This window comes from Saccostrea echinata, unplaced genomic scaffold (assembly GCF_033153115.1).
Source record: "Saccostrea echinata isolate AGI-Se365-2 ecotype Australia unplaced genomic scaffold, CSIRO_AGI_Sech_v1 ptg000006l, whole genome shotgun sequence".
Lineage (NCBI taxonomy): Eukaryota > Metazoa > Mollusca > Bivalvia > Ostreida > Ostreidae > Saccostrea > Saccostrea echinata.
Window position 1 is genome coordinate 6592282 of NW_026889755.1, and position 72089 is coordinate 6664370.

Here is a 72089-nt window from a genome sequence, read left to right on the forward strand (position 1 = left end):
ACAAAATATTATGTATCCTAATATAGACAGCATAAAAACAAATTATTGTTGAAGATTACTATTTTACATTATAAAATTGAATATGAAAATAATTACTTTTCCGGTTAGGCCATCTTTAAAATAATGTTTGCTTGCCCTCTCCCGACTCCGGGTAAAATTATTGGTAGATAGGTGGAAAAATCTTTTTTGCAGAAAATTTCAACATTTTTGTTGACGGGATAAGAAGAATAAAAAGAAAAAAAAATATCATGCCCTGGAATGTTACAAAAAAGTTTTGGGTCGGGTCATTTTTAGTTAGTCGATCGGGAGAGGGCAACCAAACAATTTTTTAAGATAGGCTTAACTGTTTCGTTATTTTCAACCTTCATACATGTATATTAACTCTGATGCAGGTTTTAAATGGCAATGTGAACCTTTCATGAGATATAAGAAATAAATAATATCAACAGCAAAGATCATATCTACTTATTGTTTTTACTTTCAGATATTATAGTATACACCAAATAATGATATGCCTGTAAGCTTACCTGACAAAACACACTGGAATTCCCCAAATGGTTGATGTATACATTTTTCGTTGAGCGCACAAGATGAGGAGGAGCAAGACTGCATGAGATCCTTTAAGTTTAATATAACTAAGATTGATAATTCCAACAGAGTAAAAAACAAATAATGAATAATTATTTTTATAGAAGATTTGAAAAACACCTAAAGCAAAACATAGATATCATTGATTAGTTTAACTGAACGAAAAAAAAAAATAACAACCGTCAAACTGGTAACCATCTAGAGTTAATAATATCAAACAATAATCGAGTTACAAATACCATTGGTTTCAAAATCATATCATCTCAAAACCATACATCAATTTAAAAAAGTCTGCTTTTTTTTGAAAAATCTGAAGTCATCCAATTTTTATGTACTAGAACCTATATTTACCTTACTCCATTTCTCTATAGCTGTGTATATCCAGCCCGGACTTTGTCTGTACATTACTGGTTCAGTTGTGTTAATTTGAAAGTTAGTTTCACAAAAGTTTGTACCTTTGTAATAATTCACCGATTTACACCTTGTAGTTCTGAAACATTCTTCTACACAGTCCAGTAAAGTATAGTTCACGTAAGATTCTATATTTCTCTTATGTAATCTGTATCCATATTGCAATGTAAAAAAGTTGTCTTTTAAATTTCCTTTGCAATATAAAATTATATTGAACACGATAAATAAGATATTAAGACATTTAAAGTTTTTCATGACCCCTGCTTAAAATCATGAACGATGTTATACGAGATAAATAGCCACCTTATTTTAGATACCTATTCTTTATACGTACAGGTTTGTAGTTATGAATCAATATGAACAGTCTAAAATATTTATAAAAGAAAAACACAGGCATCTATTTGAAGAAGAACAAATGAAGCATAAAATGTTTTACATTAAAAATTTAGAAATCAGAGCAGTTTAAACTAACTGTAACACGAATCTGTGAACAGGACATAAAGACGGACCCTGTTAATTCCAGAGGTGTGATCAGGTGCCTAGGAGGAGTACTCATCCCCTGTCAAACGGTCACACTATGTATTGATAAGTAGACGGAATATCCCGTAGTCAAATTAGGTATAAAAACAATTGGTATGAAACATGAATGCATGGCTTTTTTTTGGAGGGATTGTGTCATAAATTGTCAAGGGAAGCTTTTTCAAATAAGCCTTCTATGTGATAATGAAAAGTTAAAACATGTTATTCCAATATGCCATTTATTTAAGACGCAAGGGTAACGCATGAAAATTGGGAGATCCCATGTTTCTCTACAATTTCAATATACAGTGGTACCTCGGTATATTGCCCTCCGTTATATTGCTACCCTCGCTTATTGCCAGGAATTCTTAAAGAACGGACTTCCCCCTGTGTTAATACACCCGTTATATTGCCATCCCCGCTTATTGCCATCCGCCACTGGTTTTGGGAAACAAAGGGTTAAATTATGTAAGGAAAACTCTCAGTAACAATGCCAATTATCTAGCGCGTGTCGGTAATTTGAACACCACACCCGTGCTTTGACAGTATTTGCAGTGAAGCGTGACTGGCTGAACAAGGAATTCAGCTAAATTAAAGATAATTGTTGTATAAAACTCAAAATTAGCAATGTCTTTGGCGTGTGTTTATAAAGATAGAAGATTATTTCATCACAATAATGGAAACGTTCAGGCGAGAGAAAGCGTAGATTACGGAAAAAAAAGGATTCATCAACATTCGATCTATTTGATTGTAAATCGCCGATTATTGCTTATCATGGATAATGCACAAAACCATAATAAATGCAAAAATTAATTTGTATCCCCTTAGATTTAGAAGCTATTAAATCGATGAAAAAGGAAACCCCATACTTATTTTTAAACTACTATGGTTCCGCATGTGAAAATATCAGGGATTCCGTTGGCCCTGAAATGTTCTTAAATTGTCGGACATATATTGGTTTGATTGATAAATATCAAAACAGAATCGGAAGAGAAGTACACAGGTACTAGCAAACATGAGAATGCATGTTTAATATAACGGGTTGACGTATTCTGACATGCGACTTACCATTCGTCAGTCATGATGCTTTACCAACCGAACTTTTAACTGATTCAGAAATTCTTGAGACGGTGAAATAATCTACTTTCGATTCAGATGAAATTAATGATAATTCTCAAAACCTTTTTTATCCCAAGTAGCCATAACGGCCTTTGTCATCCGGTTATTCAATTCTTAGAGCATGACGAAAGGAAATTGATGTGTTTAATACTCTGGTATTTTATTTCTTTTCAGTCAAAGTATTGTAAACAAAGAAGAAAAAAAAAAACAATAATAATGACTTTTCCCCCAAAAAGAAATGAAAGATGTCCCTATACACATATGACATAAATAGACTGTAACTGAAATAAATTACGTAATACAGTCCCTGAAACGTTCTACTTTCCCATTTTTCCGTTCGCTCACCGTTCGTTCAGCGTGCGTTCACCATGCGTTCACCGTTCGCTCTCCGTTCACAGTTTTGCGTTCACCGTGCGCTCGCGTTCACCGTTCACAAAGCGTTCAGCGTTCGCTCTTCGTTCCGTTCACTTTGCGTTCACCTTGCGTTCAGCGTTCACCTATCGTTCAGTTTTCATTGTCATTCGGAACTCCGAAGTGAAAGGACTTATCTTTTTGTAGGGAAGGAGTTACAGGTTTTTTTAATTTAATAACTAACATATCGTGTTTGAAGAATTATTATTTCATGTTGAAAAATGTCTACGATATATATTTTTATTATTCCATCTTAGTTGTTAGATTATTTATTAAATTACTCTGGAAAATAAATGTTGTTAAAAGCACATTCTGTACCTATGTAGAATGATGCTGAAATGTTAAATTTAACTAAGGGCAATGTGCAAATACTTCAAGCACTGCAACATTTTTTTGTTTTGTTAAAGACGACAAATCGTTAATGGTGATGTAATTATCCAAGTCAAATAATCACGCAGTAAAATTACGAAAATACTTATTTCTAACACTTTTTTCCCCAATTACTACAGAAAATATGATAGAACTAGTTCTGAGAGTTATACATAGTACTGCGCATTTCCTGTTAATTTATTATCTTTGGAGCGAATTAAATTGATAGTATGGTTAAAGGAAATATTTATTTGAAATGTACTGCACTGCAGAATTTTCTCTTCTATAATATGTAAAGTCTATAGTTATAGAGAAAAAATTCTTTCTTCACCGTGACTTTATAGGTTTGCCATTCGATATGATTAATACCCCCCCCCCCCATTTTCCCCCTAGATTGGTTACTTAGTCAGTACTGTATTTCCAGAATATTTTAATTAACATTTAAAAAAAAAAAAATGTAAGGTCTTTTTTAGAACAAAAATGTCAGTCTCAAAACAAACATGCATCTAAAAAAGTCACAAAACAATAGTAGTTCAAAATGTACACGTGTCGGCGGTGGTATTTGAAATTGGCGGAGAGTATGTTTCAAATTCAAGTGTTAATGCCCAATGTATTTTATTCATTTATTATTCAAATGTTGGGATCAAATCTAGAAATGATAAAAATAAATGTTATAACTTGTTGGAAATACTCGCACTTAGTCTTCGATGTGACGAAACTTTCACACCTGCACAGTGTCGAATGATTTTGATTGACAGGACAAGCACGTGGACTTCGTGTGAACTTGAAGCAGGAAAATAAAAACGAGTATGACTGTCAAACAAATGGATATGATTTGTTGATAAAAAAAAAAAGTTACTTTCACTGTCTGATGTACTTAGAAAAAAAATTATGAGTTTTTGTTTGATATGGGTACAAACATTTAGTGAAGCCTGAAAGGAGGGGGGCTAAAACGGAATCTCTCTCTCTCTCTCTCATTTGTCTGTTTAATAAAAACTATAACAGCATATTACTTAAATATCAAGTTCTGAAAATTGAATTTATAACAAATAATATGAATATGTATCTTTGTATTATCTTGTCCGAGTATAACCACGGCCATCTAGATATACATGTAGAAGTCTGCTCAATAAATCATCATGAAAAATAAAAATGACACATAATATATTATTGTATTAAAAATTTAAAATACGAGCGTATAAATGCAAAACGTCCACTGACCTTTGTAATTATTTTTTTTTCCATTACTTTACACGAAATCGCCCTGACACGGAGATATATGAATGGATGTTACAACCGCTTTAATTCATTCTATAAGTCAGAAGTTTATACTTCAGCGTTCGGCAACATTTGCAATGTTTTAATGCAATAAAAATCGTGTGATTAAAAACTTAATGTGCATGCATCATCTTTCTTAGGACAATTTTGGAGAATTTATTTTATTGACTTATTTATTCATTCATTTATTTGCTTACTTATTTATTTATTTAATATTTATTTTTTGCACTGACATTATAAAACAATAAAATAGTTTCAATGCAAGGAAAAGATCAGAGGCATTCCGAATATATCGTTCATCTTGCGTTCACCGTTCGTTCAGCGTTCACTTTGCGTTCGCGTTTGCGCTCCGTTCGCGTTCTGCGTTCGCTCACCGTTCAGCGTTCACACATCGTTCACCAAGTTGCGTTCAGCGTTCACATATCGTTCACTCACCGTTCGCTCTGCGTTCGTTCACCGTTCGTTCAGCGTTCGCTCACCGTTCAAGTGGGAAAGTAGAACGTTTCAGGGACTGTATATTTATTTTGTTTTAATAACCAACTGAATTGTAATTTATGGCAGAATTCGTTATATTGCCACCCTCGCTTTAATGCCAAAATCTGTCTTGGACAAAAGTTGGCAAAATAACGAGGTAGCACTGTACATATAATTTTAGATCTCCCAAAACTTAAAAGTACAGCATGACAATAATCAAATTAAACAATTTTTATCAAACTCTTATAATGAAATAAATAAATAAATCTAGTATCAAATAAAAAGAACTTTATTTTATAAGAGAAGTTCAAGATAATGATAATGACAATTATCAATGATAATACTTTAATGTAGTACAAAACGCATGTGAAGTCAGTTTTAGCTCAAGACATTATTTCTGAAACACCTGCTGCAGAAAACGTTTGTTTGTTTGTTTGTTGTTTTTTTTTTAAAGAAATAAGCACAGAATGACCGAATTGAATCTTCACTAAAAGGTTTGGAAAAGTGAATGAACGTCAGATCTCTGCCACATAGTCACATTTCTGTCACCTTTGAGTAAACTTTCAACAATCTAAAAATTAACTGAATGTCAGAGTTTCATCTGTGAAATGTGTAAAGAAAAATATCTCAATAAAATGATCATAATAAGCCTCCTCTCAGTATGCATACTAAAATAATGAATATAAAACATGTTACATGTATTGGTGTGAAATTTTTGTAGCAAATTAAATCTACGATATGAAAATGGAAGACACAAACCCAAAACCAAAACTAAAACTTTAGGATTGAAAATGTTTGGTTCACAACTTCCTCAGAATGAAAAAAGTAAAGATAACTAACAGTGATAGGTGTAAAAAGAAAATAAAAATAAAAACAATACGAATCTGTGAACAGGGCAAAAACACGGAAATTCCAGAGGTGGGATCAGGTGCCTAGGAGGAATAACCATACTCTGTCGATTGGTCACACTCGCCTTGAGCCCTATGTATTAATTAAGTCTTAATTAAGTAAACGGAATATTCCATAGTCAAATTCAGTATAAAAGCAAAGGCCTAAAAATTTGTATGAAACGCGTCAGCCGAAATACGGCCCACTGATCAGTTATACTAGCTAACAAGCTCATTATAGCGAACATATTATTCAAGAAATACTGAATTTAAACGAGGTTGTTGAACCTTATCTGTCAATTGTCTCTCTCGGGTAAAATATAAATCAAAGATTACAGATCCACCACAACGAATGTTGTCTTTAATTAAGGCAAAGTCCCACGCTAAACTAATTATCTAGTAGTGTGCATCCCTAGATGCATCATTTATAATTTTTTCAGATTTAGTCTGATATGGCTTGCAATTACTTTGGAATGGTCTTGTCTAGAAACTTTTATCTAGTCTATCATCCAGTAAATGTAAGTCAAATCAAGTCTCTGAAGCAAGTTTAAGAGTATTTCTCCCTTGATGCATCATCCAAGCAAGTTTGGTTCAAATAGGCCTAATACACAGCTAATTGTGCCACGTACGTGTAACGTATGGTAGCACATACCATATGTTACACGTATGTGAAACATACGTAACACATATGTGTATTCCAAGTGCACGTTTCACGTACGTGGTACAACGTATGGATAAAATGCGTGTGACAACATACGTTTCACATAACGTACGTGAAACATGCGGTTGGAGTACACGTATGTGTTACGTACGTTTCACGTACGTGTAACATATGGTATATGCTACCATACGTTACACGTACGTTTATAAACGCATGGTTTACATGTGTATTGTCAACCACATGTTAAACGTACGTAAATGAACGCGTGGTTTACATATGTATTGTCAACCATACGTTACACATACGTTTTTAAATGCATTGTTTATATGTGTATTATAAACCATACATTACACATATTTCACACACATGGTTTACATTTATTATCAACCACATTTTACACATACATTAATATATGCATGGTTTACATGTATTATAAACCACACATTACATGAACGTTAATGACAAGTATGAGTATTATCAGCTACGTTACATGTATGTTAATAAAAATTGTTTTACATGTGTGTGAAAAGCTAGCTGTGTTTGAGAAGGCTGTATATTTTCTATATTAATGGTACTTTTACATACATGTACAATAAATGTAGGTCAACTATAATTAAATTCAATCCTTTTTATTTATTTTTAATTTCAATTTCGTTTAATTAATTAGTAAAATTAGTACTGAATTTTAGTCAATAAGTGAAAAAAATCCCTAAAAGTTTAATTGTTGCTGGGACTTGCGTATAATATCATATCATGATCTATGATTAAAACCCAGTCACCTCTGAAAGCTCACAGGTGTGTGCGTTGTTGACTTGTTGTGCGTGTTTTGCGTATTTAATGTTCCAATTTATTTCACATTGTTTACCTTACGTCCACTTGCATGTCTGTCATGGAGTAATCAGTTCGCATTGATGTATAGTTTACTCTTAGAGCAGTAAAACATAGTCTACAAACAACTACAAGTACACCAATCTCGTAATGTGTATACCGGATATCGGTAGAGGCACGTAAAATTGAACTCGATCATCGGTAGATATAATCATTCCGAATTCAGGAGCAAAAGCTGAATTAAAAAAAGAAGAAGAAAATCTCGATAATTTCACAACAAACTCAAATGGAATTCACATAAATAGATATTAGATAATTATACAGTAGGTAGCGTCCGTATAACACTAAAATATGCAAAATATACTTTCCGGAATTTTCACCTCCAATTATTATTTACGTTACGGGTGACGTCACTGGTAAGAAGTCTGACGTCTGCAAGACAGTGTCTCTAGGATAACGGTGAGGAATATATAACATCAACACTTATTTAATTACTTTATATTTCAGACTGTGTTGCATGTAAACTAACAGGCGTGTTTCTTTTATTTTAGTGTATAACGTAATGTAAACTAAGTAAGAAAATATTGACGCAGTCAGCTGTCTTGGTCAGCACCCAAGCCCAGGTGTGAATCAACACTGGCACACTATATCAAAATTCAGGTGAGGTTTAAAACATTCTGTTAGGCCTATAAAAATATTTATTGTAGCTGATTTTTTTTAGCCTACCAATAAGATGCAAATAAAACCCTTGATGGAAAAAGTTCCACCCACCCAAATGTATTTCTTTACAAAACATGTAGAGGAAATATAAATTATCTTTTAGGGCAATTAGGGTGTAACACTTATTTTTCAGATGTCTTTTTCATACAGTCCTTATGAATAAAAATAATGTATTTTAATGAGATTGTGATTTTTTTTATGTGATTTTAAATGTACATGCACTCCAGGATGGTGGCTGAAGCTCTGCATGACATCTCCTTTGTAAACACCTAAATGCCAAGTCTGGACTTCAAAAACAGATTCTGAAAGTTAAACCAGCATTATGGTAATACTCTTATTGTAATTACATATATCATGTAATGATGTGCATTACATTTCAATCACAAGAGGAGAAAATGTTAAATGTTATCAGTAAAATAAGTAATTTTTCATCTTGTTTGTTTTGCTTTACAAGTCTGAAATGCAATTTTTTTTTTACCTCAAGGACAAAAAGTATACACTTCGAACAGACACAAAAACATATAGGTCCATGCCAAGCTATGAAAGATTTATGCTGAGGGTAAGTTCTATTATTAGATCTACATGTATTATATAGAATTTAATTGTCAGACATATGGTTATGTCTAAAATTTTACTGTTGTATTTATATCTATGATAAGCAATATTTGCACCTGGGCTGACTTACATGTAATCACACAAAAAAATGTTTTAACTAATTAGGTTACCTGAGTCAGTCATGACCTATTGCCATCTGTTTTTAGCTCACCTGAGCTGAAAGCTCAAGCAAGCTTTTCTGATCACATTTTGTCTGTAGTCTGTCTGTCTAGCTGTCCGTCTGTCTGTAAACTTTTCACATTTCCGATTTCTTCTCCAGAACCACTGGCCCTATAACGGTGATCGAGGAATACATAACATCAACAGTTATTCAATTACTTTATATTTCAGATTGTGTTGCATGTAAACTAACGGGTGTGTTTCTTTTATTTCAGTGTATAACAATGTAGACTTAGTTTACCAAATAATTAAGAAAATGTTGACAAAGCACCACAGCCCAGGAGTGAATCAACACTGGCACTTTATATCAAAATGCAGGTGAGGATTAAAACATACTGTTATAACAGGTATTCATTGTAAATGTATTTTTTAGCCTACCAATAAGATGCAAATAAAACCCTCGATGGAAAAGTTTCACCCACCTCATGTATTTCTTCATAGAGCATGTAGAGGAAATTAATATCTTTTAGGGCAATATTAGGGTGAAACACTTATTTTTCAGATGTCTTTGCCTTTTTCATCCTTATGAATATTAATAATATATTTTGAGATTGTGATTTTTTGTGATTTCAAATGTACACTCCAAGATGGTAGCTGAAGCTCATATGTATCTCCTATGTAAACACCTAAATGCCATGACTGGACTTCAAAACAGATTCTGATAGTTTTACTAGCATTATGGTAATACTCTTAAAAAAGAAATCACGGCAGATTTTCTGATCCCATTGCTTTTAAACTTGCAATTACATATCATATAATCATGGTAATGATGTGCATTATACATTTCAATCAAGAAAAGAAAATGTTAAATGTTATCAGTAAAATAAGTAATTTTTCATCTTGTTTGTTTTGCTTTACAAGTCTGAAATGCAGTTTTTTTTAACATATATTTTTTTTTACCCCAAGGACAAGAAGTACATGTATATACTTCAAACAGACACAAAAACAAATAGGTCCATGCCAAACTTTGAAAGATTTATGCTGAGGGTAAGTTTTATTATTATATAGAATTGTCAGACACATGGTTATGTCTAAAATTTAACTGTTGTCATTTATATCAGTGATAAGCAATATTTTGTATTAGCTCACCTGATCTCACATAATCACAAAAAAAAATGTTTTTTAAAACTAATTTAAAAGTAACCTGAGTCAGTCATGACTTATTGCTATCTGTTTTGTCCATCATCATTCACTGTGCATTGTCTTGTAAAATTTGAACATTTTCAGTTTCTCTAAAACAGTTGAACTCATATTGACCAATTTTGGCATAAATAAATGCAGCATATGTGGGTGAATGGGAACAAAAATAGCAAATTTCATGGTCCCTGCTTCCTCTGGGGCATAGGGGATGGAGCTATATAAAACCATCAAAATTAATGCATTAATCTTTAAATCTGGACATCAAGCAAACTGTTAGCATGGTTGTAATGAGCATTGAGTCTTCTACTAAAATTATGGAATATATGGCCCAGGGTAAGTGATTCAGGGCTTTATTGATCATATAGTGAAAATGCAATGATTCATTGAAAATCCAAATAATACTCCTGGCCAGGAGTTTAAAGCAAACAAACTAAGTTCATGACTATGATGAACAAGTTTTGTTTTCTGAGTTCACTCACAATGCTTCTATTTTGAATTTGTCATGTAGAGAATTATAAGGTAGATACTTGAGGATAGTGAATTGTCTAGTTTAAAAGATCAATGTTATTAATACTAAAAAAAAAACTGTAGTTATTCGACACTATTAGTATCCCCCTGCAAACAAAGTTTGGGGGAATATGTAGGAATCACCTTGTTCATATGTCTGTTTGTCTGTCTGTGCAAACATGTCTGGTCCATATATTTCTTACGGAGGAACATTAGAATCTACTACTTCACACAAAGATTATTCATGACCTGAGGGTGTGTAATGACCCTGACCCATGGCCAAGGTCATTTGGGCAAGTTCAAGGTCACTGGAAGAAAAAGTTCATAATTTGTGTCCAGTCCATATATTTCTTACGGTTAAACTTGGCAAGCTCTCATTTTGCACAAATATTGCTTATGGCCTGAGGGTGTGTCATCACCTTGACCCAAGGTCATTTGGACAAGTTCAAGGTCACTGACAGAAAAAATTCATAATTCGTGTCTGGTCCATATCTTTCTTATGGATAAACTTGGTGAGCTCCCATTTTACACAAAGATTGTTTATGACCTGATGGTTTGTCATGACTTTGACCCAAGGTCATTTGGACAAGTTCATGGTCACTGACAGAAAAAATTCATAATTCGTGTTCGGTCTGTATCTTTCCTATGGAGAATAATTTTGGATGTTGGGAGTATCCACTTCACACAAAGATTGTTTATGACCTGAGGGTACATGTGTCATGATCCTGACCTATATAGTCACTGTAGAAAAAATGGATAAATAATGCATCCATACTTTCCAACAGAGAAATACTTGAAAACTCTTAATGTTTAAACAAAATGTGAATACCTCTTAAATCCTCAAATACTAGTATTAGTGACTTGGCATCTTCTCTGAAAAACTCAGTGGGGGGTATTTGTCCATTTTGGACAGTTCTTGTTTAGTTCTAAAGGGAATCAACCAAGAGTTATATGTGGAAAATAATAATGTTCAGAAAAAAACTGTGTTTTTCCATATGCAAATTCATTTAATATTTTCTTTTTCTTTACAGATGAAAGGAATTGTAGAAGAATGAATTGATGTTAAAATCTCAACATTAAATTTGGCCTAAATTTGAATATGTCTTTTGTTGTGATTGCCTAAAGAGCAATTAGGATCAGGAAATTTGAGGTGAAGGATATCCAGATATGTACCTTCAAAATGTGAATCATTCAACAGATGAAAAGAAAATAATCCCTTGAAGAAAATTATGTCAAATGCATGAAATGAATCATTTAATTGCACATTATTTTTGTTTCACATATGTTTACAATATGTGAAAAAGAATGTTCAAAACATATGTTTAACCATGGTTTGACAGATGTATGGTACTTATACATTTATCATATGAGCAGTGTATACAAACCATGTTAAACGCATGTTTCTCAAAACATACGTTACACACACGTTGCACGTACGTTATTCATACGTGAACCGTATGAATAACGTACGTGTGCAACATGTGTGTAACGTATGGTAGTCAATACATATGTGTAACGTACGTGTCACGCATGATATTCATACGTGTGAAAACGTATGTTTAACGTACGTGGTGCTTTTTTCATGTGATACGTACGTGAAGTCACGTATGTATCACATACGTTTAACGTATGTGATACGTACGTGGCACATTTTACTGTGTATTGCTCTTTACCAAGAATACTTTGCTGATACCTTGTCGAATGATAGGCCTGAAATGTTTTCTCCCACGATTTTTACTATTTCAGGAAAAAAGCAAATTATTGCGTGCACCGTATCAAATTTAAAATATTAATTGCCAAACCTCTTCAAGATCCTATACAAATATAACTTTTTCTCTATCAATGAATCCAGAATTGGTAGCTCCAATCTTTAAAGTTACATTCATGAAAAATACTGTCACAAAAGTTTTGTATTCTGATATCAAGTGGTTCTTAAGAAAGGCAATTATTAAAAGCACCTTTTCTCAATTATCATTCTAAGCATAAGAGGGATGCTGGCCATTTGAATTAACTTGAATTCCCTTCATCAAAGGATATCTTTTTTCAAGTTTAATTTCTAGAGATATCTAAAATGTGAACAGATGTTAGATGGACGACGGAGAAATACTAATCCGAAAAGCTCATTTGTACAATAGTTCAAGTGAGCTAGAACGTTACTAAATTACAACAGTACGAAATATATATATACTATACAAGAAATATATACATGTATGTGTATCGTCTATTCCTAAAATTACGAATTAAATCGACCTCGGAATAAATGAAACAAATATTCTATAAATTGTTCATTTAATTATGGAGAAGTTGAAGGTTTTCGAAATCATTAGTTAACTATTGACGTCGGATCATCATTTTCGTCTCCTTCACTGATAATCCAGTTTTAACTGTAGGATACCAAGGATTGGTCCAATAATCCGGGGGCCAGGCACCATTAAGGAAGGCAGTGTAACAAGCGTTAAACCACCAGCCTCCTTTATACTTAACGGCACAGTTAATTTTTGTATTCCTGTCGTTGTCCCTGTCTAGGGTGGAAAAGTACATCCCTGACAGCTGATTAATATTATAATAGCCAGTGTTAAACATACCATCACCTAAAGACAAAAAGGAAAACAAAACTATTACGCAAGTTTATATATAATCTTATAATGAAACTGTGGTATTCCCAACAGGACCCCTTACCCCAATATGTTTTCGGCTAATACATTTTTTTTCTATTTAGTTTATTTCCAAAAACATTTGCATGTAAATTTATTGGATATGAAAGAGTAAAGGTTTATATAAAATAGTAAATTCGCAGTTTTATACAGTAAAGATAGTTATAAGTATCTCGATTTTTTTTACATTTGACCATTTTTAGATATCAACCCTTGAATTTGTATCTTCCTTGTGTCAACAAAATGAATCATGACATTTAAACATTTCCTATCAAATTTGATAAATATTTTGCTTTCATTCATGTTATCAAATTGTTCCTGCATCTTACTATAATCCCTGTATTCCTTGTTTAACAAATGCTAAAATCTTTTCAAAAGCAAATGAAGAAATTACTGTTCAGCAATTAAAAACGACACTTAATTTCCTCAAGGATATGCCAGAGATGTCGTTTGCAAAGCGTCTGCTTTAAAAGTGAAAGACACGGTTCTCTCGGATACGACATCAAAACGGTCACAATGAGCGTATGCACAATACCAGAACGGCCTACCATTTTAATTGCAGGAGTGCAATGTTAATCCTTATTCTGGTGGAATTATAGAGGCAAAGATGTAATATTTTATGTTTCCCTATTTTTGCCTTTTCGTCTTCTTTTTCCAAATCTTCGGCATGTCATCCCTTTTGGATACCACACTTAGTATTAGTTTCATCAATTTAACTTCCCGGTGTATTATTATTACCATTTATAGTCGTAAGGTACCATTCAAACGTACAATAAAAATTAGAATTTCCATAATATAAGTTTGATTTTACAGACAAAATTAAAATATGATTTCATTATCACATTTACGATGTATGTGGATTTAACACTCTACCATACTGCAATATTTTTTTTAAGTTTACATTCCTTCTGTCACGTACCTAAAGTCCCCTCAGCGTTCCCAGCAAGATACAGTTGATACTTTTCTGCTTCATGGGAAACTGAGAACTGATCGTACAGCTCATATAGTCTGCTACCGTTCACAAGCATGATGGAAACATAGAGGGATGAGTTGTTTCCCTTTGTTAATTGATGGATTATGTCATTTCCTGTATTAACCAATTAACAAGAGTGTAATACCATAATTTTTTTTTTAAATAAAAAATGTGTTTGGAAGAATCATTTTTTTTAAATTTAAAGCTATATCATTTACAACCTAATCCATTACAACTTTGAATGTATATGTTTTTAGTTCGGTCAATTATTATTAATATGGAAGACAGTTCAAGTAATGTTATGATCTTTGCTAATACGTTCACTAATACGCTCTTAATACAATCTATATTTACCGATCCAGATATTCTGTTCCGGGTCACCAAATCCATTCTTATATTCAGTCCACGTCCTGTCAAAGCTTAGGGATCCATCCACTCGTTTTTGTATTGCCTTCAAAAGATATTTTTTTAAAAATATTATTGTACGAATATTTTATTAATGCATTGAAATATTCTCTCATAACAAACTTAGATTATATGTATTACCTCTCTTTCCAATCCATTTAACACAGATTCCAACATACATCGTTTATTTCATACGCCAATGTTTAAGATTAGTCATTAAATAACATACCGTCCATCCACCATCCATTGTATCCATATCACAGTAAACTTTGGCAGGACGTGAGCTGGTACCAAAGGGATAAATTACATACACACCGGAATTAGTGTGACCATTTTCATGGAGGTCCTTACAATCAGCTGCAACTGAAATAAATAATATAATTTGGAATTTGCGAGGAGAATTGCATCATAAGGAAAAATAAAACACTATCTCAAACATAGGTTTCAACAAAGTTTTTAAAAGGAGCTACTGTGCAAGTATTTACAAGATCGGATTCATTGAGAACTACAAAATAGGATATCTTACTCTCTTAAAAGCTATTTTTAATCCATCAAGGAGGGATTCTTCTCTTCTTCTTATTTCTTGTATTTAAAAATTAATGACATTTTCATAGATTAAAGAAGACATTATCATTAAGTAACGGTATCAATTAGATTAAATTTGACCGTTTTATTTTAAAAGCAAGGTCAAGGTCATTATCTTTTTCCTTGACCTTAGGAATAAAAGAATACTGTTGCCAATCATGCAATTTCAAAACATTAAATGTTTTCCTTTTTGCATAAAAAGATATTACCATATAGGATCTATCAGATGATACTACCAAATTAACATAAATAATTTAACTAACATAGATATTGGCTAATGCGAATTTCCTCTATTTTTATGAGATATTTAGGATATATTAGTTATTTTTATATGCTTCGTATATTTAAATTTTTCTCATTTTCACATATGGTTAAGTAGTCATATAAAGATACAAATTGATACAAAAACAAAAAGTTTTGACCGTTTACTAAGAGAGAAAGAACACTTTTTACGGATTTTGGCTCAAATCTGTACTTAGATCGAAAGCATTTAAAAGTTAACAAAATTGTAGTTTGTTTGGAAATCATATTAATTTGATACATTTTAAAACTTCAGTCCATTAGTTTTATTTTACTTACATTTGAAATTTTCTTTTAGTCTTTGATTGTTTAAAAATTTAAACTAAATTCATTGTTCTATAGTAATTTTGAGAAGCAGAAAAGGAGATATTTTCATACGCCGCCGTTCCGCCAAAAATATAGTCCCTGCTAGATTTCAAACTCAGTTTACATACAATTTCTATTTAAAGTTGTACAATTATGATGAGGAAAGAAAAATATGATCTTTTAAATCTCTTACATCTCATTATATAAGACATATAACCAAATATACTTTGAATACTTCATCTTTACGATTTAAATAATATTCATTACTGATATTGATGTAAAGAACCTGACTTTGCGTATATTTGAAGGACAAAGTTTACTCAGATCACAAAAAATTTCTACAGGTAAGATTAAAAAACCACAAATTGTACATACTTGACCTATATTTGTAGTGCAGATATTCACTTTCAGATAATTAGCTGAATTACATATTCTTCATACAAGTGGCTCCTGAGAACTTGTTCGAAAAAAATTGAACCAATCTAACAAACGTTTACTGTGAGCTACATGTTGACAAAAATATATTTTGCATTTTATATAATTAAGGTCTTCCGTCGTCACGGAAGACCTTATAGTGATTTTACTGTCTCTTCTTTTTATTATTATTTTTTTCCCCAACATTTTGTGCAGGTGATTTCTTGCTTGCTTATGGGTGACACGTCCGTACACTATTTCGCTATATAACTGTATTAAAACAAAATACACTGATATACAAAATACAAATCAGATCTTGGATCAATGCTTTTGAAACATTTAGTACCAGACTCACATAGCCATCCAGAACGGCAAGCAATTCGTTGAAAAAATCTTTTAAGTAGGACAAGAAATACATAAACCTGGTTTCCTTTTCTCTACCACTGTGTTCCATTTACATGGTATATATTTTCAAATCTGTCAATCCCACTTCGTGAATTGTGTTTTATAGGTATTTTTTTTTCTTTTTAACTAAAGCAAAATATTTTGAATCAAATGACAACTGTGAGATAAGCATAGATAAGGTATTTACACTTCACGGTTCCTTTCCATCATTCTACAAAGTATTCCTGGTAAATTGTCGTACAATGTAATGTTTAAGACATGTGTTGGATGGGTAATAAAAATTACGAAGTACCCCGGAATTATTCTGACCCCTTATCCCCTCCCCCTCATTAGACTTGAAAGCTAATAAATAAATCACAAATTCTGTTGTGTCTGAAAATATATTAATTTTTTTTACAATAACCACTAAAATTAATCATGCCAATAATGAATGTTGACGTATGAAAAAATCTATAATAACCCCTAATACCGTTTGCCTTGGTTAAAATAAGAACAAATTTATATGTGGCGATAGTAAAACCTTTTGACACATATATTAAAGTATTTTGCATCTGAAGGACAACCCGAAATATTCCTAATTAACGGAATCTCTTTCTTTTAGATATCACTATGTTTTCAGAAGTAAACACTAATACAGCCTTAAAGCGATTTTGAAAAATCCAAAATTGTATATTTGAAACTGATAGAGTACGTGACGATTTTTCTTCTAGTCGTTTATGTTTCATTTACATTTCAGTAATGTTTGCGCAAATCGCAGTTAAATGTTCATCGTATGAAGTATGTTAACGCGACGTTGCCATTCATATGGCGCTTTTTCCATACTAACGAATTGCTTGCTTTGGATTAAGAAAATTACACTTCAAATATCTACTGAGAATATATACATTTCAATATGTTAAGATTTTTCTAAGGGTGTTTTGAGATCCATCAAATATGCAAATAGAAGTGGCTTCCTGTCATATAAAAAAAGGTTTCCTAATCTTTCCACTCAAAAAACTTAGAAACTCTGAAATAAATTCTATAAAAATGTTCATATAGCTAATTTTCTGTAGCAAAATTCTATTGATCAGGTTTATGACATGCAAATTACATGTAAATATTCATTACTAGATCAATCTTGTCAGTTATTTGATATCTCCTGTGTTTGGAAAATGTTTCGAATGTTTTAATTAACTTAATGTAAATGTGCTGTTGATTATTAATTTTTGATCGATTATGCTTATATAATTTTATAGCCAATTAGTGTAACTTGTCAGGTGACGTACGAAAAATTATTTAAATCCTCTTCCTCCTTGGTCAAATCTACAAAAACAAAAAAATAATAACGAAGAGATCAACCTTTGCAAACCAGATCTGTTTTCCAGGTGCCATTTGTAAGACACAAAATCCTTCCGGAACCTCTTTGTACGAACGGATCGGTGCATTTAATATGCATTTGTTTATAGATTCCTATCCCGTCCCCATCCTGTACATCAAATGTGGTATTTTGTATCTTTGGGATTCCACAGTCTTAAAAGAGAAAAAAAATAAATGAACAATTTACATATTTCTTAACACAATCTTCGCCATTTTTTTTAATCTCTTAGGATGAATAAGTCATGTATATTACCCGATTTCTAGTCAAGTTTTCAGTCAAAGCTCATTCGGCGCGTTACTGTCTGTGTGTCAATTGTAACAATTTCGCGTCTCGGCAAGTTATTAATTAGTACATTAATACAACACTTGGAATTATGCCAGGACTTTTCTATGTTTATTATCGATTTCTTCTCAATTTCAACAACTATGAAAATCTGTTCGTGTCATATTATTATCATGAATGTTTTCTAAGGTTTCACACTGTTCGAGCTTTGGTAAATAAGGCCCGAAAGATTGCAAAGTTAAAAAAATTCATAGTTGAGGTGATTGTGTATGGAAAAATTAACGAAAAACATCAGTCAGAGCAGTTCACCAAGAACCATGTCAACAGGGATAAGATCTGCTTCTTTTACATCTGAGAGAGAAATTTGAAGAGGCATAAGTTCGAAAAATAGTAGGAATAAAAATGATATTACTATCATAATGGAATTTGGGGTGATGTTAAAACCTGTAAAATATGACCAAGTCGTTGAAATAAAATATACGTCTTTTATTTTTGAAGTGTCCAGCAAAAGTGTAGCATTGCATAATATAACATGACATAATAAAACACAAGATTAGAAACAATGAGTCTTTGCACAATTGGAAATAATGCAACAGATAATAAAAATTATTCAATGACCACATTATAAAAACAACCTTATGATTTACATGTGCACAAATATTACACAATTAATGAACAAATAAAAGGGGAATTTGTTTGAATAATTACAAATAAGATGGGGAAAATTAACTTGCATGGTAGAGAACTTTACTTAGCCATGATGAGGTACACAAGTTATGAAGGAGCAGACATAAACATAGGGTCTCATTTGCATAATCTCAAATTATATATAGTTAATTTATTTTCATAATTTCATTCAAAAGATACTAGCTTTAATAAAGATATAATTGGAATTTAACCTGGACTTTCACTTATGAAATTGAAACAAACAAAAGGGTATACAAATGTCTAATAAAAACATACACAACATCACTGCACATGTATTGACATAAAAAGGTATATCAAAAATAAGAAAGTGTGCAATGATGATAATTTCTGTATTAGTTATAATCAAAATATGCAAAGTTATAAACTTACATCTTCATTCAATTAAAGTTATCAAAGTTATTGAGTGAGTTGAACAATGTTTTTCTTATGTCGAGACATTTTCACTTTGGGCGGAAGCGAACTCATGTAAACAAAGCTGAGAGTAAATTTAGAACTGATCATGTGACATTGAAACTTCCGGAAAAGTGCTGTATACATAATTTTGTTAAATTGCTAAATAAGCTTTACCGAGAAACTTAAGAAAAATAATTTTAGATATAAAAATAAGATAAATTTCTATCGTTACATGTTAACTTTTGTAGATCTCAATTCATTTAACTAAGCATGTCAACCACATTCACTTGGATCTACGTAAATGGCTAAATCTAACAAGAACAAAGAAATTAAAATAACATAAAGTACTAGCCTACATCAATTTGCTACAAAAATGTACATATTAAATTTGAACACATTAACCCTGAGATCATCAAGTATAAAACAAATGTACAATAAAAGCATAATTAAAAAAGTATATAAAATATTGCCTACCTGTAAAATATGACCAAGTCGTTGAAATAAAATATACGTCTTTTATTTTTGAAGTGTCCAGCAAAAGTGACGCGCTGGGCTTCGACACAAAAATCACTTGGTCAAGGTAAGGCTCAAACAGGGTAATATGTAAAAATATCAAAGGCGAACACAATTATTTGCTTTATTGTGACCGTGTAGATTTGGACGGTACTTAGGAATTCCTCTGGAACAGCATCCGTTGTTTGCAGAACGAACGGGGTGAGGGAACGTTGGCGTAGGTGGGTACGAGGTATAGGTAGAGGCGCTGTGTGGCCGTGAGGTAAAAACGAAGTATAGGTGTGCCGTATTCCCGAAGGTCCACCAATATGCAATTCCAGAGATAAAACAAATGATGAAAGATTCCGTTTTTATTAGATGAGTCTCAACGATGGCAACAATTTACATGAATGAACAATCAGACATATTAAAAATGATCGAGTCGGATTTGGCCGAAGTGGCCCCGTACTCAGAGTTCTAACGAGTCGGACGTGGTCGAGACTGGCCTACGTATATTCCAGACTAATGATTGAAATTATACAAGACTATTTAGAAGAATGTACATAATGAGTAAATAAATGAGAGGTGTTGACATTTAGTAAAATGAGTGAAAGATTCACCGGTATGGATTAATTAAATAAACTCAATGACGCTTTGATGTTTAGACATTAAAAAAACCCAGATAATTACACAGTGTTGTTTTTAGAGATTAACAGTTCTTGAGACATAGCACTCTGTCTCTTTGTAACAACAGATCAAGAGTCCGAAAAGTGTCACTGGTCAATTAAACAATTAGATTCGCGAAACATATCGTGAGAAATAAAATATGACACAATTTAAAATTGAAAAGTAAAGTCCAAAATAAAGTTTTTTTCTGGCACAGTGAATTTTCCACTGTGATATTACCAAAAACCTTACTCGACCGAGACATTACGAGAGGGAAAGGGAGGAGACGCAAATCGAAATGCTTCGATGAAGTACAAGATGAGAAGTTTACAGATAAGGATTGAGATAATTAGGACCTTTAAATAGATACTCATTAGAGTTCATGACTGTGAGAGCAGTCAGAGCTGATAACCAGTCTGAAAAGGATGTTGTACTGAACAACGCAATTTTATCTCCCCTAGTACCAACATTCCTACCAAAACAAGAGGCAAACAATCAGTATATTTATGAAGTGTCTAACTGCCTTGCGAAGAAGGATAAATGACTCTTATTTTTGGCATGTATAATAAAATCAATAAATGGTAAGGTTAGCTACATGTATATTGTTTATGATTTTCTTCGAATCTCACTGCGGGACGTGGAGACCGGTCCTTCGGATGAGACCGTATAAACCCAAGTCCCGTGTCACAGTAGGTCCCGGCAGGAAACAGATCCCTCACTGCTCAATGGCTCTGAGTGCCGAGAATGGGTCCAAATTTGTAGCCCTCCACCGTCAAGTGGTGGTGTCTCCATATGAGTGAAAAATTCTCGAGAGGGACGTTAAAAAACGTACAATCAATCAAATTTTATACACTTTCGACTATAATTTGTGCTACAATAGATAGAGAGAAAATAAGTCCATAGATTGTCAAGTAAAGATCAATCACAGTACAAACATTAAAAGCAAAACAATTTCAAATAAAAAGACAAAGGTAAAGGGGGAGAGTTAAGTCAAATAATATAAAAGCGGGAAATTAAAGTTGCTTTTTGATTTATATCCAAGACTGCTGTTAAGAGAAAATATTGACTGTCTAATGGGTAAAATATTGCTCAAAGCTTCCCTGCTGCATAAATCATAAAAAGGACGGCTAACTACAGTGTACATTACCGATTCCCTTTTCCACCTTTTGAAGCAGAAAAATCTTTGTACTTTTATTTCAACAGAAGTCTTATATTTTGATGATCAGTAAAAGCAAATTTGTCTTTGATATTCCTCTGATCAATAACACCTGGCTTAAATAACTTTAGAATAATATCACATTTTAGTAGTAAGTTACAAAAAAAATCCATCGTCCCTCTTCAAAATGCAATATACATAATGTAACAACAAAAAGGGTTCCTTTGTTCTTTTCAAGATCAATACATTTATATGTGATGTTTTTGTTGTCTCAAAAAAATGAAGATAAATAAGAAAAGATTAAAAAAATTTCCCCAGAAAATGTGTCCAGATGTCGCAGTTTCTTTAAATTGAACACAGTAAATACTGAAAAAAAAACATGACCAATTCCAGTGTAAATAACTTTTAAGAAAAAAGGAACTGTTTTGACTGCGACAGAAAAAGTTTCCAATACTGTTAGAAATTGGTACGTTGAAGTATTTTCTAAAACTTTCAAATAGTGCCGAGGTATGAAAGCACCCTTAAGCATATGCACTGCGCTGATCAAAGTTATCCTTTAATTAGAGACACGGAGATATATGTGTCATGTACGAGGCTTGATCCTAAAGTAACCTCACAACTCGTCAAAAATCTTTGATAATCCAATTTTATCTACCAAACTTAACATACTACATGTAATTCCCCTACCTATTTTGTGTCTTAAAATTTCATTCAGTTAGATAAAATACTTTTTAAAATATTATGATAAATATGTACATATAGGTTTTGTCCATCGCCGCACGGCAATAATGTTAACGACATCGTTTTGACGTATCTTTTCGGCACTTATTTTCAGTTCATCTGCATATCTTATTAAACCTCTCAGCTGCTTCTTTGCTTCTTTTTGATAATCTTAAGTGCCGTTTTGCTATAAAGCGTCTTGGTTTTTAGTTGTTGTATTAAAATTATTTGAACTATGTTAAAAATGTTATTTTTCAAAATTCATTCCTTTTTGTGTAGATTTTAGGTGTGGATAAACTAAAAATGAGTGCCGAAGAGAGAAGGATGTCGGTACATTCTTACATGTACCGTGTGGCGATAGACGAGACCCAATGTTGGGTTTATTCTAATATTTTTGAAAAGTACTGCATATATCTGAAAGAAATTTTGAGGCAAAAGTCAAAATGGAAAGGGGTATTCGTATATAAAATTTTATTGATAACATTCGGTTATTAAAGATTTTATAGAGTTGTGACTTTTTGATCAACCCTCGTACATACCGATAAAGTTTATTTCCCTCCATTTATTACTTTACAAAATCATAATCAAAATCTTATTTTCTTCTGAAAATATGGTGTTTTCTTTGTGTGCCAGTACGGACGTCCTGTATTCTAAAGCGCACATTGAATCCTTGCTGATGATGAGGTATTTGACATTATAATCATGATATTAAATGAAAATTAACACTCACCTCTAGCTCACTGAATTTACAATAACTGCACCGCAACATTTTTAGAAGACAACAATATCAGAAAAACAACATTACAATGACGAAGAAATATGTCTATTTTTTTTTAATTAGTATGTTTGTAACCCTACCCGATAAGATGCACGAGAACTTCCCTAATGGTCTCGGGATGCATTTTTCATTGACGGCACAGAGTGATGCCGAGCAAGACGTCATAAGGTTCTGAAAATGTATAGAAAAAAATAAGATAATTTTTTCCCAACAGATGGAAAAAGTGAATGAAAGCTTCATATTTAAGGCGCTTTTTACCTTGTCCCAGTTCTCTATAGCAGTATATATCCAGCCCGGGCTTTGTCTGTACATGCTTGGTTCAGTTGTGCTAATCTGAAAATTAATTTCACAAAAGTTTGTTCCTTTGTAATAATTCACCGATTTACACCTTGTAGTTCTTAAACATTCTTTAACACAGTCAGATGTACTATAATTCATGTAAGATTCTATCATTCTCTTATGTAATCTGTATCCAAATTGTATTGCAAAATAACTGTCCAGTAGGATTAAATTTCCTTTGCAACATAAAATTAAATTAAACACAGTAAGTAAGGTATTTAGAAAATCATAGTTGTGCATTATTCCTGCTTCTGATAATTTATCATCCGAATGAGGTTAATTTCCCATATTTTATCCTTGTAATACACAACAGTGTGATTTGTCTTGCTTTCAAAGGCAGTTCTCACCAAAATTTCATTCTGTATGCCTAGCTACGAATCAATAAAAACAGTGTAAAATATTCATTTAAAAATATCAAGTTTCAACACACGGATCCAACTGAAAAGGAATAATTGAAGCACCCCTCTCTGGTTGGATTTCTATGCTCCCGAAATCACTCAAATAGTTTTTGGTCCGCCCGTCTGCCAGTTTTTAAATCCTTTAACCTTGAAAATATTTTTTGAATGTTTGGTGGTTTGGTTTTTATATATTCCACGTGTATTTCTTGTGACAAGACTCTTCTTTAGTTACCAACATTTTTTACCTTATAAACATGGGGTTTGACCTACATTTAAAACTTTTGCCTAACTTTAACCTTCTTTAAAATGTCAAAACGTTGGTACTAGGGCTTTTATATTTCACATGTGTTTTTCTTGTGATAAGCGGAAAACATTTTTCTAGCCGAAGAAAGAACAAAGAATACTAAAAAATATAAAGGGTATTTTGTTAAAGTCACAAACCGGTACTTATTATGGAGTTAATTAATCATCATCAGGACTTTCTCAGTAGTAGAACACAATTTGTCTTAAAGGAAATTTAAAAGTCTAAACCATGTTTTGTTTTTGTTTTTAAATTTTTAATTATCTATTACGGAAAGAGATGTTACATAAAAATTAAAAAAAAACACATTAATCCATCATCTTTGGGAACATTGTTATCTAGCAAATCTTGATACAAATCGTAATACATATATATTGTAACCCTTTACTACGGAAGCCCGATGAGGTCAGTTCAGAGAAACGCAATCTTTTGCATTTAAAGGCAATAATTTTGCGATTGAACGCAATACGTTTTGCGTTTGAAAGCAATTATATTTTTGCGTTTAAATGCAATAATATTGCGATTCAACTCAAAACATTTGCGATAAACGCAATACTTTTGCGATTAAACGCAATACTTTTTGTGTTTAAACGCAAATTATGAGATCAATTAAAGAAAACAACTTTAGGAACTCTGTTGAGAAATTTGATCCTAAATATCAGATCCCAAGTCGGAAATATTTGTCCAGTAAATTACTCTATGAAAAATCAAGTGAAGTGAAAAACAATCTTAAAGTGCAGCTATCTAAAGCAAGAAGTGTTTGTTTGACAGTGGATTTGTTGTCCAATAGAAGCTCACTGGACATTTAATTGTTGACTGGGTAATGAAGTCTGTGATGCTTTCCTGCAAATGAGTTTAAAGGAAAACACGCATCAGAAAAAAATAGACACGAGTATGAAGAAACACTTGCTCTGTTTGAAATTGCTGCTAAGATCTGCACAGTTGTTACCGATAATGCATCAAACATGGTGAAAGCATTCAAAATTTCTCTTCCAGGATAAAACAGTGAAAAAGAAAAGTCTGAAGATGAATGCGGAGTAGACGAGTTTCCAGAGGAGCAATATGACGAGGTATTTGAATATTTACCGACACACTCACGATGCTATGCTCTCACACTTCAGCTGGTAGTCAAAGATTGACTAAGGGACTGTATCCCACATTTGAAATCAGTAATTTCAAAAACTTCCCAAATTGTGAATCATGTGCGATTCAGCGAAATTCTATTCATGCAAGTGAACAACTGGAAGATGAGAGCCGATTACAAGCCGCACATGTCACAAAATGGTACTCGCAACTTAGAATGATTAAATCAGTCCTCAAAGTCCCTGATGAAAAATTGAACAAACTTGGCGCCTGTGTTAAACTGTCTACATATGAAAGAAAACTCCTGCAAGAACTGTGTGCAATACGAGAGCCTTTTGAATATGCTACTGTCTGAATCCAAGGAAACTTACGTGCAAGTCTAACTATACCAGTCACCTTCGGACTGAGGCACCAGATCAATCATTTGTCAGCGGTATACAACAACAAGATGATGACTACTTTGAAGTCTTCAATAAACACAAGACTGAATCCATTTTAAAATGACAATGGCAATAAAATAGCAGCTATGCTAGATCCAATATTCAAACTGAGATGGTGTTATGAGAATGAAGTCAACACTTTGGCTGCTTTGCTGAAGAACACTGTTCAGTCTCTTCACTTTGAAGATGAGTTTGCAGATGATATAGAGGGACAAGGATACAGGTCTCCGCCTACTAAAAGTCAGATTTCTTTAGCTTATGCACGAATGCAGTACTCCAGGTAAGAAACGACACCAGTCTGGAGCCACATTATCTGAGGTTAATTTATACTTATCTGAACCCTATATTAATATCATTGATGATATGTTGAAATTTTGGAAAGAAAACCAACACCGACTTCCTTTCCTGACAAATGCAGCACAAAGAATCTTGGCCAACCCTGCAACATCTGCTTCTGTGGAGAGACTGTTTACCATTGCGGGCAAAGGTTTCAGGCCAGAACGCTGTTCTCTGACTGACACTACTTTTGAAATGCTAATGATGATGAAATGGAACTTTAATGTGTAAAATGACAAATGTTATTTCTTTAATTGTTTACAATCTGACTTAAACGTTAACTGCAAATAAATTGTGTTCAGAAATTGTCTTTGTATTTTTTTTGTAATGTGTAATGTAATTCATTACTTTAGCAAAGTAATTGTAATTAAATTAATTACTTTTGTAAATGAAATTGTAATGAAATAAAATGGTAATTTTAATGGAAAGAATTCCAATGTAATTGTAATTTAATGCATTATATTTCAGAGAAATTGACCCCAGGTCTGATCCGCATACTGATATCATTGAATTCTTTCTCTTTTTTAATTATTAGGAAATTGTGTATTGTCGAGCTTAATGGAATCAGATTCTTCCGAGTAAACGCTCCCTGAAAGGATAAATCACTGATATGAATTTATAGAGGAGAAAAAAATGTCGGGTTGTCAAAAACAAAGGCAACCTAAGAACGAGACTTATCTTAAATTTATTAGATCTCATAATGAATATTCGTAATGAAGTTTTGATCAGTTGCTTAAAATCACATATCATATTTTATCTTTTGTCATTTTTTCTACTTTGAAACACCTTCTGCAAACAATTAAAATGGATCTTCTAAATAAAAGACTAAAGAATAAAAAATGGTAAAAAAAACTATCCCCCTCGCTTCGGTCAGAAAGGTTAATCCATTCATAAAGGGGTTCAGGAAAGGACTGATGAAATGTTGGAATTACCTACATGTTTAAGAAAATAAATAAATAAATAAATAAACGTCAAGTACCGTGACCAAGCAGAGAGCGTAAATCAAAGTCAAATTTTATTTTTGGACATGAAAAATTCAATCTACTATATGTAGTCATTTTTTTTTCTTTAATTTGTCGATTTGTATGAAATATTTTTTGTCAAAGATAGAAATATTATAATTCCTTTACACAGTCAGAGTCGCAAAAGCAAGACCTTTATTAACTTTGTTTTGATAATTATAGAAACATAAAACAGTAGGTATGTGTGCAAAAATAAATTATAAATAAAAAAAATCAGCATCTTTATTAGGTCTATCCTTTTTATCAATAACGGAAACATGAATTTTGTCTATGCGCGCATAGTTTTGTTGTTAGTTTATTAATTTGTTTCTCTGATGTGTCTACAAGTTTAATTACAATTTATTTTACATGAACATGCTCCATTCAATTCATCATATGATAATTATATATTATAATATAGATGTTTGCCATTTATATTTGACTACTGGATTTAGAAGATGTAAGAAAACATAAATAAATAAATAAATAAATAAATAAATAAATAAACAAAGCCATACTAATTTTCATTTTACAACTTACCTATTTCATCGTGGAAATGAAGTGAGTATATACCGTAACTAAGTGACAGGTGGAAGCGCTCCCGTGACAAGAGAACTGACACCTACATGTATATGTACCTGCCTAATCAGTACACTGTCTTCTTGTCAGGTCAAGAATCCCCCCCCCCTTTTCCCCCTACATGACCGATCCGTGTGTATTCAACGTCGATATACCCGAATTCCTCTCTCACCTGGTGTTAGGTATTTACCTTGAATCCTAGTAGATTTCAATGAAATGCATCTTGTTATTTTCTGGATATCGTTTGAACACTTAATTAACAATTAAAGATTTTATACTAAGAAAATTGGTAAATGTACACATCCGTTAAATAAATGAATCAAATAAAATTTAGGCGAGGTTTGTCCCCCAAACTCCGTTAATTTAATTCATTTGTATACTTTCATATAATTTTCATAGGTTTACAGTCTTAAACATGATTAGTGTGATCAAATTAAAAAAAAAACTGCATTTGTGGTACTTCCGGATCTTCGGGTTTTCTGTATAATGCAAAAGGAAACAATTGTTCGAAAATTCTATTAATCGAAGGATATAGTAAATGAAATATATGTAGATAACGAACAGTATTCAAGCTCAAAAGTCCATTATACAATACAAAATAGGAGCAGAGCAAACACGGACCTCCAAACATCAGAGGTGGGATCAGGTGCCATGGAGGAGTGAGCATCCCCTGCCGACCGGTCAGACCCGCCGTGTGCTCCTTGTCATGATCGGGAAATAACGGAAAAATCCGCTTACAATTCAGTGTGTAAATAATGGCCTAACAATTAGTCTGAAAAACGTCAGTCAGCATTTGACTCAATGATAAATTGTATTTGCTGACAAGGTCATTGTATCGACCATAGAACTTACGAAATGATGACTTTAAACGAGACAGCTGATATTCTTGTTTCATCAACTTATTTGTCAATAATTTACCTCGTTTTAGAAATTGTACATACGTAGAGCATGCTCTTGCGTATCGAATCAACTGAGAGATATATACCCCGTATGCAGGTGATGAAGGTATATTGCTGCATAAGTAAGGGAAGTTGACGATTGAAAAGTTAAAGTCATCACGTTCATCATAAAGCTTGGTTGTTAGATTACCATTAACGTCTTTTTCAAGTAAAATATCCAAATATGAAACAGATGTGTCAGACTCTGTGGTATCTTTTATCTCAAGTTCACCAGGATATATCGTAGTGACATAAGAATGAAAATAGCCATTGTTAATTGACAATACGTCGTCGATATATCTAAATGTCGAGTTGAACGCCACAGCAAGTGTTTTCTTCTTTTCACGTACAAGATTTTGGACAAATTCTGCTTCATATGAATACAAAAAAAGGTCTGCTAATAACGGGGCGCAATTGGTACCCATAGGAATTCCAATAGATTGTTGGAAGACCTGGTCTCCAAAAACCGCGTAGATATTGTCAATCAGAAACTCAAGCATCTTTTTAATGTCAACTTCAGAGTACTTGTGTGTACAATCAGAATGTTTTTTAACAAAATAATTTTGCAAATGACCAATGACAAGGTAAGTATATTTACGAGTTCCATTTTTATTGAAAAAGCAGCTGTCAATGATATCAAAAAGCCTGGACTTTAATTTATCGTGGGGAATGGTTGTGTATAAAGTTGAAAAGTCGTAAGTTTTTAAGCTGTTGATTTTGGTAAAATCTTGTGATTTCAAATTTTCCAAAAGTTCCTTGGAATTTTTAAGTATCCACATCTGATTTACACCACTTCTCGAATATATTGTTGCACAGTACTCTTGAAGTTTCTCCTTCACCACTGTTAATATCTTAGTGAGGAGTAAAGATAGAGGCTTGGTTGAACATTTACTGGAGCCCGCTATGTATCTTTGTTTGTAAGGATTTTTATGAAGTTTCGGAATCCAATATAAATATGGTAATTCGAATTCATTTTGGTTGTTTGGAATATTTATTCTTAGCAGAAAAATACGAACTTTGCCTCGCACGATTTTTTTTTTCGTTATTAAAGGCGCCTCAAAGATACATGTAAAAAATTAAAAGAAAACGCCCGGATCTGCCGTGATACACAAGACGAGTAAATACCTGAAATTTAATTTTATTAGTGTTTATCGATTGCATTTAATACTTGACTATATTCAAGAAGTCAATATATGTTTTTTTTCATTTATTATTTATTTATTTTTTGCTTTTGAATCGGACCTTCTTTTTTTGAGTGGTTATGCCCCCCCCCTTCCTTCTCCGCTGACTGTGCCTCAAGTGGTATTAAGACTTTCATAATTTACAAAGTTTTGTCTAGTTTTTGCCGATTTAGTCCTATATAAGATAAGTTTTGTAACAATTAATATAAAGTCTAATAGCAATAATTTACAATTATTCAGTCCGAAAATCCACTTATCGTATTGTGGAAATTAATTTATAGTTTATTTTTGTGTGTGTTCTAGTATGTTGTAAACAAGAGTATGTAAACATTCAATGTTATTTATTTCATACAAAGTTTAAGAACCCAATAAATATATTCACATACATTGTAAGTAGATACAAATCCTGTTATTGTAAATGTTTATAACACAGGCAAGCGTAGAAAGCAATTTCATTTCTTTGGGGACGAAGGTCTAAAAAGAAATGTTTTGAATAGCAAACAAAAGAGGCTAATGACATTATCATTGTTGATAGGCAATATTATCATCATATTTCTGCTGCACGTATACTACACATGTTGGTGCACTCTAACATTTTTAGGTATACGACTGCATCCTCCCTTCTTAATCTTACAGGCCTATAGCATTAAAATACCAGAGAACAAATACAGAAGAATTGAAATGCGATATTTTTTTTTCGGATACTAGATGATGACAGATCTAGTGACGTCTATTAATTTTATTGAATTCGATTTCTTTCGGCCTGTCCCCTTCCTCATATATACATATACACTGGATGCACTTGGAATATACATGTAAATAATGTCTATGTGCACGGTATATGTGTAACATATATATTTATATATAGAAGAGATTATTTAATCACAGTCCAGTGCACAGCCAGTGTCAATGCAACGAGCAATTTCAGCAAGTCACGCGTTTAAAGCGTAATAAAAATAAACTTTATGTATATAAAATATGAATTAAAGCAAATTCGTAAAAACTTTGAGGGGAAAGCGTTAACCTTAAAATAATTATAATGATTTTTTTTTTCAAAATTTCCCCCCTAATTTATGAATAGTAATTCTTGTAAGATTTGATTTATTAAATACAGATTATTTGAGGCGATTTTGGATACATCGCCAACTTCTATCACAAGATATTGAACCCAAATATTTCATTTTTTACATGGAGTTCTTCCGTAAAAATAATCAATGTTTGTTATGAATTTCATAAGGTTTTATTTGTTTAAATAATGAATATATTTACATTCTATATAGCGTTTCGTGAATTTAATTATTGCACATCGGTTTTTTAATTTTACTTGTCTACCGAATTTTTGAGCCACCAACAAATTAAAATTTCCGTAGTTAAACGACTCAAAATTCAAATTTTTCGATTCGATGGAATTTCGACACTTGTTTAATTACACATACAATCGCCTAATTTCCATCATAGAGTGGAATTAATCTTAAATAATTACAGTTTGAATTTGATGACGATCATTTTTATTGACGGATAAAAGTATCTTTTATAAAGCATCATTACTTCAATTGTTTTTTCATTATAAATATATTTTATCATTCAGATTTGCGGCATTGTAAGCAATTAAAATTATCATACTACGGTATATTAAAAAAGGAAACTTTTCGTCTTGTCCAAAAACGTTTCGCATTATGAAACAATCCTATCAGGTTTTGCGTTTATCCTATCGTGAAGATCGTTTATCAGGTCTATCGTGTTTTCCGTTTATCGTATTTTGCGTCTATCGTGTTTTGCGTTTATCCTATCGTGCGTGTACCCTGTCTAATCGTGCGTGTATCCTATTGCGTATCGTGCTTGTATCCTATCGTATCGTGTATCCTGTAAAGAATAGCGATGCGGGTACTGTAAAGACAGATAACCAAACGCTTCTTCTTTAAAGTATCGAATCCTAGTAATTATAAGCTTTGGCTAATTTATTTCTGATTTTTATAACTACAGTATCATTGTGTTTAAATGCCAAACGAATCCATAAAGGAAGGATTATTTTGTTTAAACGGAAAAAAAATATTGCTTTTAATCGCAAAATTTTTGCGTTTTATCGCAAAATTATTGTGTTTAAACACAAAGATCATTGCGTTTAAACGCAAAAATTATTGCATTTCATTGCAAAAGTATTGCATTTAATCGTATAATTATTGCGTTTAAAGGCAAAAAGCATTGCGTTTAACGCAAAAGGGATTGCTTTTAATCGCAAAATTATTGCGTAAAAACGCAAAAGATTGCAATTAATCGCATTCTTTTGCAGTAAAGCGCAATGTTTTGCATTTAAACGGAATGATTATTGCGATTAAAAGCAATGTTTTGCATTTTAGCGCAATAATAAATATGTTTAATTGCAAATATTTAAATTCTTTATATAACTCTTTTGAAAGCAATGTGTATCTATATCCGTATAAACACGGGTTCCATAAACATCTGACGTAATTTCTCAGTGACGTCATAAAGGGTCGACGCGCAATGGATTAAACACGTGTCGTTGAGTTTGAAAAATACAACACTTCACACGTTAAAAATTATAATCAGGCAAATATAAAATATAAATAAGTCACAAATATAAATAATAAGGTATAATTTTTAAACATCTATCGGGATATAAATACAGGTTGGTCATTAAAGCTTAATGAAAACTAGTTCTTTCTCTGAACTGGCTTCAACGGGCTTCCGTACTTTTTTGTAATAAATGACGAGTATCTTATTTTTTTTTAAGATATGAAATGCAAATTGTATGAAGCTTTCTTTAACTATCGTGCCTAGTATGACTGCTTTCGCTTACATTCGTCATAAATATTTTTCTTTGCAATACTTCGAAACAAGAGAGAAAATAATAAGCATTTATTGTTTAAGAAACAGCACGATTATTACATCTGCAAATACCTTGAGAAATTGTAAAATTATTTCTTTCAAAGTGTTGTCATCATGCTTAAAATGTTTTTAGAGTTATCGTAGAATATCGGCAACATTTGGCAAAATTTAGAAAACGTTCTGCAACTCATGATTTTCACTAATTTAAAAAAAAAACAGTAAAGTGTCTTTTGATGCCTGTGTAATATCAAATTATTAAAAAATATAGAACACACTTACAAGACAATGAACCTTACATACACTCAGACATCGTGAATTCATCTTATAAAGACTTGTGTAAGTTCAATTTAAAAACATAAATGATTTAAAATCCTGCAAATTTTATTGTATCCATTCAATACATTAACTCTATGCTGTTGATACATTGTAAGAATTGTTCTCAAGTTTTTTAAATTGATTTTTTGATTCCGCCATTATAAATTACATCTCTTGTAAAAACTCATTAAAATATTTTAAAACGTACAACAATGCTCAAGATTGCTCAATAAGGGTAGTAACTGTTAAAAGACCATTGTCATAATTAAGTTTAAAAAGTGACGGATTGTTTTTGAAAGTACAAAAGCAACATTTTCAATATGATATATTTTATTCATGATAGAAACAGAAATAAATGTGATATTATTATTGATATCAAATATTACTAGGATTATTTTAATTTCCACAAATGTGTTTATACATCGTGAATGATTTAAACTTGGATAAAAAACAACAGGAAATTGTTAATGTAAATATTCTCATTCATTATTCAAATGACTATACTCTTTTCTACATGTTGAATGTCTTAACTACTCTGTAAACGTATTGATTTTTCTCTGAACAATTCTCAAAAATAAACATAAACTTTTAAGCAAAATCCTTTTTAGGTTTTAAGTTTTCTGGGCAAAATGATTTTTTCTTTTAAAAAACTTTAACTAAGGGTTGATTTTAATGATGAAGACAAATTCTTTTTCATTTTTCCTCTCCTTTCCTTTCTTTTCTTTTGGGGGTGGGGGTGCGGGGGTGGGGTTGGGTGGGGTGGATGGGAAGTATCTTCATATCCATTGAATGTTCTTTTTCTTATTGGTTATAGTAGATATTGTCAGCAGAAGAGTCGTCTTGTACCCGGATGAAATCCAACACACAGTTGTATAACATTCTGTACTCCTCCTACAAGGCAAATACACAGTATGAGTTACAACATATATAGACTGTGTTTCTACCTCTGCCACTCTAGTTACATTGTCTTATCCTCTTTAAACATTTTGTCATTTTTATGGAATTGCTTGCTTTACCTTTTATCTACAAGCTATGATATATTTGCCAAATATTAAGTGTCAGCTTAAATAATTATCATTTCACGTTTGACTTTCTTGGATTTACCAAAGAAGAACACAGCTCTGGTCGTCTTATTTGTAGCTGTCTGACAGCCGTGAAAATGTCCACCTCCCTGTCCATATTTAGCTGTTGTAATACATTATGTACAGCACAGAACACTCCACAAAGAGCTGCACCATTCCTAATAACATTGTCGTAAAGCATAAGGTATAGAATTGTAAATAATTCGAATGAATACAAAAGTATATATATGACTGATTTAAATTTAACAATTATAAATGTTCCTAAACGCCAAGTTTAGGGACCAAAATGTAGCAAATTCTATAACTGATCTAACACTCAAAGTTTAGTGAATTATAACATTAACTATCAATTTTATATTGAAAAGTCACCATAAACCACAAGAAGCAGAGTTTTTACTGATAAAAGTGAAATTGTATTTTTATGTAAACCAGTAATACCTGCTTACAACAGTAACAGGGCCCTCCAATTCACTATGTAAAATAAAAGACACCAAACTAAGGAGATGTGAATGATCCGATGGTTTCAATCCAATCTTCGGCTGTACAATTGCTACAGACCACGCTTCATCGTTCATCTATAGAAAATATTTAAATAAAACTATTCAAATGATTTACACAAGTCCCAAAATTCGAAATTGTCTCCGAAAGTAATGAGTCATGGTTGAGATTACACTCAGGAAACACTTTTGTTGTGTAAATTCGCAATCTAAGTATATAAATGGATATTAAATAAGATTTAAAAAATACTATTAACTGTTATCAGTGAACAAAACTTACCCCATCTCGAACAATGTGGATTGTAGTACACTTAACGCTGGTGATTTGTTCTTGTTGGCAGTGTACGGTAAATGGCGGTATATTTTTAGAACGATGATCATCTGGTACCCACATCTTGCTCTGATTTATAAAACACAACGCAGCTAAAGATCATTGATACATCCAAAAAGGAACCCAAAAAACTTAACCCCCCCCCCCCCCAAATAAAAACAACATTAGATATATTCACCGAGTCAATATCTGTCAGAAGATCCATACAAATTACGATATCTGATTCATGATCAGTGAGCAGGCGCAGGAAGTCAACAGCGTCCTCTGGTGTGGGATAGTGAGTTACTATAAATGCCTTCTGTTTAGTGTATGACTGAATAAATGGACAAAAGTTTGCTCAAAAATTATGAAACCATTTTTTTTTAAAAAAAAAAAAGTAAAAAAGTTCAGCAGGCCAAATGTATATCTTACATTTACCACGGTCATATTAGCATGTTCAAAATTGAGAACTCTAATTACATGATATCTTAATATTTTTGGCCTAAAATGCAATTAAAAATTGCCTAAACAATTAAGTTTCGAACAGCATATCCAATTAATCTTGTAAAGTTTGATGTTCTATAAATATAGGATGAAAATGTTGCAATTTAATTTATATGTGATTATACGTACCGGAAGTGTGATTGCATTAATAAAACTCCCCCGTTTTGGTACACTAGATGACAGGAAAAGACTGTATTTGTCAACTAAAAAAAATTACTCATTGTAGAAAAGGAACAAGCAAATTATTGAATTTTTTTTTTAAAAAGAATTTAAATTTTTAAACTAGTTTTTCACATATCAAAAATGTCATATTCCTAGGTGTAATCGATTGTTTTACTTTTGTAGCATCAAGTTTCAAAATTAATTGACTCTACATTACATATTTTTTATATTTGATAAAGAAAAAAATTCCTGATGACTTTCAAAACATAACCTAAAGTTTACCACTTACGTGGAAGAACAGCTGATTTTTTATTTCCATTCTTTAGAGCTTGTTTGTAATCTGCTTCACTATACAATGGACGGACTCTCACAAGATTCTACATATAAATATTTCGTAAACTAGAAACTTTAAAATGGCACATTCAGGTCTGACAACAAACTTAGGATACTTTTAATATTTCTAACATGATTTATGAAATGTAATGCATCTTCTATTTTTCCATCATGATTGGAGAAAAACTTCTTTAAATAGCTTTAGTGTATTCAATGGACAGAGACCAACTATAACGATAATTGATAATTGCATACTGAGAAAATAAAGGGCTCTGTTTTCTTATTTATTCGCCATGTTACGTAACATCTCACCGTAAGTCGTATTTTACTTTCATTAACTTTGGTTCATCTGGAATGCATCTTTTAACGCTTCAGAGACTGTGATTTCCTTTGTATCTTGGTTGTTAAACTTGATTAAACTGATAGAGTATTAAAAAAATAAATAAATCTGGAATTGGCCGCTCCTAGTAAATGCATTGACCCCTAAATGTTTTATAACAGAAGCTACCTTGCTTTTGAGGCCTGAGTCTAAGACCCTACCTTACATTTTCAGTTGTCTGTAGGTTCATATTCTTCCACAAGGTTTATACACAATTAAGTTCGATTTAACTTATGAGTCTTTCATAATAAAGTCAAAGTACCTGGAACTCCTTTCTTAGTTCACTCTCATTCGCTGGGGTATCTTTGGTCATCAATTCTGTTTTCTGTACAAGCTCTGTTTTGTAACGCGCAGCTATTGGAGCTTTAAACGTTTCACTAAGAACTTGAAAGACGGTTTTGTATTGCTCCTGAAAAGCAAATTTTAATTTAATCAACTCCTTATGACTGACGCAGGTATAGATGTAAGTCATAAGTTTCGATTTACAGATTTTGTCTGTATTTTTTACAGTAATATAAGATTTACACTTGTTGTTTGTTTTAAAGATGAACTTCATGTGCTTAACGTAATTATTGGTTTTTATTAGAGATTGTTCTATCTGACGTATCCGTATACGTATCCGTATACGTATCGAAGTATGAGAGGCATCTCGATCCCGATGATTTAACCGTTGGGTAACATTTCCATCGTTTCTTGTTTGATTTTAACCTCATTCATTGGAAAATAAGATATACAGTAATATTTCTAATGAAACGTATCAAGTTGCTGTTCTCACCTATCATTTTATGGAAGGATTAAAAAAAAATAAAATTAGTTAAAAAAAATATGTATATTTTTATTAAATTGTTAAAAAATAAAAAAAAAGGTTCAAAAAGGAACTTCTCTCTCTCTCTCTCTCTCTCTCTCTCTCTCTCACACACACACACACATACACACACCCTCTCTCTCACACACACACACAATATCAGGATATATTATTGTTTCATTCTAGAAGGAACCTTTACCAATACAAGACATATTCCCCATAATGCATACAGTCAACGCTCGTTATCTCGAACTTGATTGGACCAATTAAAACTTCGATATTTCAAAGGGTTTGAGTTAACAAAGTTTAACTGTACGAGGTGTCAGAGATCAACATTCTAGATGAGTATAAATTTGTCTACATCAAGCAGACACTTAAAAATGATTAACAAAGTGGAGAAGGGGGAAGCTGGGCCGAGGCAGGGAGAAACTAAACTAAACTAAAAAATGACGAGTCACCTTATCAAAACTTTGACAATAAAAAGGTGATCATACTGAATACTCTGTGTGTGTGGGGGGGGGGGGGTCACTGAACATTCCCATCTTCATTTTCTTTTTTATCATTACAGTCCCTGAAACGTTCTACTTTCCCACTTGAACGGTGAGCGAACGCTGAACGAACGGTGAACGAACGCTGAACGAACGCAGAGCGAACGGTGAGTGAACGATGTGTGAACGCTGAACGCAACTTGGTGAACGATGTGTGAACGCTGAACGGTGAGCGAACGCAGAACGCGAACGGAGCGCAAACGCGAACGCAAAGTGAACGGTGAACGAACGGAGAACGCAAGATGAACGATATATTCGGAATGCCTCTGATCTTTTCCTTGCATTGAAACTATTTTATTGTATTATAATGTCAGGAGCCAAAAAAAAAAATAAAATAAAATAAAAAAAATAAAAAAAAAATAAAATAAATAAGTAAACCAATAAATGAATGAATAAATAAGTCAATAAAATAAATTCTCCAAAATTGTCCTAAGAAAGACGATGCATGCACATTAAGTTTTTAATCACACGATTTTTATTGCATTAAAACATTGCAATTGTTGCCGAACGATGAAGTATAAACAAATCAGAGAAAACTTCTGACTTATAGAATGAATTAAAGCGGTTGTAACATCCATTCATATCTCTCCGTGTTAGGCCGATTTCGTGTAAAGTAATGAAAAAAAAAAAATAATTACAAAGGTCAGTGGACGTTTTGCATTTAAACGCTCGTATTTTAAATTTTTAATACAATAATATATTATGTGTCATTTCTATTTTTCATGATGATTTATTGAGCTGACTTCTACATGTATTTGTAGATGGCCGTGGTTATACTCGGACAAGATAATACAAAGATACATATTCATATTATTTGTTATAAATTCAATTTTCAGAACTTGATATTTAAGTAATATGCTGTTATAGTTTTTATTAAACAGACAAATGAGAGAGAGAGAGAGAGAGATTCCGTTTTAGCCCCCCCCCCCTCCTTTTAGGCTTCACTAAATGTTTGTACCTATATCAAACAAAAACTCTGATATTTTTTCTAAATATATCAGACAGTGAATGTAACTTTTTTTTTTATCAACAAATCATATCCATTTGTTTGACAGTCATACTCGTTTTTATTTTCAAGCTTTAAGTTCACACGAAGTCCACGTGCTTGTCCTGTCAATCAAAATCATTCGACACTGTGCAGGTGTGAAAGTTTCGTCACATCGAAGACGAAGCTAGTGCGAGTATTTTCAACAAGTTATAACATCTATTTTTATCATTTCTAGATTTGATCCCAACATTTGAATAATAAATGAATAAAATACATTGGGCATTAACACTTGAATTTGAAACATACTCTCTGCCACCGCCGACACGTGTACATTTTGAACTACTATTGTTTTGTGACTTTTTTAGATGCATGTTTGTTTTGAGACTGAAATTTTTGTTCTAAAAAAGACCATAACTTTTTTTTTTAATGTTAATTAAAATATTCTGGAAATACAGTACTGACTAAGTGACCAATCTAGGGGGAAAAGGGGGGGGGGGTATTAATCATATCGAATTGCAAACATATAAAGTTACGGTGAAGAAAGATTTTTTTTCTCTATAACTATAGACTTTACATATTATAGTAGAGAAAATTCTGTACTGCAGTACATTTCAAATAAATATTTCCTTTAACCACACTATCAATTCAGTTCGCTCCAAAGATAATAAATTAACAGGATATCCGCAGTACTATGTATAACTCTCAGAACTAGTTCTATCATATTTTTTGTAGTAATTGAAAAAAAAACGTGTTAGAAATAAATATTTTCGTAATTTTGCTGCGTAATTATTTGACTTGGATAATTATATCACCATTAACGATTTGTCGTCTTTAACAAAACAACAAAATGTTGCAGTGCTTGAAGTATTTGCACATTTCCCTTAGTTAAATTTAATATTTCAGCATCGTTCTACATAGGTACAGAATGTGCTTATAACAACATTTATTTTCCAGAGTAATTTAATAAATAACCTAAGAGCTAAGTTAGAATAATAAAAATATATATCGTAGATATTTTTCAACATGAAATAATGATTCTTCAAACACGATATGTTAGTTATTAAATTAAAAAAACCTGTAACTCCTTCCCTACAAAAAGATAAGTCCTTTCACTTCGGAGTTCCGAATGACAATGAAAACTGAACGATAGGTGAACGCTGAACGCAAGGTGAACGCAAAGTGAACGGAACGAAGAGCGAACGCTGAACGCTTTGTGAACGGTGAACGCGAGCGCACGGTGAACGCTGAACGCAAAACTGTGAACGGAGAGCGAACGGTGAACGCACGCTGAACGAACGGTGAACGCACGCTGAACGAACGGTGAACGAACGGTGAGCGAACGGAAAAAATGGGAAAGTAGAACGTTTCAGGGACTGTATCAACATTCTGTATATCATTTGATTATATTTGATGGACATAGTTCTCCAGAAAAGCTTTGGAAAACTGGCAATTCTGGGGTGGATTGAAGACTCTAAATTCCCTAAATTGTTAGGTGATAGCCGTATCCGAAATTCCAGAGAAAGGACTACGATTTCCGAAAGTGATGCAATTACACGCAGTTTTTGTCGAGGATGAATTAACAATTGTCGATAAAAGGAGATAAACGGAGAAATTTTTTTATGTCTTATACATTACTTTATATACATGTTGACTAAAGTTTACTTAAATGATTTATTTATTGAAATTAAGATGACTGTAATTCTTTGTGTACAAGCGGGATCAAAACTCTGAAAGAAATGCTGATATTTTATCTATTAAATGTTTTGTATAAGTCTTATCCTTTATTCTGTGTGTTTTTTATTTCTCTGCTACGTTGAAGCAGCCTCTTCTATTCAATTCTATGAACTGCGTGTTGAATTGACTCACACTTGTCCCAATCTGGGCCAAAATGCATAAATAAATAAAAATATAGATATAAATAAATAAAAATCAGCTGGATGGACAAGGTAGCATAGAAGAAATAGATAAATCTATTGTTTTTGGCATTTTTTAGTCTAATGTTCTTTTCTTTTTTATAAAAAGAGAGTTAAGATAATGAATACCCTATTTTGAAACATTTCTATTATAATACACATGTACGACAACAAGAGAACTAAAAGAAAAATCAAATTTAACAATTGAATTTTCATTTCATTACCTATTTTTGTCGCCTTGAAGTCTTTTCAAGTTATTACTGTTGAAAGGACAAAATATAAAACAAGCCGCATGAGAATAGGCCCGAAAGTAGCAATTTCAACTGGGGAGGGGAAGGGGAGACATACAGGTATTTGTCAAATAGTTCATTGAAAAAAAAAGAATGAAGAAAGTCAACAGACGCTATGAAAGTTTGTGTGTGTTCCCGGGGGGGGGGGGGGGGGACTGGCATTTTTAAGCATATACTGGTAAGGGTCTGGAAGCAAATTCTCTTTAGAAAACTGCTACACGGTTTTATTGATTGTGTGGATATCAACGTCTTTTGCATTTAGTGTGTGAGTGAGGGGGTTAAAGTTTATGTCATCTAATGTAAATTACAGAATCAATCAATAAAATGTCCTGATGTTAAGAGGGAGAGAGGGGGATCCTGATAAATGTTTTTAAACAAAATTGCAATTAAAGTTTTAAACAATATAATGAAAACATATACAAATTTATTGAATTTCATTATCTATTTTTTTTTTAAAATTTTCCAGCAAAAAAAAAAACAAACTTTTACAGCAGCTTAATAAATTTTTTATTAGAAAAAATACCATATGCTTTTCTTTAATGAATGGGGCTGCTTTAAAACCAAACAAATAACGATGGAAATTATAGTAAATAGTTTAGACATCGGGATCGAGATGCCTCTCTCACCTCGATACGTATACGGATACGGATACTTATACGGATACGTCAGATAGAACAATCTCTATTTTTGGGTATTTCTAGAAGTTACAAAAAGGTAAAGTTAAAGTTTTAAAACGATAAAAATACACTTTCAAAATTAACAGATTTGTTGCATGAACACTTAAATTTTTCACCATAAAAAACATTAAATTATTGTTTATATCCGATCAAAATATACCAACATGTGCAACACACGTGTACATAACATACTTCATTTAAACACAGCATTGTATACTAACATATGTCTGGATCATATTCATCCTGTTTTCTCTCATTGTCTTAACGTACTGAGCAATGTTGACTCTGCCGAGCTTTTTGCCCGCCTGGTATAAAGCGTCGATGGCGATATAAGTACCTGTGCGGCCAATCCCTGCACTAAAGACAACAAACGTTATTGTTTTAAATGTCATTTCATGTAAATTAACCTATACAACTAGGCATCATAACAGATACATGTGTAGTTCAGATCAGATTTCAGTTCAAAATTTTATTTAAAGCTTCCTGATTTTCTTGCAACTTGTTGAAAAGTTGAAAATTTGTTTAATATTCAAATCCATTCTTTTTTTAAATATTTTTTCCCTCATTCAAAATTTACTTTCGGTCTACTGTTTAAAAATCAGGTTTTAAAAGCATTGAAAACATTAACGCAGGTTGTCTATGATATGAAATTCGATGACTGAAATTAGATTTCATGTACTTTCATGAAAAACATTATTTAAAAATAATCCTTTTTAATTATTTTTATTTATCTAAATAGCACAAGAAATTTCTAAAAAAACAAACATCATTCAGCATTTAGAACTTTTAACCTGCAATGTACTAATGTTGGGCCGCCATGTTGCTTTTCCTTTGTTCTCGTCACGTGATCATGAAATACTACAAGACAGAGCGGTTCCGGTGTCCCGTGATCCGGCCAGGCGGAGTAGTGGTACTGAGTTATCATACGGGTATTTCTCAGCTGATGAACCAAATAAAATTAAATATAATACAGATCATCCTATTCAAAGGATGTAATATAATACCGCTTTCTGCTTTTCTATTTTCTCATAAAAATAGAACATGTTCAATCTATTTTATGAAAGTAATCTAAATGGACAACAAGTTTTAAATTCACATTTACTTTCGAAGGGTTGTCAAATCGTTCATTCACTGGTTATGGTAGATTTTTCATTGGTTTTAATCTTAGGCATGAATGTTGTTACCTACCTCTTTATGTGTGATTTTCAGTTTTCTTATTATGTAAAATGCGTATATTTTCTCTTCCTTCAAAGTTAAAGAAAATGCACCAAAATGGGATGATTGCTGATAATCGGGCCAATACTGAACACATTTTGCCTTCAAAACGTAAAAATAATATAAGATGCTAGAGTTGCGAAAAAGAAAACAGAAACTACTTGTCACCATGGTTTTTACTTAAGGAGTGAATTTAACAACTAACCAAGTTATACTGTATACATGTAACCTGTTTTGGGGCAGTTTACACTTTATAAAACCATGAAAAAAAAATTATAAAAATCGTTAACTGTTACAATCAGGTTGTAAAAGTATTCCATTTAACATTGCTATTTAATTCATTGCTTATAATTAAAATTTCTGTCATTATGTAAAAAAGAAAATGCGACAATTTCCTTTCTGAATAAAAATACAACTTAAGATTATAAAAAGTTGAAATGGTGCGCCATGATCGATATGGCTTTGACGTACATAGACTACATAATTAATACATGTACGCTATAAACTAAAAATCTTGCAATACCACCAAAATAAAATTATAAAATATAAACAAATTTTACCCGGTCAACATGAAGGACAAAATGTAGATCTTTTTTTTCTTTAAGGACAGATGACACGAACAAAAAAAATGGATGCAGGATTGGAATATATTTTTGGGCTAATTTTTGTTGTAAATGATTGCAAATAATAAATTTCTAAAATATTAAAATTGTAAACCTTCTTTGATGTTCAAAATTCTACCTTTCTGCAACCATCCTTATTAATCTATAGAATTTTTGTTACTTCAAATTCCATTATTGTGAAACTTTGAATGAACAATAATAAAACTATGCGATTAAAATTGTTCATTTTACTTATATAAACAGAACTCGAGTTTTTTGGGTTTTTTTTTCCTTACTTCAATTTTTTGATAAAATTTGTTTGTATCATCTGTCCCTCAGAAACTAATTGACAAAGGATTCGTATCTGAATGCATTTTTATTGACTGTTTAACTTGTAGTATATTTGTTAATGGTACATGTAAAACGTTTTCATTAGATTATGTTAATTTATGGCTCTCCTCCTTCATGTAAACCATTTAAATGATACAATGTATATAATAGTGTTTTTAAATATTCATCATGTTAGTTACTTTGTTTTCTTCTTTCAGATTTGTAAGCATGACAATTTGGCTGACATTTTCCTGCCAAACCATGGTCCAAAAATCTGACAGTGTGTTCTGTTTAGGTCCTGCAATGAATATATTTTATTTATATATGAAATAGATGTTAAATTTATAAAGGAGCAAGAATAAAACGTACAAAACCAGATTATAACTAGTTTGTTTCTCATACAATTCATTCATTTGTGCATTACATATATTTTTTTTCTGATTTTAACCAGGAATTGATTAAATGTACCTTGTGCTGCAATATATGCATTCATTTTTTCCAAACTCTGTAAAACAATTTTAAAGGAAAAAATTATAATAAATATGGCTTAGTGTGATACATACTGTCTCAAGATCTTTAAAAAAAATCACTGTAGTCCTCAGTTAAAGAGTTTAATTTAGAATGCTTCTCTTACTTACGTCGATAAAGTTGGCGTTAATATAGTCAGACTTCCTGTTTGACAGTTTCACTCTAGAATGATCATCTACAAGCATTGAAATGCATTCTGTTCAGCGATAAATCTTTAAACTTTCTTCAATTAAATATTCTTACAACAGTTCATTTCTTTCTGCCGAATCTTGAATGAATGTTTAACCTACATGGAAAGGTAGTTTTGAATCTATTTTTAAGTATATTCTCTGGCAATTTTCCGGCCTCACACGCCTTTCTTTCACCATATGGTAATGCCTGTAATATAAAATCAAGAAATTATTAGGCAATTATACAATACGTGATCATGGAAACTTTCCATTTACAAATTTCCTTTACACAAAAGATGTTTTCCTGACTTCATAAATCCTCAACTCACTGCATACTCTCGCTTGAATCCATCATCTTCGTTCTCTTTATATTTTTTGAATACTTTTTCTAGTTTATTTATATTAATATCTGGAATTGATTCTTCGTTCACATATAAATCACCGTATGGGTTTTCATCGTGTAATTTCTCATCGTCATCCATGTCGTCGTCTATATCGTTTTTCCTCAGTTTCAGTTCATGATAAGACTGGCCAGAACTCGAAATGTGTCTGGACATTTTGTTTTCCCTGGATTGTGATGTATCTTCAATATTTTCATAAATGTCTGTGAAGCTGGTCTTCTTTGATTTTGGAGTAACTTCAAAGTAGTTAAATATCAAAATTAAAGTTTATTAACGTTTCTAATGGAAAAAGTAAAGATAACGAATAGTGATTGATCTCAAAAAAATCTACAAATAGTACTAATTTGGACATTATAACATGGACCCTTGGATAGAGGTTGATTACTCACTATATGACACAAACAACAATAAGTCTGTGAGCCAATGCTCACTAATAATACCCCCTCTCTGATGTGAATACACAATTTCATTTGTTGACAGACACAGGGATAAACAAGAAGTTGACATCGGATTCGTACAAAAATGAATCTCACCATATGACATGCCTGAACAAAGAGTGTGCTAAAATGTCAAGCATCTGCGATAAGTAGTTGCTGAGAAAACTGCAACAAAAAATGTTATATATGATACGGACGGATGCACGGATAAACAAGAAGTTGACATTAGATTCTCACAAAAATGAATCCCACCATATAGCATGCCTAAGCAAAGAGTGTGCTAAAATGTCAAGCATCTGCGATGAATATTTGCTAAGAAAACTGCGACCAACCAACATGTGTTATGTATGGTATGGACAGACGCATGGATGAACAAGAAGTTTACATCAGATTCGTACAAAAATGAATCCCACCATACGCCATGCCTAAACAAAGAGTGTGCTAAAATTTCAAGTATTTGCGATGAGTAATCGCTGAGAAAACTGCGACCAAAATGTGTTATGTATGGTATGGACAGACACAGGGATAAACAGGAAGTTGACATCAGATTCGTACAAGTAGAGCTTTTTCAAAAACCTTACCGTCTTTAGCAACAACCTTAAACAGTAAAGTGACCTAAACCTATCAGGCCGTATAATTCTTGAAAATTTCTTGGCTTTGTATTTCTTCATTAGTTTTTTCTGACATAAGCCCTACCAAGTGAAAGACTAACAGATGCTCGGTTGTCTCTGTAAACTTTGACTCTGCTGCCGAGATCATTCGGCAAACCTCGGCGGACTCCGTCTAGATGAGGTGCGAATCGGCCGAGGTGTGGCATTAGAAAGACAGTGCAAAACAAAGGGGAAAAGAATACATGCAAGTTGTAAAGCTTGCATGCAATAAAGATCAATTCTGTTAACAATGAATATATAGAAACTTTTCTGGTAATTGCTATAAAAAACTAGCATGTTATTTCGAATTAATTACTGCCAATTTCCACTGTTCGTTTTGTCATATTTTTTTACGTTTGAAAATCTTGAAAACTTGTTAAGTCGTACGAAAATTAGATCATCAGAAAATTGCCTTAAACAGCATTTCAACCAATGAAAAAATTGAAAATTTTTCTCATCATGCAATTTCTACCAATCACAAAACAGAGGAAGTGCATAATCCGAAGACTGTAAAATACTTCAACTCTGTATACCGTCTTCCAAGGAAGACGGTAACAAAAGTGAATCCCACCATATGGCAAGCCTTAACAAAGAGAAATTGCGACCAAAATTTGTTACAGACAGACACAAAGACAGATAGAGACACAAGTTTAAAAAAAGGTATACCCCCCCCCCTCTCCTTCGGAGCGGGGGGTATAATTATTTCCTATATGAGACTTACCATTCACATTGGAAGAATGTGTTGCCCTTCTGTTGTCAGTATTTATTTCCTCTGGCTTTTTCGTTTTTCGTGAAAGTGATCTACGATGTTGAAAATTAGGTATATTCCTTACTTAGTCACGAGAAGAATCCAAATACTTTTTTTCAGACAAAAACATGTAACAAGAAATATTTAACTACATCTCCATACCTTTGTATAAGGGCATTTTTTTAAATATATGCATTCTTAAAATGTCACTCTCTTCATTTCAAATATATATCAAAATCGTCTTTACCGTCTGAATACCAGGAAAGAAATTATGATGATGATGACAAGCACAACAGCGGCGACGACTCCTCCTACGACTCCAGCGATGACAGAATCTGGCGAATCATCACCAAGGGACTGCAAAAATTAGACAATGAAAATTGAATCACAAACTAAACCTTTTGATCTTTATCTCGGGTTGAATAATAAATGTAATAAAATCATCAATCACCTCCATGTTGAACAAACAATTTCCTGTCATGTGGTGGCACGTTTGGTTAACACAACTTTTGCTGCATATCTCGAGACACCTGGTGCCATAATATGGTAAGCTACAAGCTACAAAATTATTAGTAGCACTAGTTTGTTCGTGGCATTGTTGTTTTTATAAATAAAATGCTTTAAATAAAGTCAATTGGCAAAACTAGTATTAATTGTAACGGGGACCGTTACAGATGTTCCCCAAACGCTCCCCAACTCCCTTTTGGTGTCTTATTTCCTGTAAGCTTCATTAAATAAGGCAATTAAGTATACTGGTCATTTAACGCATTTCACGCGCGCGCACATGCATGCATGTGCAGGTTGACCATGTCATTCCGTCTATACTATAAATGCATCTTTATATTCTCAGTATCAAAACATTTCATCAAAAAATATATAAGTTCCGGCTATAACAAGTATATTGGTCATCTTAGCATTGCGCGCACGCGCACCTGTATGCATGTTCATAATGACCATGCCATTTTGTCTACACTTATAATATGTCTGTTTATTCTTAGTATCAAAGCTTTTCATCAAAAAATATAAAAGTTACGGCTATATTAAGTATATTGGTCATTAAACACATTGCACGCGCGCGCATGTGCATGCATGTGCATGATGGCCACATCATCCTGTCTACACTTTTAATATATCTGTATATTCTTAATATCAAAGCTTTTCATCAAAAAATATAAAAAGTACGGCTATATTAAGTAAATTGGTCATTTAACACATTGCACGCGCGCGCACGTGCATGCATATGCATGCATGTGCATGATGATCATGTCGTCTTGTCTACACTTTAAATACATATAAATATTTTGAGTATCAAAGCATTTCATCAAAAAATTTCAAAGTTACAACTATATCAAGTAAATTGGTCATTTTACGCTTTGCTCGTGCGCGCACGTGCATGCATGTGCATGTTGACCATGTCATCTTGTTCATACTTTTAATATATCCTTATATTCTGAGTATCAAAGCATTTTATCAAAAAATATAAAAGTTACAGCTATATCAAGTATATTGGTCATTTTACGCATTGCACGCGCACGCACGTGCATGCGCGTGCGCGCAAAATGACCTTCGTTCCGCAAATCTACATAACATGCCTAGTAACCCTAAAAAGGTTTCACCTCAATCGGATGTGTAGTTTCGGAGATCACTCACGGACAAAAAAGTACCCAGGAAGAAAAATAATAATAATAATAATAATAATAAGAAACAGAGTAAAAACAATATGTTCCCAAACTTCGTTTGGGGAACATAATAAGTTAAAAATAAGCCTGAAAAGGCACAAATCAGGATGTCTTACTATCATTACAGAGGAATCCTTCGTATCCAGCGGCACATCCTTTGACACACGTGCCATTAACATGGTCACATTGTTCGTCGTCCAAACAGTGACCACAACTATGATTGCAGTTAGCACCGTACATTCTTTCGTTACATTCTGTAATAAAAAGTTTATTTGTTCTTAAGTATCTTAAACAGGATATATTTATATGTACACGCCTTTCAGAAATTGATTTCTTGATGTTCTTCTGTAAACGAATCTGGTTAAAATGTACATCATAAGGAGCAAAATATTTAAATTTCATAACTAAAGATACCCAAAATTAATTCTACATTTAAAGTCCCCTGCGTGAGTAGGTTTCAGAAATACTGCTGTCTTAAAAATCTTTTTTTTTTAAATTTATACTGTTTGCTTTTCCTTCAGAGACTAAAACTTCATTCACTAGCAATTTTGGGGATCCTTTAAATTGTATTTGTGATATTCCCCAAGGATCTCGTTCTTTATGTTTTACTATAAAAAGCTCAAAATTATTTCAGAAAAAGTCACTCAAAAACTCACAGTAATCTGATTCAAGTAAATGGGCAATGCTTATTTGTTTGAACTTAATTTTATTTGTCATCCTCGTAAGTTTTTAATTTTCAGGTGAAATTTAACGTAAAATTAACTTCTGGCAGCCTAAACATGTCAGTACAAGTAACTTGATGAAAGTATAGACATATTAAGACTTTTGAGCTACAGCCAAACGAATACACTTACTCTGATCACATCGGATTCCCTTCCACCCAGGTTGGCATCCTCCGTCACACTCTCCAGTAAACCTGTCACATCTGTTTGGTACACCACAGTTATCACTGCATGTATATCTACAGTCCCTGCCATAGAGGCCCGACAGACATGCTAAAAATTATCATAACTAAGAAGCGTTATTTATGAAGAATACCTGTATTGAAAAAGTGATTGCCTGTCTATTTTATCGGTCCATCATTTTATGTCAGTAACGCAAATACTACAACAGATCCTATTTTGTATGTCTGGCATTAATGTGAAATAAGTCAGTGTAATATACCTTACTGATAGTAACGATGACCATTTTCATTTTCTTTATTTTAATGAAAACATATTTCACTGATAGAAAAATTAAAAAAAACAAAAACATTAAAAATATCGGGAAAAGGCGTAGAAATTTCTTACAGTCTTTTTCTTGATAATAAATAATCTCTCCTTCACCGACATGAAAATAATCTGACTTTGAAACCCCCCCCCCCAATCAATCGGTTGTCTCTTTAAAATGAGAAAGGGTGCATAAAATGAGTAGATAATTTTAAGATAGAAGACGAGGAAAAATCTTACCAGTCTGACATTTCTTGTCCATCACCCCAACATTACAACCATTGAGGCACGTGCCGTTGACATGGTGACAGGTTTCCCCATTGGTACAGTTACCACATGACACAGAACACTCCAATCCATACGTTTGTTCACTGCATTCTACAGAAAGACACAAAATAGAGAAATACTGTCGAAAAAAATAATTACCAAAAAGCATAGATATAAACTTGAACCATAAAATGCTTTCATTTGTTGTTAATATGTGAATAAATGCTAAACTGTTGCTGCTAGGTTAATGCCCGCACTAGCAAAAAAGAGGTCCAAGGGCATTAACGGTCACTTGAGTACAATACAACAATTTAGAGGATCCATAAACTGATAATTGAAGCTTTGTTGCCCAAAAGCAAGAAAAATAGTATGATTAGCATCAACAAAATAAATGGTATAGTATCTATGTGTCCCCCAGTTATCACTTTTACCATGCAGACTATTTAACAAAATGTCTGTGTTTTAATCCCCTATTATTACTTCTCACATTGGCCTCTCTTGGCCTTTGAAGAACATTTCAAAAGATAATTTATTTGTGTCTCATTTTTATTCATCTATTTTTTCCAAGTCTATCTGATTATTAAAACTATGAAAGTACTTTTTGTATTATACAATAAATATTCTTGCATAATTCTCGTATTCTATTAACCTTTCAAATACATTGTTTACAGTGCTTAAATATCAAAGGTGAATGGCAAAGGGGAATAGCTTTGATCAGCAGAATACAAGTTAATAGAGCCCTGGCCAGGACCAGAACACTTGACTAAATGGTCCAGGTGTTCGAAATTCTGGTAAAAATACCTTTGCATATTAAAACTTTTTCAAAGAAATGCATTTTCACTATATTATTAAATGAATAGAGCCCCATCCTTACACCAGAACATCTGACCCAGGAGCCATGAACTCACAATTCTGGAAGAAGCACCCTTGCTCATCATAACTAAACACTTGTTTTTTTGCTTAATAACCAGTAGTAGAAAAAAAAATTTTGAAATAAATTATGCATTTTCTGTATAAAATCAATAGAGTCCCCCCCCCTCCCCCTCCACCAGAACCCAATTTTGGAAAAGACATTCTTCCTTATCACAACCGTACACTTCCTTTGTTTGAATAATACCCAGGAGCTGAGAAGAAGATTTTGAAAGAATTTATGCATTTTCCCTATATAATGAATGGAGCCACGCCCAAGCATCAGAACCCTTGACCCAGGAGCCATGAAATTCACACTTTTTGAAGAGGCAACCATGCTCATCATAACTCATTGTTACTATGATCTTAGGTTATTTAATATCCAGGAGCATAGAAAAAGATTTTCAAAGAATTGATGCAATTTTCCTATATAATCAATAGAGCCCTGTCCTAACACCTGAACCTCTGACCCAGGGGCCATAAAATTCACAACTTCTGAAAAGGCAGCCATGCTCATCATAACTATGTTCTTAGTTTATTCCATATCTAGGAGCAGAGAAGAAGATTTTCAAAGAATGAATGCATTTTCACTATATAGTCAATAGAGCCCCGCCCTAACACCAGAGCCCCTGACCCTGGGGCCATGAAATTCACAATTTTGGAAAAGGAACTCTTGCTCATCATAACTATGTACTTAGTTTCTATTATTTAATACCCAGGAGCAGAGAAGATTTTCAAAGAATTAATGCATTTTCACTATATAGTCAATAAAGCCCCGCCCTAACACCAAAACCCCTAACCCTGGGGCAATAAAATTCACAATTTTGGAAGAGGCAGCCATGCTCATCATAACTATGTACTTAGTTACTTTATATAATACCCAGGAGCAGAGAAGAAGTTTTTCAAAAAATAATGCATTTTCTCTATATAATCAATAGAGCCCCGCCCTAACACCAGAACCCCTGACCCAGGGGCCATGAAATTCACAATTTTGGAAGAGGCACTCTTGCTCATCATAATTATACACTTAGTTAGTTTATCTAATACCCTGAAGCTGAGAAGATTTTCAAATAAATAATGCACTTTCACTATATGATCTATATAGCCCCATCCTAGCATTAGAACCCCTGACCCTGGGGCCATTAATTTCTTAATTTTGGTAGAGGGCTCAATGCTTATTAATCATGCCAACAGTTTGACTGCTTGATGTCCTGGAGTAAAGAAAAACTTTTTTAAAGATTGCATTAATTTTAGTGGTTTTAGCCCCATCCCTCAGGCCCCAAGGGGGCAGGGACCATGAAATTCACAATTTTTGTCCCCCTTCACCCATAAATGCTATGTGCCAAAATTGGTTGAAATTGATTGAGCAGTTTCAGGGAAGAGGCTGAAAATGTTTAAATGTTTACGCACGACGGACGTAGCACGACGACGGACAAAAACGGATAGCAATAGGTCACCTGAGTGACTCAGGTGACCTAAAAAGGAGAGACATTTTATTGTTAATATTTACTACAGTATATCTGCACAAAGAATCATCTTAAGTAGGATTAAGTACTAGTAGATTAAATATTGTATCATTGATGTGTACATCATTGTACGTTTCATTCATGGAAGAACCATTGTTCAAGAAATCAATATAGTTGAAAAGCCTACGCGGCTTTTACTCATCGATAAACGACCATGGTTTTCTTAAAAATTTAAGAGATAATAATCCGTGATGAAAATATAAGAGCTTCATTATTGTACAATATCTTCATATTTTACTTTAACAGGCATTTTTGTCCAAAATGAAGCATGAAAGAAAAACAAACGAAACAACTTTAATTTTAATTCAATCTCATAAATAAACTAGATTCTTTACTATTGCAAGTACATGTAATAGCTTGTGTCACTATGAACAGCTCTCAAAATCCATTTTTATCTTGTTTGCAATATCTTGAAGCGTGTCTCTTTAAAATAAAGATGAAGGGAAGAAAGTGAAAGTGGGATCAATGTTATAATTATAAGGTCAAGGACTTTTCACACTGTCGAATAGTTCCTACCGACATATACATGTAGCTCTGTATGAGTTCTGCGCCTGACGCAAAATATGTAAAAGAGATGTCAATGTCTAAGACAGAGCAATGATTAGAAAATTTTGCCATAGTTGAAAAGTTTTCACCAGAAATATATCAGTGACTGCATTTTGGTTAAAAGGACTTGAATAGTTTCTTTGATTGATTGATTGATTGTATGTTGTTTAACGTCCCATTCGAGAATTTTTCACTCATATAGGGACCTCACCATATACCGGTGAAGGGCTTCAAATTCATATACTCGGCACTAAGGGCCATTGAGCAGTGATGTTTTTTTGTCGTGCCAATTGCAACGCCTACCCTGCAACGCCTCGGTTTTTAAGGTGAAAGACAAGTGACTTTAACTTCTAATGCCGGGCGCTTGGCGAAGGAACAGTCACTACCCATGTTAACGTCTCAGGTCTTGACGCTCCGCGGCGAACGAGAATCGAACCCAGGCCTCCCGATCACGAAGCGAACGCCCTACCACTAGGCTACCGTGACTGGTTAGTTTCTTTGAAACTAAGCTAATGCAAATGTGACTGAAGGACAGACTAAAGATGGAAGAGCGGAAAAACAAACACTAATTTATTCTGTGGCCATTTTCATGGCCAGGCATGCAAAATATTTGCTGTCAATAGGCTTTGCTCTTTTAACTTTTTCTTTTGTCATTCATTACTTAGTATTACATGTATGCTGATATTTGAAAGCGTCTACGTACCTTTACTGCAAAAAGGTCCTCGATACCCAGGTACACAACCCAGACAGTAGCCTGTATTTATATCACAATGTTGCTCTTGACATTTTTCCGGACAAGGTTGGGCACAGTTCTCTCCGTAAAACCGCGGGCTCGGGCACCCTAATAAAACACTTTATAGCAGTAGTACATTTTTTTTATGAGAGTCAATTTAGATACAGAGAGAATCCATGTATCATTGCTTACCAAAAACTTCCACTTCACATAGTTCATTAAATGCATATGTAGAGTAGTAACTAGGGTACGTCACATCCTGTCTCCGTTCGTTGTAGTAAATGACATATTGTCCATGCACAGAACAGTTTATTCTCTGGTCCTCTGATGGGGTACCGACTACATTTTGAATCTCATGGAAACAAAGATAGCCGTCGTGTCTTGAAGTTGAATTGGAAACGTAAAGAAAAAATCCAGCCATTCGCGGAACATAAGGGCTTGGACCTGCAATTATTCTTTCATATATATATGGAAGCCATCTTTCTTAGTGATTTTTCCTGTTTCATATGAAAAACAGACATAGGCACCATGATTTGATATGTGTTTACATGTAAATCATACTGAAGAAGCCAGCAAGCTAGTCTTTGACCTCACCCACAATACCCTCACCAAAACTTGGATGTATTAATCGACAATTACCGACTCGGTTGGAAGACAACATGGGTTTTGTCTGACCAAAGAACTTGAAAGACTAAATGTCAGCCATAGTCAACCAGAACGAGCCAGCTAGGACCTTGGAAGTAACCTATGTATTTAATTTGCACGTTGAGAAGCAGGCACCTTCCCAAGTCAAGGGTTTCTGATCCACTCCGCTCCACACAAACCCTTGACCGAATAGACTGATTTTTACGGGGTTAACTATCGCGCCATATATCGAGTTTACACATTTTGAACTCATTGGCCTCTGCTTTTGACCGATCAGACACAGGCGCTTCACGTTTTTAACCTTTCTTTCAGTGTATACTATTCACCCTAAATATTTCAGTGTTTCTTAAATAGCAGTTGAAAAAGTACACAGTTTTAGGCTAAATATATATTTATTTGCAAACAGTTGGGGACTATACATGTATCAAAATATATTACTAAGTTATTTATAAAATACGTACCAGTAGTTTAGAACTGCTCAAGCTACATTTTTAAACAGCTCTTAATATTAATATAACTCTCAAGATATCCACCAATCAGAAAAGGGGTTTCCCGGATTTTGACGTTCTAACATCAACTTCCGGCCTCCCTTTTCTAAGTTTTACGGAATCGGTAGCAGTAGACCGAGTTTGAAGCGACATTTTTAAAATTAGAGAGGATTTAATGTGATTTGAGTTGAATTGCCCGAAAGTGGAGGCATAGTTAAAGTAAGTACTTAAGGGAAACGGTTGTATCCGTTAATTTTAAACACATTGTAGACGAAAAATCGAGGCGAAGTAGCTGAACTGAAAAATTCAAGATGGCGACCGTGACGAATCTTGTTATTATTATAGTATGGGGGATTTTTTATTTATGGATTGATTGTATTTTGTTTAACGTCCCTCTCGAGAATTTTTCACTCATATGGAGACGCCACCACTTGCCGGTGGAGAGCTGCAAATTTTTGTCCTATACTCGGCACTTACGGCAATATGCATTGAGCAGTGAGGGATCTTTTTCGTGCCAGCACCTACTTCGACAGGGGACCTCGGTTTATACGGTCTCATCCGAAGGACCGGTCTCCACGTCCCACAGTGGGATTCGAACCCGCGACGTAAGGATCAACTCCTTACTTCGCGACTCTAGAGCAGACGCTCTAACCACTGCGCCACGCGGGCGACTTTTTATTTATGGAAAGAAAGGTTAAAAACGTCAAGCGCCTGTGCGATCAGATTAAGCAAATTTAATAGTTTTGTTTTGTTTGTTGTTTAACGCCCCTCTCGAGAATTTTTCACTCATATGAAGACGCCACCACTTGCCGGTGGAGGGCTTTAAATTTAAATCTATGCTCGGCACTCGGGGCCATTGAACAGTGAGGGATCTTTTTCGTGCCAACACCTACTGCGACACGGTACCTCGGTTTATACAGTCTCATCCGAAGAACTGGTCTCCATGTCCCGCAGTGGATTCGAACCTGCGACGTAAGGATCAACTCCTTACTCCGCGACACTAAAACAGACGCTCTAACCACTGCGCCACGCAAGCAATGCGAAGTAAATAGAGAATGCAAGACAATATTGGAAGTCGGTAATAAATTCAACATAACTTTAACTCCAAAGCTGAGACAAGGCTTTAACTAGGTTATTTAATGGTAAAGACGTTTTCGTTCGGACTAAAACTGGCGTATTTTAGTTTCATGTTAGATAAAACAAAGTGTTTGATTGTCTCATACACACTTTCATGAGGCCAATCAGAGAGCGCATTTCTAATCCCGTCAAACTTAATCTATTCGGTCAAGGGTTTATGTGGAGCGGAGTGAATATTAAGAAACCCTTGACTTGGGAAGATGAGAAGAAGGTGAACATACACCGTTTACACCCATCCTATTACACATAAAGGCGAAATGTAAATTTATATCAATACTCGTAGTCGGGGATAAGGTACCATGGAAAAAAAGATTTGACAAAAAGAAGATAAAGGTGAAGTCAGACACAGTGTCAACATTAGCCTATACTGCATGGTTTACTACATTAACATTTTTATTAGAATTTGAGAGCGATGTTCAAATCTGTATTTATGTATGTCTGTCCAGCACAAAAAAGATACATCATTGATACCCCCGTTTCTATATGCTTAAAACTTCAAGACTTAAATATTATGTTTAGCTTAATTTCAATTCACATGTGATTGATACTTTTTTTTTCCTTCCCTGAAAAAGAAGTAAAGAAAATCAAGACATTCTCTTTTTAACATTGATCAACAGCTGATAAAAGGGTTTTCAAATATGTGTCTATTTCTACAGATAATGAATCTTTAACTTCAAGGAATAGCGTGTACATTACAACATAATTGTGATTATATGCATACATACTGGGTCTATTATCAGTCCTATAGAAGATGTTGATGTGACTGATGCTGACCAATCTCTGAAGATCTACTCTCCACTCTGCTGCCTGTTTTTCGTCAGCTGATATTGTACACTGGTTCCCGCCTGCTCTGCGGTCAGAATATTTTCCATCCACCGCCTTTGCTGCTCCCCAGGTTATAGGTTGATCAGGCCAGTCATTCTCTTGAGTGGCAGGTCTCTTAAGTGCTAAATTCTCTAGAAAAAATAAATGTATTCCGAACTATTTTTACTGAAATTACTTTAATAAACAGTTCAATTAACATCTATACATTTATACCATCAGGTTCTACTCCTGATCAGGAAGCTTTCTGTCGTATAGATATATTAACATGTAGCACAGAACCCAATTCGTAAAAAAAATCCTTCTAGTTCGTTTTTTTTTGTGTATATGAAAAAATATTTAAAAATATTTATAAAAAAAAACATCGACTCAAGCAGAGCAGGTCTACAGTTAGTTATATTGCTAATGCAGTTCGAGTTAAGCTTCTTTCAAATTGCGGTCCTTGAAATAAGAATGGTTTCATAATAGGAGCAAGGGGTATATTTTTGTATAAAATCTTTTTTTACAGAACAGGAGATCCTCCTTTAGTCATAAAGTGTACATTTTAATTTGATGAAATTGTGACCCGCTGGCAAGGGTGAGGGCACAGGGGATCGGTTTCTGGATGGTACAGTGTATATTTCATATGTGTCTTGTGTTTTCTGTTATGCTTGTCTAAACAAAAAACTGCTGATAATAGCTTCTTTTTTAAATAGATATATTTACATGAACATTAAAAACGATGACCAAGAGAATTCGATAAAGAAATCCGTTTTATATCGAATAATACACCCTACCCCCAAGCATGAATTAAAAGTCTTACCATAGGCTTCACAAGATGCACCAAACAACAGGAAATGGCAAATAGCAAGAAACATACCATCTATTCACCTTAGCACTGACATATATAAAATCTCTTGGAACCGGGTTTTTCTTCACTCTGCAAATGTTATATGATATGTAGTCTCATGAATTTATACACATTGTAATTACTAGTAGATTAGAAAAAAGAGGATCAAGGGCGTAGAATCGCTCTTCAGTTGTCACTGTGACCTACTCCAGAATATTTTGGCTATAAAACACCAAGATGCAATAACTGAGAAGGTTTGATGATGTTTGGCCTCTTAGTATATCTGCCATATTTAGCCAAATTATTTATAAAGAGAATAACAGTCCTCCACCGGTAAATGGTAGCGTCTCAATTTGAGCGAAAAATTCTCGAAGAGGTTAAACAAAATAAACAAATAAAAAAATATACCATAATGATTCTACATGTACATTTTTAAACATCGGGAGGTAGTACTACGATATTAATCATGGTCAATAATGATTCCTTGGCAGACTATAAAAATAAGCATTACTAACCTTGTGACAATCAACTCCTTTCATCAAAATTATCATCATAAAAAAGGATTTCAATTTCCATGTTATATGATACGCCTAATTTTGTCTTGTTTGTGTAAAGCATGAATCTCTCAGTATCTGTTATTAGCTAACCTGAGCCGAAGGCTTAAGTGAGCTTTTCTGATCACATTTTGTCTGTAGTCCGTCTGTAAACTTTTCACATTTTCGACTTCTTCTCAAGAACCACTGGGCCAATTTCAACCAAACTTGCACCTTGGGTAAAGGGGATTCAAGTTTGTTCAAATGAAGGGCCACGCCTTCTTCCAAGGGGAGATAATTAAGAATTCGTGAAAAATTAATGGCATCATTAAAAATTCTTCTTCTCAAGAACCACTGTGCTTGAAAACATGAAACTTATGTGGAAGCATCCTCAGGTAGTGTAGATTCAAGTTTGTTCAAATCATGACCCCCGGGGGTAGGGTGGGGCCGCAATGGGCGATCAAAGTTTTACATAGGAAATATACAGGAAAAATCTTTAAAAATCTTCTTCTCAAGAACAGCAAAGCCATGATTGGTCATATCTATATGGTAGCATCCTCAGATAGTGTAGATTCAAGTTTCTTCAAATCAGGACCCCCGGGGGTCGGGTGGGGCCACAATGGGCGATCAAAGTTTTACATAGGAATATATGGGAAAATCTTCAAAAATCTTCTTCTCAAGAACAGCAAAGCCAAGATTGGTCATATTTACTTGGAAGCATCCTCAGGTAGTGTAGATTCAAGTTTGTTCAAATCATGACCCCCGGGGGTCGGGTGGGGCCACAATGGGCGATCAAAGTTTTACATAGGAATATATAGGAAAAATGTTTAAAAATCTTCTTCTCAAGAACAGCAAAGCCATAATTGGTCATATTTACATGGAAGCATCCCCAGGTAGTGTAGATTCAAGTTTGTTCAAATCATGACCCCCGGGGGTCGGGTGGGGCCACAATGGGCGATCAAAGTTTTACATAGGAATATATAGGAAAAAATCTTAAAAAATCTTCTTCTCAAGAACAGCAAAGCCATAATTGGTCATATTTACATGGAAGCATCCTCAGGTAGTGTAAATTCAAGATCGTTCAAATCATGACCCCCGGGGGTCGGGTGGGGCCACAATGGGCGATCAAAGTTTTAAATAGGAATATATAGGAAAAAATCTTTAAAAATCTTCTTCTCAAGAACAACAAAGCCATGATTGTTCATATTTATATGGTAGCATCCTCAGGTAGTGTAGATTCAAGTTTCTTCAACTCATGACCCCCGGGGGTCGGGTGGGGCCACAATGGGCGATCAAAGTTTTACATAGGAATATATGGGAAAATCTTCAAAAATCTTCTTCTCAAGAACAGCAAAGCCATGATTGGTCACATTTGCATGGAAGCATCCTCAGATAGTGTACATTCAAATTTGTTCAAATCATGACCCCCGGGGGTCGGGTGGGTCCACAATGGGCGATCAAAGTTTTACATAGGAACACATAGTAAAAATCTTTAAAAAAAAACTATTTGTTAAAAATAGCAGAGCCATGATTGGTCATATTTATATGGTAGCATCCTCAGATAGTGTACATACAAATTTGTTCGAAACATGACCCCCGGGGGTCGGGTGGGGCCACAATGGGCGATCAAAGTTTTACATAGGAATACATAGCTTAAATCTTTAAAAATCTTCTACTCAAGAACAGCAAAGCCATGATTGGTCATATTTAAATGGAAGCATCCTCAGATAATGTAGATTCAAATTTGTTCAATTCATGACACCCCCCCCCCCAACCACTTTTATATTTAAACTTTTCAACCTTTCAAGATTGAAGTGATTTCTGCTTTTTCCTAGCCATAGTGCTCAGGTGAGCGATGTGGCCCCTGGGCCTCTTGTATACTCTTGTACTGACAAAATATATGAATTGTTTGTGATCATGTTGCGTAACGAATTCCATCAGAAAATAGAGCTTTAATCGATCAGAAAGGAACTTGCGAAAGACGAGGAAAATAGAGATGTCGGTCATAAACAAAAATAATCTTGTAAGTACTGTCTTTTGACGTGTGATCCGTTGAAGATCGCAATTAACAATATCATCTTTATATACAGTATTTAATCAAGTGCAAAGAAATTTTAAATTCTATATGAGCATAAATGCATAAATGATAGGGTCTTTTCTTCTGTGCCTGACATTTGATTAATAATTCAGGAAGCTGAATGTACCTTATAACACATAGCAAATATACAGATATATTTTTAAAATCTCTCTTACATGCACCTTCATGTAAGAAGTTTAATAACAATAAGACATCCGGGTTCTAACATTACATTCTTTGGAATTCATTAAATAATTGTTAATTCTTTTTTAAAAAAAAAACAAAACCAGGATCATAACTCATAGACTTCAAGTGCATGCACATGCCAAACATACAAGGTTTAGCGAGTTTCTGTACACGTATATTCGTAACATACTTGAAAAGAGAATGTTTTATTCTCGGCATTCAATAATCTTACCTTAAATATTTATATGTAATAGAAAGGAAATTACAACCAAAATTTTCTGCTTACTTCACCGGACCAGGAAGTTTTATGGCATTATTAATATGCCTTTACAATGTACATAGCGCATGACGAGAATAGTCATCAGACCTTCAATAAACTGACTGCTTGATTGGGTTTGAATTTAAATGGCTTGGGTGCAGGTAAATCGAGTCCGAAGAAATAATTAACACAATTAAAATGCCCGATTTAAAAATACCTTCAGAAGCAATCGTGCATTTTACCTGTCTTATCATCACGTACTTAATTTGTATAGATATAAAATTTGAATGCATCGGCAAGTCTTATTGTCATCAGAACAGGCATCAACAAAAACATTCAACATTGAAAGCAGAAAGCTCAATTTTGGTACTTCCAAACAAACAAAAAATGAATTTTACAAGTGAAATCTTTGAAAATAAGGCGGAGGTACATCTCAACAATTTTTTTATTCAAAGGTCAATGTCAGCACAAGAATTTTTTTTTTCCATTTGAAAAATTATCATTTTGCTAAACATATCGTGGTGCCATATAAAGGTATAAAATTTCATTATAATATTTGAGATGAGAAACATGGAAAGGAATAAATTTAGAATGACTTTCTTTGGATATAAAATAAAATATCTTTCTTAAAACTTATGGTGGACAACAACAAATCTCTTTATTTTACGCGTTGTGTTCAGCTTATTTTTTTTTCCAGCAGAAGGGGGTTTACACATTAACTATGGGACTCGGAATTAAAAAAAAAAAAAAAAAAAACCTGAAAATCCTTTTTCGGGGTTGGGGGTTCTAAGATAATTCCTTTTCATTAATACGTTTGAATAAAAATTTAGCAACGCTGAAAATCCATGGGGATCCGCCCTTGCGTATACCCAACAAAAGTCCTCGCAACCCTAAGAAAAATGGACAAGCTGAAAGTACAATCAATTACACTGCAGCAGAACAAATTCATGAACTTTTGTTCCATCTTTTTTATGCATATTTCTGCCGCAATAGTGAGGTCGCCTGCGTGGCGCAATGGTTATAGCGTATGCTCTAGAGTCGCGGTGTAAGGAGTTGATCGGGTTCGAATCCCACTACGGGTCGTGGAGACCGGTCTTTTGAATGAGACCGTGTAAACCGAAGTCCCGTGTCGCAGTAGGTGTTGGCACGGAAAAAGATCCCCAACTGCTCCATGGCTCTTAGTGTCAAATATAGGTCTAAATTTGCAGCCCTCCAACAGCAAGTGGTGGCATCTCCATATGAGTGAAAGATTCTTGAGATGGACAGAATAGTGAGTCCAGCAGGACTTCTCATGAGGCGCAACTTTCAAACCATCTACTCATACCGTCTTTAGCTATCCATCTTCGCTAAATAAGGGTTTCTGATCCTCTAGTCTCCTCACAAACCGTTCGCCTAGTCGAGATTCAGACCTGCCTACCCTTCCGCTTTTGGCGTAATTCCTCCGCTTTTTACCACAAAATTACGCTGTTACGCCATGAAATTTAGTTTTACGCTTTTAAATATTTTTCCCAGAAAACTTTTTAATGAAAGGCTAACTTGGGAGTTAAAGTAAAGGCGTAACTAAATGAAAACGAGAAGGTAAATAATAGTAATAAGTAGAGGATTCCGATTTTTCCGATTATTTAAGATACAAAATACATACGTAATATACCTTGTAGTGATAAAAATGTAGTCATTAAAAATATCTTTTTTTCCCCTAACCCGACCCTAAAATATCGAGTTGGGTAGGTAGGTAAATTATTTTTTTTAAAGAATATAGAATTCTACGAGGGCCGTTCAAAAATTACGCGGACTCTGCTATTATTTACTCCTATAGACGTCATATAGAATTAAAATTTTACAGGAACATATTTCTTCAAAATTCCAATAAATTCTTGGTAAAATTTTTTGATTTTATTTAATATCTCATAAAATTATTGCCGTTTTGATACTGCTGATGGTGATATACGGAGCACGGCAAAAATGTTGAAAACCAAACATTCGGTATCCAAAATTTTATTCATTTATTTTCCAATTTCACGATATTATTAAACAATTTTCTCTAAAATTTCTTTTTATTTTTTTATTATTAAATATTTAGATTTCTGGCGTAATATTTGAAGTACTAACAGAAATATTGTAATTTTTCTCCGATGTGACCCCTACGAAATCAACTGCAAAAATGACGTCTCGTGATTTGACGGAGCAGCGCACTTTTATCAAATCATGAATCATGCTGGGAAAACGCAAATAGAGACCCAAAATAATCCTAATGAAACATGTAGTAAACCAGAGGAATATCCGACACATCTCTACAAAATGTAAAACAGAATTTTAGACTGTTAGACCTCGGTCAAAAGGCAATCCGGGAGGGATGGAAAGAGTTCATCGACAAAACACTGATCTGGGCTGTTAAGAATGTGATTGAGATCGACTGACGTCAAACTTTACTTCAGAAATATCTGCAGTTTTGGGGTTTAACACAAACTAAAAGACACAATAATAGTTTTATAGTTTTTAAGCTGAATCGGAAATGGTATATGGATATTTATTCTGAGCTAGTGGATAAGGTAACCCAAACTATACAATATCAAATACTAAGGGAAAATATTGAGAAAATGAAAGCTCCCATTTTTAAAAAGGCCCGTGACGTTGAAAGTTTACTGCGCCGTGACTTCATGACATGTTCTGTTACATCACTTGAAATTGATACCAATTTACAATATTTTTTATATGAAATTATGATGATCATATCTGAAAAGATTCTTTTATATTATTTATGACTTTTTGCTTGATTATGTCGTCAAATATATTTTCTGTGCAACAAGTCCGCGTAATTTTTGAACGGCCCTCGTAATAAGATAAAGATGTATAATAAGATTGATACGTCACCATTGTTTTATAACACGAACTAACCCTCCGTGGTCACATGTTGTGGGCGCCAAATGAGAGTAAAACAAAAGCCGCCGTTCTGATAAAAAAAAAAACCCGGATTTTGATGAAATTGTATTTTATAAAGTTGATAAACAATAAAAAAAAATATTTAAATAATCTTATTAAAAAAAACTTTTCAGTCGGCGCGATTTAAGTGGGTCGGTAGCGTTAGGGGAAATAAAGGTAATTTTTATTTTGGCCTAATATGCATTTTAAACGGATGCATGCTAAAGATTGGAACACTATTTGATGATATCTGCAATAAGTGAATTCAGTTCAATTTTTCAATTCAGTTAATTCTTACATTGCTTGGAACAACATAGAGACAAGTAAATGTATAGAAAACAAAAACGACATAGTGCAGTAATGTAGAATTTGTATTAACATGGAAATGTAACCCTGAATTATGTGATTTGCTAGAAATAAGCCAAACCTTCATTAAGCATATAGGTTTAAATATGTTTGATATGTCTGCATTTAGGATACCAGTTTTACACCACATGGACTTTTTATCAATAACTGATTTCAAAAAGAAACATTCATGCTTGGTTTGTTCAATGATGTTACAATTACCGGTTTATTTAGACATTATAGTATCACTGCAAAACATCAAACTAGGGAAACATAAAGGATTACGCCTTTACCTCTGAAATTCCACCAAAATGAGTATTGAAATTACACCCTTGCAATAAAAAGGGTAGGCAGGTCTGGAGATTGTTTACATCACGATCTCAAATCTAACCACAAATGAAAAGCGTTTTTGAAAATTAAACTAATTAGAGAAAAAATTATCAAGCCAGTATCAAGCGATGTTTACATGTATTTGTTATTTATGGTGCAAATCTATGCAATATGGATTCCTGATCATATTATTTGCACTTCAGTTAAAAGTTGGAACATGAAAATTTATATTAGTGTATGAAGTTTGATGAGAATATCTTTAAAGTTGAAATCTAAAAAAAATGGATATAGATGATAAATTCTCACCAAATTTTGTACAAGTGCATAGGCTTACATAAATAATATCTTGCGTGGTTTCTTTAAAACTAAGCAAAATGCAAATTTAAGAAAAGTGATGTAAAGGTCACGGGAAAGGTCAAGTTAAGTTTTTGATGCAGTTGAATAACTTACTAATGCGTATCAGCATATTAGGTTTGATAAAAATATCTTAAAAGGTTCATTTAAAACCGACCTCAACACTGAGTTAAGAAAAGTGAGATCATGGTCAAAGGAAACTTCAAGATCAAAAAATGTTAAAGCAGTTGAAAAGATAAAATCAGTATGTATCATTATATGAAATTTGATATCAATATATTCAGTGGCTTATTGGCCGTCACGGTAGCTCAGTCGGTAGAGCGCTCGCTCTGATATCGGAAGGTCGTGAGTTCGAATCTCGGCCGAGACCTAAGTCGATTGAAAGTAGGAAGCAACTGTTTTCTTTTACATCTCTTAATCTAGCAAAGCAGGGGCTTTACGATTAAATACGCGAATTTATAAGTCAACATTCATTTTTGGCGACCTTTCTAAAGCAGTCATGGAAAACCTAATCAAAATGTCAGCATTTTTGAGCATGTGTAACAAAACTATGAAACGCAATCATTAGAATTTGAATGATTACGTTTCATAGTCTTGTTACACATTCTGACGAAATTTATCAAACCCATCGTAATAGACTATAAACCTTTGCAATCATGCGTTGTATTTCTTTAAATACTAGGTAAGAAAACAACAACGTAATAAAGATTAAGGATATATAATTATAACTTTTTAGGAATCAGCAATATGTCTCATACATTTATATGCAAATAGGTAACCTGAATGATGCTTGCCATGTAAAGTGGGAGAATTATGGTAGATTTTGTCGCAATGTTAAAAAAGTGCGCAATTTTGCGATTCTCGTTCGCCTGGTCTCGTCAATCCTAGAACATAAACATAGGTTGTGACTTTTCCTAAAAGTACTGGAAGTGAAAATGACATCTTATGGATGAGAAGTTAAGGACAAAGTTTACTAAGGATTTTAGTTAACAGAAAAGGAATTGATATAAACTCTAAATCTTAAATCAAAAACTTATCTAAACCGATAAAATAGCTATGTAATAAATGAATATCAGAATTTTACAATTTGATGACAATATGTTACAAAAATATAATTTGCGGTAATGCAGGGGGAAATTCGAACTAATTTCTTTTAATTTTTATTTTGATAATTTTTTTTCTAAGCAAAATAAAAACTTATATTTATGTTTTTTCCCGTTTTTCCTATATCGTTTTGCATATAATATGTTTGATATCATGTATTATAATAAATAATAAGAAGGCATGCAATAGAGATAAAATCTTTAAATATGAACAAAGGGCATTCATAACGGTGTATTTCAAAAATATGATCACAAACCTTGTATAATCATAATACCAGCAAAATAACAGCAAAAGAAGTCAACTTAGGCAATAACTACTTAGGAGTTACCATCATTCAATTTTTTGTAATATTAGAAAACAATTAAGGGATTTGGAAAATCGACAGAAAAAAATCGGACCGAAATATTTTAACAAGTTTATTGCCCAAACTCTAATCGTTTATTCCATTTAGTAACTATCCTTTACTTCACTATAATTCATTATTCAAAGGCCCACGGCTTCTTAATAAAACCAGGTTTGTTACCTATATGGTAACTTGATCAGTGTGGTCATGCCCAATTACTTATGTCTTGTACAATACGAATTTACTCATCGAAACTTAACTGTTTACCTTTTGAGAAAGACATAGGTAGCTCATTCCAAATTTCTTTCTCGTTACTGACTAAAACGTACGAAGGAGGAACCAATATAGAATTAAAGAGAGTATGATGAAATTTTTCCTCACTTTGAGTTTTATCTCAGGAGGGCTGCGTCAATAAATGGAGTGTCGAGGAACTAAGATGGAGACGAGTGTTTGTCATGGTTTGCGAGTTAATGAGTCGAATAATTTCTGTCTATCTTCAATGGTCTGATTTGAAATGAAGCAAAGTTAATTCTTTTTGTTTGGTTACTTGTTTAACATCCCTTGGAGTAATTTTCACTCATATTAAGACGCACCACTTGCCGGTGGAGGACGGCAAATATAAGCGTATTCGACACTTACGGTCTTAAAGCAGTGAGGGATCTTATTTCGTGCCAGCACCTAGTGCAACACGGGACCTCGTTTTATATGGTCTCACCCGAAACACCGGTTTCCATGTCCAGCAATGGATGTAAGGATCAACTCCTTACTCTGCGACACTAAGCAAAGGCGACTACTTGGTATGTAATGTTTCACTTAAAACAACCGTCACGGTAGCTCAGTCGATAAAGCGCTCGCTCCGTGATTGTTCAAACCCCGACCGCGACTGACCCAAGTCTATAAAAAACAAGAGGCCCAAGGGCCTTAACTGTCACCTGAGTATAATACAACAATTTAGAAGTTAAAAATACACTGATAGATGAAGCTTTGTTTCCCTAAAGCAAGAGAAGTTGGAAGATCAGGATCAACAAAATAATTAGTCTAGTATTCATGCAGTATAAACTCATAAATTAAGTTCTAATCTGTCCCCCACTTAACACTATCACCATGCAGACTATTGACAAACTATAAGTGCTTCTGTACTATTTTTAAACCCATATTAAGACCTCTAGCATTGACCTCTCTTATGGTCTTTGAAGAACTTTTAATAAGATAAGATATTTTTGTCTCATTTTTATTTATCTATTACTTAAAGGCCTACCTGATTATTAAAACTAAGAAAGTACTTTTTGAATTATACGATAAACATTCTTGCATAATTATCTTATTCTATTAACCTTTCAAATACATTATTTACAGTGATTAATTATCAAAGGTGAATGGAAAAAGGAAATAACTTCTCTCAGTAGAATACAAATAGAGCCCTGCCCAGGACCAGAATGCTTAGACAAATGGTCCAGATGTTCAAAAATCTGGTAAAAATACGCTTACTTATATCATTTAAACTTTTACTCAGTTTGCTTCCGATATCCCAGAAGCAGAGAAGAATTTCACAGGTACAATGCATTTTCACTACAGATTCAACAAAGCCTTACCCTAACACCAGAACCCAAGACCAAGGGTCAAGAAATTTACAAATTTGGAAGAGTTACCCTCATCATCATAACTATGGTCTTCAAAGAATTAACACTTTTCCACTATATCATCAAAAGCTCCCCCCCCCCTCATTATGCCAGAACCCCTGACCCTAGCACCACAAGATTTAAACATTCTGTTTGAAGCTCCCATTTTCATCTTAGCTAAGCAATTTATTTATCAGCTCAACACTAAGGAGCATACAGGATTAATTAATGATTACTTAATAGAATTCATGCTTTTTCACTTTATAATCAATAGAACACCCCCCCCCCTTCCTCAAGAACCCCCAAAACTGAGCCCATATATTTAAAAATTTTGGAAGAGGCATCCTTGCCTATCATAATCATGCACTTAGTTTGTTTAAATAATCTCCAGTAGCAGAGAAGAAGATTTTCAAAGAATCAATGCATTTTCACTATATAATCAATAGAGCCCCGCCCTAACACCAGAACCCCTGACCCTGGGGCCATGAAATTCACAATTTTTGAAAAGGCATCCTTATGCATCATAACCATGCACTTAGTTTGTTTAAATAATGTCCAGTAGCAGAGAAGATTTTCAAAGAATTAATGCATTTTCACTATATAATCAATAGAGCCCCGCCCTAACACCAGAACCTCTGACCCTGGTGCTATGAAATTCATAATTTTGGAAGAGGTACTCTTGCTCATCATAACTATGTACTTAGTTATTTTATTTAATATCCAGGAGCAGAGGAGAAGATTTTCAAAGAATTAATGCATTTTCACTATATAACCAATAGAGCCCCGCCCTAACACCAGAACCCCTGATCCTGGGGCCATCAATTTCACAATTTTGAAAGAGGCACTCTTGCTCATCATAACTATGTATTTAGTTTCTTTTTTTTAATACCCATGAGCAGAGAAGAAGATCTTCAAAAAATTAATGCATTTTCACTATATAATCAATAGAGCCCCGCCCTTACACCAGAACCCCATGACCCCGGGGCCATGAAATTCACAATTTTGGAAGAGGCTCTCTTACTCATCATAACTATGTACTTAGTTACTTTATTTAATACCTAGGAGCAGAGAAGAAAATTTTCAAAGAAGTAATGCATTTTCACTAAATAATCAATAGAGCCCCGCCCTTACACCAGAACCCCTGACCCTGGGGCCATGAATTTCACAATTTTGGAAGAGGCACTCTTGCTCTTCATAACTATGTACTTAGTTACTTTATTTAATACCCAGGAGCAGAGAAGAAGATTTTCAAAGAAATAATGCACTTTCACTATATGATCTATATAGCCCCACCCTGGGGCCACAACCCCTGACCCTTGGGCCATGAATTTCACAATTTTAGTAGAGAGCTCAATTCTTATTACAATGATGCCAACAGTTTGACTGCTTGATGTCCAGGAGTACAGAAAAAGATTGCATTATTTTTTTGTGGTTTTAGCCCCACCCCTCAGGCCCCAGGGGGCAGGGACCATGAAATTCACGATTTTTGTTCCCCTTCACCCATAGATGCTATATGCCAATTTTGGTTGAAATTGGTTAAGCGGTTTCAGAGAAGAAGCTAAAAATGTTCAAATGTTAACACACGACGCACGCCGACGGACGAGAACGGATAGCAATAGGTCACCTGAGTGACTCAGGTGACCTAAAAAGGTAGCAACTGTTTCTTCCCCAAGCGCTCGGCACTTTGAAGTGAAAGTTGGAGGTTGTTTGGGTGAGACCTTTAAAACCGCGACCCCGTGTCACGGCAGGCGTTGGCACGATAAAGATTTCTTCGCGGGTAGGTTAAGGCTTCCTGAAAAATATTCAGTAAATTCTATGCTGTCACCTCTCTGAATTACCATGATATGACGTCATAATTGAAAATGACGTCAATCGAATGCATACTTCAGCAATCATGACTGGGAAAGTGTCATTAGGTTTACGTTTTATTTCCAAAAACAAGTTAAGGTTTTGAGTTTTACTGTAAAATTCATGTCTTGACTGTAGTTTAGAGTCCGAGGTTATGTAAGTAATGTTGAATATTACATCTTACCTCGTACAATTTATCTAAATTGAAATTAGGTCTATCCAATACGATATTGCAAAAAGCTTCACTTTGAAAAAAAAACACACATTATAAACGTAGAAAATACATTAAGGATTAACTTTAAAAAGAATCTGGGGGGATAAGACGAGCCATGTGCCCATGCCCATTTTTCGGCTATGCAAGAACATTTATTGGAAGAAATCTCTCAATTGTTCGAATTTACTCAAGCATTTTAATGTTTACCGTAGTTTTCAAAATGATATTTATATTCTAAACAAGCTAAACAGTTGACTTTCATTTACTGTCACAAATGTCTAACATGGGTAAGGACTTCTATTAATTATTCTATTAATTAATCTGCATATTGAGTGTTTACACTTATTGTGGAGATATTATAAAAATGTTAACATCGTATATAATGATAATGGTGATCTAGAAGCGCTTTTATTTAAAATAAATAAAACGGGAATAAAAGTATTCAAATATCTATTTTAATTTTTATCCGGCATTTTAAATAGTTTACTGTAAATAAGTTCATTACTACATGTATATATTTTATTTCCAGTGAAAAATATGTTATTCCTATAGACATTTTTTATAAAGTAAAACAAAATTAAAACCAAAAAAAAAAAAAAAAATCAGAGCATGACTCGAACACTTTCCTCAATAAACGTCCCTCTAAAGAGCTCATCGCTAACCACTAGACCACGGAGTCACACTAAGATTTCCATTTAAATAGCATACAGTTCTCTATATTTAGCAAGCGTTTTTGGACTTAGAATTTTTTAAGACCACGGTGAAAATTTAAGCAAGTTAACTTAATTTTTTATGTAGAGTGGGTCTTCATACCAAATTTTTGCATGTGTAAAAAGCAACATCTTTCCATTGCCTTTCATTAATCGTTCTCAAAAAAATGGTACGATGACCCACTCTATTTAAAAAATGTAGTTATATCATCCAATTTATGTCAGTTTCTGTGAAAATTGAGCGTGATGCCATTTTGTTGTGTTAATCAGAATCATTTTCGCTGTTACAGTATTCAGGTTTTGTCAAATTTATATGCAAATGGTATAAGCATTACATTAATTCAACAAAAAGTGAAATTTTTGTAAAATGAATTTATTGATTTTTTATCGATCGTTATGTAGGCATATGGCTCGGCTTATCCCCCCAGTTTCTTTGTGAAAAACTATAAGAAAGGAATGTTTTATAAATAAATCCTGCTTGGGATGAAAGTGTTATCGCTTAGCCTTGATATCAATTACGACGATGAGAAGAAAATACCTTCAAATGTGTGGGTACGTTCAAGTTCTCATGAAATATCTCTTACACTAATACGATGGCCCGTCCCAAGCACTTTTTAGATACACTGGGATATGATAATTAAATACAAATGGTGTTATGCACTTGAGCCGAAGCGATTTATTAATTTTTAGTAACTTTTGAAAAAAAAAAATTATTAGTGGATGTCACGTGATCAACCGAGTCATGTGATATCACAACAAGTGTGTTAATGTTTAGATGAAATATCCCTTTGTACAAATTGTAATGATGTGTTTTAAATGAAATTTAATGCTACGGGCAACCTTAACATAGCTGTGTTACTGCTAAATGGCCCTGAGTGCCGAGTAAAGGTCTAAATTTGAAGCCCTTCAGCGGCATTTGATGACGTTTCTGAATGGGTGGGAAATTCTCGAACAGAACGTTAAACAATATATAATCAAATAATAAATCACTTAAAACAACCGGTGTTCCTCAGAGAAATGCATTTACTACTAGTATATGAACTATACACAGAGTGTTTTAAATAAAGTGTCCAGTAGACTTGGTCACTCCCTGCGAAAATGGGGGTCAAATTGAACTGACAAACGAATCGACCGAGTCATTTATGAATAGAGTGGGATTTTCAAAGCGACGTGCTACGAAAAGAATCATGCAAAACACTTCCAACCGACTTCGAAGACCATAAGAACTAATTCGTTTAACGCAGCTGAAACAGATAACTTTTTTAAAGAAAATAAATTATGATTAGTTTCAAACGAAATATTCTTTTAAAAAAACAAGTGCTTTTAAACGGCTTTGACGACAAACGTCAAATGACAGCCCTGGTCAAAATTGCTATAACAAGGTCAAACGTTTCACCTGAGATTCCCCTTTCCGAAGGATTACGACATCTACCACAGCGAACATCACTGGTCAAACAATACTACAATGATACGCTATGTTAACCGAAGAAATATCCCGTATCAACAGAAAATCCGAGAAAAAAATGACTCCTCTTTGGGACAAAAGGGCTTGTGCATATTTTACGATTGTGTATTCTCATAGTATTGAAGACTATGATTGATTGATTGATTGTATATAATGTTTAAAATCCCGTTCGAGAATTTTTCACTCGTATAGAGACGTCACCATTTGTGGATAAAGGGCTTCAAATTTAGACCTTTAAACCGCACTCAGGGCCATTGAGCAATGAGGGTTCTTTATCGTGCCAACGCCCAACGTGACACGGGGCCTTGGTTTTTAAGGTCTCATCTGAAAGACCCACAACTTTCAGTTCAGGAACAGTTGTTACCCATTTTTAATCGACTTATGTCA

At 33.5% G+C, this 72089-nt stretch overlaps 3 protein-coding genes and 1 long non-coding RNA gene across 4 annotated transcripts; 1 reads left to right on the plus strand and 3 right to left on the minus strand.

The window, feature by feature from the left end:
- The first annotated feature begins 8517 nt into the window (after window positions 1-8517).
- LOC133180467 (uncharacterized) lies at window positions 8518-9355 on the plus strand. Its single transcript, XR_009720330.1, has 3 exons — window positions 8518-8590; window positions 8750-8824; window positions 9255-9355. It is a non-coding gene; the product is annotated as an uncharacterized LOC133180467 (long non-coding RNA).
- Window positions 9356-13017: 3662 nt separating this feature from the next.
- Window positions 13018-14974, minus strand: LOC133180307 (fibroleukin-like). The gene is made up of 4 exons (XM_061314854.1): window positions 14948-14974; window positions 14668-14764; window positions 14260-14427; window positions 13018-13277 (listed from the first exon to the last, which is right to left on the minus strand). Exons 1-4 carry the CDS (start codon window positions 14972-14974, stop codon window positions 13018-13020), a joined length of 552 nt encoding a protein of 183 aa, XP_061170838.1.
- Window positions 14975-33430: 18456 nt separating this feature from the next.
- LOC133180308 (receptor-type tyrosine-protein phosphatase alpha-like) lies at window positions 33431-44941 on the minus strand. Its single transcript, XM_061314855.1, has 14 exons — window positions 44701-44941; window positions 44492-44579; window positions 44312-44376; window positions 44142-44178; window positions 43874-43971; window positions 42715-42843; window positions 42318-42466; window positions 41748-41883; window positions 36568-36714; window positions 35156-35261; window positions 34898-35040; window positions 34559-34695; window positions 34143-34278; window positions 33431-33929 (listed from the first exon to the last, which is right to left on the minus strand). Exons 1-14 carry the CDS (start codon window positions 44926-44928, stop codon window positions 33840-33842), a joined length of 1689 nt encoding a protein of 562 aa, XP_061170839.1. The 5' UTR covers window positions 44929-44941; the 3' UTR covers window positions 33431-33839.
- Window positions 44942-46850: 1909 nt separating this feature from the next.
- LOC133180309 (multiple epidermal growth factor-like domains protein 10) lies at window positions 46851-57424 on the minus strand. Its single transcript, XM_061314856.1, has 7 exons — window positions 57370-57424; window positions 56471-56701; window positions 53668-53919; window positions 53446-53583; window positions 49735-49872; window positions 49137-49281; window positions 46851-46956 (listed from the first exon to the last, which is right to left on the minus strand). The coding sequence occupies exons 1-7, from the start codon at window positions 57422-57424 to the stop codon at window positions 46851-46853; spliced, it is 1065 nt and encodes a 354-aa protein (XP_061170840.1).
- Between the last annotated feature and the right edge of the window lie 14665 nt (window positions 57425-72089).

Bases quoted from the DNA above. Each gene is read 5' to 3' on its own strand.
- LOC133180308 (XM_061314855.1), bottom strand. From the start codon at position 44,928: ATGTCCAGACACATTTCGAGTTCTGGCCAGTCTTATCATGAACTGAAA. The intron at 35,262-36,567 runs GTACTTTGACTT...CCATTTATTCAG, and splicing joins AACTAAGAAAGGAGTTCCAG to TCATACACTAAACAGAAGGC. The intron at 34,279-34,558 runs GTATTACTGGTT...CAATGTTATTAG, and splicing joins CCTGTTACTGTTGTAAGCAG to GAATGGTGCAGCTCTTTGTG.
- LOC133180309 (XM_061314856.1), bottom strand. From the start codon at position 57,424: ATGTTTCTTGCTATTTGCCATTTCCTGTTGTTTGGTGCATCTTGTGAA. The intron at 53,584-53,667 runs GTAAGCAATGAT...GTGTTTTATTAG, and splicing joins ATGTGAAGTGGAAGTTTTTG to GGTGCCCGAGCCCGCGGTTT. The intron at 49,282-49,734 runs GTAAGATTTTTC...GATAATTTTTAG, and splicing joins GGACAAGAAATGTCAGACTG to CATGTCTGTCGGGCCTCTAT.
- LOC133180307 (XM_061314854.1), bottom strand. From the start codon at position 14,974: ATGGATACAATGGATGGTGGATGGACG. The intron at 14,765-14,947 runs GTATGTTATTTA...TATCTTTTGAAG, and splicing joins CAATGGATGGTGGATGGACG to GCAATACAAAAACGAGTGGA. The intron at 14,428-14,667 runs GTAAATATAGAT...TGGTTAATACAG, and splicing joins GGAACAGAATATCTGGATCG to GAAATGACATAATCCATCAA.